The sequence below is a fragment of the Scardinius erythrophthalmus genome (genome assembly GCF_964197995.2).
Source record: "Scardinius erythrophthalmus genome assembly, chromosome: 17".
Taxonomy (NCBI): Eukaryota; Metazoa; Chordata; class Actinopteri; order Cypriniformes; family Leuciscidae; genus Scardinius; species Scardinius erythrophthalmus.
In genome coordinates, this window is record NC_138237.1 from 15,727,694 (window position 1) to 15,799,782 (window position 72,089).

The following is a 72,089-nucleotide window of genomic DNA, read 5'->3' on the forward strand; positions in this document are numbered from 1 at the left end:
ACGATCCTTTCTCAGTAACAAATACGGCATATTATTTATTATATATAGAATAATATTTATTGAACAACAATTTTAAATTAACAACAATAGCCATTATAACAGACAATAGGAAATAAACACAAGCAAACAATTCAGTTAAACGTACAAGCAGTACTCTAGTACAGGATTCAAGTGAAATATACCCTAAATATAGTTATGAAACTTAATTTTCCCCTTAACCAAAATCGATTTGCTTTGGAACAAGTAATAGAATAATAAGACCAAAGATCGTCCATTTGATATACCCCAAATTAATTATATCTCATGTTTAACTCTGCAGGTAGGCTACATGAGCGCTGGACGGCCGCTGACGGCCTGGAGTTCGCATCTGCGAAAGCGCCTCAACAGATCGTAAAATAGGCATTAAGATTATGTATTAGTTACATACTTGAGGTCTAAATAACTACATTCTTGCCTAAAAACTACATTTCGTGACACAAACAATAGTATTTATTAAAAATATGGTGGATTTGCTCGACTGACATGATAGTCGCAAGTAGAGTGAAACAAACGGTAAGAGTGCTGTTACTGCGCGAATATTGCACGGCTGGAAAAGGCTCTCAGCCAATCAGATTCAAGAAACAGAAAGAACCGTTGTATATATATATATATATATATATATATATATATATATATATATATATATATATATATATATATATATATATATATATATTGCAGCCGCCCTGGTCTCACTCTGCCTCAGTTCTAATGTCTCTTGCCAAGTTATCTCAGCGAGCTCAACAGTTGCTCCATCTTTGCTATTTCCACCTCCGGTCCCTTCGGCAACTCCTGACCCTTCTTCTCCTGCAGAGCCAAAGAGAAAAATGAAGAGAATGAGATGAGTCAGCTGCTGGTAGTGAGAGAACTGACCCAGGGGTGCCAGTAACAATCACAAACACTTCTCAGTGTGAAGCTCTCATTTAAACGTTTCCATCTCGACTGAGCTGAGGTAATGAGAGAGGTGTTAGCAAGGTGTTATTTCCTCTGTGTGCTGTGGCGGAAAAAACCCGTTAACGCCACCATCAGAGACCCGCTTTAATCTCACATGACATTTGTCTGAGATGATTACAGTGACACATTGTTTCCTCGGAGGAGAATAATCAAACATCACTATGTATGCTGACCATACCAACACCGTAATGAACTAAACCAGACTAGACCAGCTTCTCAACAGAGAAATTCACTTGCACTAATTAAACACTCTCCAGTTCCTGTCAATCATTAGGCAAAAGAATCATGAGTCTGGTAATCACTTCAAGAACATCTGCTAAATTTGCTCAGCAGAATGCTAATGTTCAGATATCCACAGATCTGTAGTGGAGGGATCTTCAATGAGCTCTAATAAGTAGCTCAAGGTTACAGCTATTCATAGAATCCATCAAATCCTAACCAGGAAGCGCTGTTAGGGAAATAAATTTGAGAGAGTGAGATATGTCAATCAAAGGGACTTAAGCATTTAGGGAATGACAGGATGTTTTTTGCTCCAGAGAACTTGTCTTCATGCTAGTCTTTGCCTTAGTTTCAACAGAGGAAAATATACAATATATAACAGGAAAAAAAAGACCTTCAGACCATCTTTGTTGACCTCATTAGCTTGGAAAATGTTCAGCCTTGAGGTGCACAAATATGTATAAACTCAGAAAACTGCTTTTTTTTTCAGCAAATGTCTTAACTTGTGTAACTATTGGAATAAGCATAAAATATTCAACAACTAAGACACTGAACAATATCAAAAGTAGCAGTCAGTATTCTGCTGTGGTCACCAGCTGCTGTTGGGAGTCTCTGGTGACCCAAAATGAAACAAAGTAAACTAAAAAATTATAAAAAATGTTCCCTTCAACTAAATGACATTTACTAAACAGGGCAAATTAGTGTGAGAGCATGCCTTTTTTTGGTGTTAAATAATGGCACAAATACCAGTAAATTGACTAGCGCAAACCTTAGTCAATCACCTTGCGTGATTCATTCAAAATTACTTCTCCCATAAATTTAGCGTCTGCAAGGAAAACTCCTACAAATGAAAATGAAAAAAGGTCAGCTGCAAAAATAACTGTCCACGCCTTTTCAGTGCAAATTTTTCACTGCGTGTCGTTTGTAAATCCTGACAGTAGTTTTTTAAAGGCAAGAGAAGGTTTGCTCTGGCGTTCTCAGTAAATGTGGCCCTAAATGACTTTGTTGACACTTGCTAGCTCTACAAACAAAAAAATAAATAAAATTGAAATGATATCTGGTTAAATCTTACTGTGGGAAAAAAAGTCACAGTCTTTTTTTGTTCGGGGTCTCCCCGGACCCCAGATTGGAAATGAATGGGGAAACGATAAAATCATATTTTTAGTGTGTCAAATACACACATCTGCAGTCCTCATGCCTCCTGCAGCAGGACTATGGCATGTTCACACAGGTGATCAGGGACCCTAAGCATCTTTCTTCTTTCTTCTGGTGGTGTGAGTCAGTAAAAAAGTTCTCTTTAGTGTCCTAAGTTATTGGAACTGTGAATTGTCTAGCGCATGTGAACTGTTAGTGTCTTATGGACTGTTCCACAGGCGCATTTACAATAATTGTTCATGGTTCACTGAACAAGCATGTTCAAAAAACATTGTTCAAGCCCTTTCCAATAAAGATCTGTAAAGCTTATTTGTATTTTACAAAATGATCTTTAAAATACAGTATTCTGTAAAAGGGACGTTTCATTTTTTTTGTTCTCTTAGTTTATATGCAGCATAGATGAAAGAGACTTAAAAAAAATATATATTTTTTTTTTTTTACTTACAGACCCCCAAATGGTTGTGTGTGTGTATACAGTATAAACAGCTCTTCATTAATTCTAATACAGAAATTACTTATGAAGTTGCACAAATGAGTCTCATTTCCTAGTGAATGTGGCATCTGAAGTAGATTATTGTGAATCAGCAGAGAGTTCTTATGTAAGTGAAGAGGAAGATTTTATTGCTATTAAGTGGCTCTCTTGCCAAGAGGACTTCTAATGTTTATTGTAATTGTGGTCAATGTCTGATGCAAAACTGCAGAGTTTTCTGAGAAGTGGCTGACTGTTAAGACTGTTGTGGACTGAAATAGATTAGAAAATAAATCAGCAGCTGAGACAGCAAACTGTGGGCTCAGGAAAGAATACTGACCCGACTATAAATGCGGTGAATCTAAAACAGTCTGTAAATAGAGAACTGACTACAGGATTATTATGGATACTGTGATTGATAAGTCACCGGCACAAAGAGACATGGTGGAAAAAAGCATTTTGAAGGCTCATGTGAGGTGAGATATGTGTCGTTAATATAGTGTCCTGACCTGGGAAACAGCTGACTGATTCTATTGAGTTTGGAACACGCTGCTCTCAGTCACCGTTTCAGACGCCACCCCATGGGTCCCACCATTGCTTTAACATGTAGACAGGTATACATGTCTGGCTTCAGTGAGCATTGACCAATACTCACATTAGCACAACTGGAAACCTGAAAAGGTCAAGCACTTTATCCAAATAATCAATATCATCACAGTCCTTCATAAAGGTCTGTATTATAGAATTTGTTTTTGTGTCCTTTATTTTGTGATACTATTTTGAAGTATTTGATTTGTATTAAGGTGAAGTGTGCCATCCCCCCTCTATTTGTGCTGATGAAGTAACATATATAAGATATTTCAAATAATTTCATAAAAATAAAATATATATTTCAAATAATTTATCCTACCTAAATATTTTGATATCCAGCGACAACTATAAGTAATCCATTCTTATTGACTTATTGAATGTAAACTGGCCCTGTTTTGCCTTCAAACTGGCAATATATCAGCCAGATCAATGTTAACCAAAAGCATCGTAAGCACAAGTACATCACGGAATCCTTTGGCTCTAATGGTCTTTACAATTTACTCAGACTTACAATGTGTTTGGGAAATGAAGTATAGGTTGATTTAGCAGTTTTGACTGTCTGAATTGAACAGTTTTGAATATTTGCATATATTTGCTCTTCCTCAATGTAGAACTTAGTCTTTGGGGGTTGGGATCATCTGTAATATAGTGAGGAACTGACTAGTTCGCCTGAACAATATAAAATGGGAGAAAACTGTTTGGAAACAATTATTATCATTTTTTTGCAGTTTAGTTTTGTGCAAAAATAATCACTAATATCAGATGCAAATAAGCCTCTTGATGAGGCAAAACAGAAATTTATGTCAGTTTTAAATTCATTAGCCCAGCCATCTAAAATCAGCCACTGCATCAGGGGAGTAAGTGTGCTCTTTCAGAGGTAATAATGACATTAGGTTGAGGAAAGCTGGTGCATTACTGATGCTCATAAGTCATATTAAAACACATTGCACTCCAGCAGGTAAGTACAGCCATGGCAGCTTCTTACTTATCAAAAGCATTAGAGGACAGCAACTCAACCTGTGACACTGCATCATTAGAATGAACCATTTCAGTCAATCAAATATAATCACAAACAGAACACGTCCATACTAAGCACTGGCATCGATTGAAATCTCTAAACAACAATTTAAACATTTCACAAGTCGAGCTGTCACAGACGACAGTTTGTCTGTGAGGCCAACATTTTTTAATTAGGAGCAGCCATTGTTATTTACTATCTTACTTAATAAGCTAAAGGGCTCGATACATGATCAGTCAATGGATTGGTTTCTTTAGATGCAGAATGGAAATTATGAAGAACACAAAAGATGATTAAATGTGAAAAAGGGGCTGCATGTATTAAAGACAGACTACAGCAAATACAGAAAGTGGGAAATCTCTTTAGGATAATTAGGTCAAATATAGCAAGGGGTCAAGTTTTCGCTAGGAAACAGCCCCCAAATCCCAAAAATATTTTTGAACAGTAAGTGTACATTAAATATTTAAGGTGAAATGTATAATTTCTTGGTTGCTGAAATGTGCAGAGACAATTTGAAGTGTAAATTCAAAATGTCTGATTCAACCAATGGTGTGAGTTTGGGGGTGGAGCTACCTAAATAACAGTCACAAAGATGCAGATATAGCGATTCAGCACATGAAGTATTATTCAGCACAGCAGTGATTGAAACAGCACTGATCGATTAAGCATGTGATTTCATTGGAGGCCTATACATAATATTAGTGCTTCACTTACCTTAGGTTTCTTGCGGAGGTTGGGCGAGAGCTTGAGGCTGATGACATGGCCGCGGTCATCACCCACGATGATAATGGGATTGACAGGATTGAATTCAATGTGCAAGAGCCTGGTCTTCTTGGACACCACTTTTTGTTGGCAGAGAGCCTCATATTTGTTGATGCTGAGGTCAAACACATGAACCTGAGAGAAAAAAAGAAGAGGAACAGGAAGATTTAGTCTTTGTCATTAATATATGTGGCATCAGTTTATGTTTTGATGTTTTCAGTGTGAAGCAGACATTAGCACCTCTATAATTTATTCTCTTGCTTTGGCTCTGAGTGTCAGAAAGCCTAAGATGCATTTGAGTTTGTGTGTGCGCGCTTGCATTTCAATATATTCATATGTATAAGCACAAGAATGCGTTTGACTGTGGAGGTGTAAGAATGCAGACCATCTGCTGTGGAGGATCGTATTAATTGTGTGATAGTACTGTATGTATAGCGAGGTAGTATAAATATGGAATAATAGATATATTTAAATGTATCATTAAATAAATTATTAAAATATATTTAGTCTCTCAGAAATGCAGATTAAGAATGAGTCTCTCTGAGGATGACAGTGCCCTAGGCGACAGATGAAGTCTGTGGATGATAGTATTTCATCATCTGCAATATTCACTAGGAAAAATCCAAATGATACAGAGAGAGGAGGGAGTGAGGGATGGGTGATTATAATTCCCATCATCCTCATTGTCATTCATCATCTATCATGCTGCCCACCTAAGCATGGTCTCTGCTCTGGCAGATGAAAGACAAGAGATGGGAGATTGGAGAAACAGAACACAGGTTTAGATACTCATTAGTAAATATTTGTCAAGCAGATTGGCTCATAATTAGTCAGCGAGTGCGAATCTATCTTAACAGACCGATGATATTCTGGGCAGCTGACGCAGCGATGCAGAGGACACACACCACGTCAGGACTAATGATGCCATCTGTAACTGCAGGAGTAACACCAAATCTAACACAACATATTTGGAGCAAAGAGCTTGAAGGAAGGAAGCCCCTTTAAAGATTAGCAATTGAGCATTTTGGTCCGTGTTCTGTCATTTCAAGATATGTCAGCAATGTTTATTTTTGTAGGTTTGCCTGTAATTAATGTCTTTATGGCATTTAGAAATAGCTGAGACAGCCCACTGGCAGCATAGAACTGGGGCTTCATTTATAAAACGTGCATACGCACAGATTTTATCTTAGAGTGTGCGAACACTAAAATCCAGACAACGTTCAGATTTGTAAAAACGGTCTTTGACGTGGAAAAGTGCTTAGCGCCACGTCCGGTCCCGGTTGTGGCAGAGAGTCAAAGTACTGCAGGCTCGCCATTCTCAAGAAAAGGATTTGGACATTGTCTGGTGCTCTTTTAGTATATGCTAATGATATTAATTAGGGGGCGTTTGAAACCATTCAAACCATTCAGGTGCACACAATGTCAAGATCATTTGCGATTTCTAGATTTCACATCATTTTTGTGCTTATACTCATTTCTCTGAATCACAAGTACACACATTTGTAATTTATCTTAGATCAAATGTAGGACAGTTTTACAAATGAGGCCCCAGGGCCCATACCAATACTAGTGCTATACTGGCATACATCAAATCACACAGAAGGAAGTCCAAAGCAAGCCAGATCAGGTAGGATTACATTTAAAGTCAATGTCAGGGCAATAGAGCAGATGGTGGCACACATGATGCTCGTGACATATATTGAGCTGTTGTCATTATGTAATGGTTATGCAATCCTTTCATTCTTTTACAAAAATTAGGCTTTTTTGACTATATTTAGTTAGTTTCCATTGGAGGACAGATATCTACTATTCTAAGTGGAGGACATTTCTGCATTTTTTATTACATTAATGATAATAGCAACAGTAACAGTTTCTGTCAGGACCTGACTAATATAGCCCCCTCCCCCCATGTTCATATTATAATTATTATAATTATTATTATTATTATTATTATCATATCGATTAAAAATTTTACTTTTGGTTTTATGTTTTTTTTTTTTTAATGAATGAGTATATGTTTGTTTATCATTATTGTTTGTTTCTAGAATACGACAACCCGACACATATTTTTTCTACATAACAATCTAAAACAGCACAGGATATTCTTCCAGACATTAATAAATACAAATAAATTAATTAAAGTAAGTAAATACATAAAAACACTGTACTATTGGAATGGCTGTAAAGCAGCATTCGAGTTGTTTGGTTTTGCTGGGGAACCGAGTGTGGTCTTTATTGGATCACGCTTTAATGGGCTTCCTGTAGAGGGCAGGTGTAATTTAGCTTGTCGGAATAAAGGTCCTTGCACACTGAGTCCGAAAATTTCGCATGCGTTTTTTCGCATTCGTGATTCGGTGGCTCTGAAATGTCAAAACACCATGACATGGTGTTGCAACACAGTGTTAGCAAATAACAGCAAAAGCCACCATGGCACGGCAGTTCAAACCATTCAAGATGACAGGTGACAGGTGATGCCTGAAGCAGCCTTAGACAAGTGCTTGAGACCAGCTGTGTGATTTGAAACTAATTGCTAATGATGGGCCACAGGATAGATGTCGTGGCTTTTGTCTCACACAAGCAGAGTGTGAGTGTTTGTGTGTGCTGGAGCTTACAGGTGCAGTCAAGCACTGTTGGAAAGACGTCCCACTGTCAGCCTGCCACTGTGTTTTATTAGCAATCATTAAATTCCCTCATAAGGGGGCGTGTGTGTGAATATCCCGTGTGTGAATCACACACTCCAAAGTTGACTGTTGATTTTTATGCACAATTTACAGACAATAAGACGTGCACTGTGTGCCATGATGACAGTTACGAAGTTTAACTCACTGAAACTGAGACCGGTTGGAAATCGGTTGCTTCTGGAGGAGGTGTTAGTGAGGCTAGTAAAGGGGCCTTCTAATAATTGTTATTATTAGAACAAGCAAACGGATGGATGGATTATTATTTTTTATTATTATCATTAAAATATGATTTGAAGCCACATTTTACCATTGTGTTTGTATTTGAGTAGTCAGTTGGCTGTTTACCTTTCCATCGTTGGTGATAGCAGCAAAGATAGTGGAGGAGTATGGAGCCCAGGCCACATCTGTCACTGAAGTTTTCAGTTCAAAAGTGAAAATGGGAGACCTGTGAGAGACATGCATAGACATGTATGAAGAATACTTCAGACAAGCTACTATTCAGTCAAAACAAAACTTTAACAGAAACTACATTGCTCCCATTCTGAATTAATCTAATGTTCAAATGTTGTCAGTTGTCAGTAACTGATGTCTAAAGAAGTGAAATATAAGTGAGACATCTTTAAAAACCTCATCAGGACTTCCCCGGGCAAGACTGTCACAATCACTAAGAAAAAAAGGGAAGGGGGTCTGAATCAATAGTTCCACATAATGCCAATAAAAGGAGTCTGCTTCTCATTTTGAGGTGATAAATGAATTTATCTCCTGGCGTTTGTCTGAGCCCCAGACCTGACAATACTCTTTATATCATGTCTGAGATCTTCATTTTTAAGATTCTTTGATCATTTGAAAAATAAACAGCATTTATATGAAATAGAAATGTATTTTCTGTCACTTTTGATCAATATAATGCTGTAGTGTAAGTGCTTTAACAATAATACACGCTTTTAAACCCCCCGGAATACCTTGCCCTATAGACTTTCATTGTAAATATTTGTGTTTGATTTTACAAACTGAAGGGGAAAGTAAACATTGTTGTCAGTGAAAAGAATGAAGTCACAGATGTTGAACAATCTTTTGTGAAATCTGTTGTCTATCCAGGTTTGTTTTACTGCCATAGAGCTTTACATCCCGAAGTATTCAATTTTTTTAATGGCAGAATAAGCTATTAGAAATGTGTTCATATGACAGAAGTTGAGTATGATTGGAAAAGTAAACCGAAATGTCAATTTCTATTAAATGAACACATTTCTAATTGCTTGATCTGCAATTGGAGATTGATAGACAACAGACAGATTTCCATTGCTGTTGTAAAGCACAAGAGCTCTCTGCTGGCAGTTTAGAGATACTGCATATAAAAACATCACTTAAAAGGATAGTTCACCCAAAAATGAAAATTGTATCATCATTTACACACCTTCAAGTTGTTCCAAGAGTTTCTTTGAATTGAATTGAAATGAATTGAATTGAACTGAAAAAAAAAAAAAAAAAAAAAAAAACTTTCTTCTGTTGAACACAAAAGAGTACCGTATATTTTTTTCCTACTATGGAAGTCAGTGGCTACCGTCAACTGTTTGATTACCAACATTCTTTAAAGTATCCTCCTTTGTGTTCAACAGAAGACAGAAACTCATGCAGGTTTGGAACAGCACAAAAATTCTTTATATTCAGTACATATGCAACTAAAACCGCCAGTAGGTGAAGGCAAGTGTTAGTAAGTGATTCAAGAGTGAATGTTGCTGGGAGAAGCAACTGTTTTGTTTTGTTGCAATATTTAATTTTCAAAATAGAGCAAAACCGTTAAAATGACAATATTGTGTCTAAAAATTGCTTATTAAACTGTTGTATAAAATTAATAATACATTTGCAATCGTGCTAAAATCATGAAAATATATTGGGGCTTGTGTTAAATTGCTTAACTACATTATGTTATAAATATAAAAAACAAGAACTCTGTAACACAGAAGAAATGTATTCTTCCACAGAAGAAATGTAACCAATAAGGTTACATTTATTAGCATTAGTTAACTACATTATTTAACATGAAATAATAATGATCTGCACTTCTACAGCATTTATTATCTTTGTTAATGTTAATTTTAACATTTACTAATTCATTATTAAAATCAGAAGTTGTATTTGTTAATATTAGACATGCACTGTGAAGTAACATGAACAAACAATGACCAGCTGGATTTTTATTAACTAACATTAACAAAGATGAACAAATACAGTAACAAATGTATTGCTCATGGTTAGTTAATGTTAGTTAATACATTTACTAATGATAACAAATGAGACCTTATTGTAAAGTGTTACTAAGAACTCATTCAGGGACAATTCATATCTTTTGAGGGGCTTTCTTTCTTTATTTTGGTGGCATTTCTGACCTTGTAAGGCACTACTTTATACCAATGCCAGCCTAGCTTGCTTGTTGTGAAGCTTAATGGAGAGCTACTGCCAAAATTATGCTGCCAGTAGATATAGTGCTGTAGGGACTAGTGCTCCTACTTAATTGTCTGATCCCATATTTTCACCATCCAGTCCCAACCGCAGGAGATGAAGACATTGGGATGGAAGGGATTCCACCTCACACGACTAACTGTCATGAAGTGTGCATCATACGTCTCCAGAAACTTGCTAGAATAGTATTTGGAGCCCTGTGAAAGACAAACATACACTTATTATTGGTTACATTTACATTTAAAAAAAATGCTGATTTGTACAGTGGGACACTTGCAGAAGTAGTGACATTAAAAATATTTTTTCTTTAAAACATCAGTGAATCCACAGTGACTTAGATTAGATTTAGATTAAAACTAGCTCACCTTTACACCATCTGGAATTTTTTTTGTTTCTGGTTTACTTGGCTTGCTTATTGTAGTCCATCATATCCGAAGATTAATCTTTTATCTCTTCTTTCAAGGCTATAATTTGAGTTGTACCAGTCCAATTGGAGATGCACATGATTTACTGCATTGCGGTGCAAATATGGCCTAACCTTGTGTTGGCAGGAAAAAGATCTAAGCATGTTTTAACATCCTTTTTTGTATAGTATCCCCTTTAGTGGAGAATTATACCATCACAACAGAGCTGGCATGATCAGCAGCAGTACTTTCTTTGGGTTTTGGATTCAACTTCTATTTCTTAAACAATGTTTTCTGCTTTTTCTGACAATCTGCCAAGTGCCAACCATGATGTAATTGGCCATACATTTCTTAGTAAATCATGATACTTCCTAACAATATGCCCAAACCAGAGCAGTTGTTGCTGTTTTACAATGGCCTCTAAAAGTTTTGGCAGTGACATAAATTGTGTGTTTTGCAAAGTTTGCATCTTCAGTTGTGTGAAATTGCTGCAAAGAATATTGCACCTTAAAGAACGTTGCTGCAAAGAATATTGCACTCATCAAGAACTTCAAGGAGAGAGGTTCAACTGCAGTGAGGAAGGCGTCTGGACGTCATAGGGCCCTATTTTAACTATCTAAGTGCCTGGTCTAAAGCGCAGGTCGCAATTGCACTTAGGGCGAGTCCAAATCCACTTTTGCTAGTTTAACGACAAGAAAAATGTGGCATGCGCGGCGCATGGTTTAAAAGGGTTTTCCCTATTCTCTTAATGAGTAATGAGTGTGATTTGGGCATAACGTGAAATAAACCAACCAGAGTATCATCTCCCATTCCCTTTAAAAGCCAGTTGCGCTCGCGCCTTGGTGGATTGCTATTTACATGACAAAATTTGCTGACTGAACACGTCTCCAGAGCGCAAACGGATCTGCTCGTGGACGAGGTTAGAGCGCGCAAGCAGACCATCTATGGGACAAGCCGAATTCCACCATATCTTTATGTACACAATATTAATCTTTTACATTGTAATCCTTTTATTTTTAATATTTGGCTAGTTTGTGTTTTGTGCACATTACTAACACGCTCTTTAAATAACAAAAAAATATTGCGCCATTGACTTTAGATCAGGTTTTGTTGGTCAATGGCGCAGTCTATTCAGTTGCCTCAAAATAGCATTGCGCCAACAATGCGCCTGAACACACCTCGTTTTCAGACCAGCACGCCCATGGGCGCATAAATAGGCGCAAATGCATTTGCTATTTAAACAACGTGGCGCAAGACATGAAAATGATAACTGCATTGGGCTGAAACTAGCAAAAAACGCACTTGGCTAGGGCCCCTAGAGTGTCCAGCAGGAACAAGAATCGTCTCCTCCTGAGGTTTCAGCAACAAAATTGTGTCACCACCAGTGTAGAGCTTGCTCAGTATTAGTAGCAGGTGGGTGTGAGTGCATCTGCATGCACAGTGAGGCGGAGACTTTTGGACAACAGTCTGGTGTCAAGAAGGGCAGCTAACTTCTATACAAGACAAAAATCAAGGATAAACTGAAATTCTGCAGAAGTACTAGGATTGGACAGCAAAAGACAAAGTGCAAAGATATTTTCTCTGATGAAGCCCCCTTCCGACTGTTTGGGACATCTGGAAAAAATCGATTGTCCAGAGAAGAAAAGGTGAATCCTACCATGAGTCCAGTGTCATCCCAACAGTGAATTAGAATTAGTGACCATCTGTGTGTGGGGTTGCTTTTCATCCAAGGGAGTGCCGGGCTCTTAATTCCATAGAGCAGGGGTTTTCAAATTGTGGGTTGCAGAGTGGGAAAAGTTGGGTCGCGCAAAGTCTCTTGGCTGCAGCTAAATTTACGTTTCCATGATTGACACACACACAAACAGTTGAGGTTTTAGCCCAAGTCTAGGGCTGCATGATATACCAACATTAAATAGAAATTGTGATATTGCTTTGTGCGATTTTCAGCTGCGTGTTTTGAGACACAGGTGTACGACTTGTAATAGCAGTGTTTTCAGGGTCTCAGAGTGACTCATTATTAAGTGGCTCAGTCCACATTTTTAATGAGAAGTAGAAGTAACTCCAATCACAATTAGTGTGTCGTTTCGTTCCTTAGTGTGCATTTGGTTACCTACAAACACATATGGAAACTGTCTGTAAAAAGTATTTCACATGTACATGAAACCCTTCCGGTTCTACTCGCACTGCTCCAAACGGGATTCAAACTGGCGTTTTCCGGCATGGGAGGCGGGCACTGACAAGGACGGAAAATGGCAGCCTCTAGAGTCAGTCGCTAGTGTGCCTCTTGAGGCCAGGGCAGGGAGGTTTACTCGCACAGCTCTTACTAGCTGGCCTCCATTACACTCACCCCCCTAAACCTTACTCCCATCCGGGTCACGGCACCAATGTAACCCATCCGGTTCTACTCGCACCACTCCTTTTTGTAGCAGTAAATGAAGAAATGTCATATCGATCAAAAGTTCAGTATGGAGTACCACAAGGCTCAGTACTAGGGCCGTTGCTGTTCACTCTGTAAATGCTACCCTTAGGAGATATCATTAGGAAGCATGGCATTAGTTTTCACTGTTATGCTGATGATACTCAGCTCTATATTTCTTCACACCCTTACCAATTCACAAAATTAACGGAATGCATAGCTGATATAAAACATTGGATGACTTGATGGCTGCTCTGTCAAGTCTTTGTCGTCGGTTAGGAACCTGGGTGTGCTCTTTGATATTCTTTTGAAAGTCACGTGTCTAGTATCTGTAAAACCGCATTTTTCCATCTTAAAAATATATCTAAATTATGTAATATGCTCTCAATGACAAATGCGGAACAGTTAGTTCATGCGTTCTTGACATCAAGGCTAGATTATTGTAATGCTCTTATGAGTGGTTGCCCTGCACGCTTAATAAACAAATTACAGCTGGTCCAAAACGCAGCAGCTCGAGTTCTTACCAGAACCAGTAAGTATGACCATATTAACCCTGTTCTGTCAACACTGCATTGGCTCCCTATCAAACATTGTATACATTTTTAAATATTGCTGATTACTTACAAAGCACTAAATGGTTTAGCTCCGCATTACTTGAGCAAGCTTTTAACGCATTATAGTCCTTCACGTCTATTGCGATCTCAAAATTCTGGCCAGTTGAGAATAACTAGAATATCAAAATCAACTGCTGGCGGTAGATCCTTTTCTTATTTAGCACCAAAACTTTGGAACAGTCTTCCTAACATTGTCCGGGAAGCAGACACACTCTGTCAGTTCAAAGCTAGACTAAAAACACATCTCTTTGACCTAGCATACACATAACACATTATAGACTTCTATTATTCAATATTAGGCTGCATAGATTAGGTCAGCCGGAACCGGGAACACTTCCCAAAAATCCTGATTTACTCGTTACATCTTAAGAAGAATGGCGTCTACACTAATATTAGTCTCTCTGTTTATCCCGAGGTTTACCGCAGTCCGCCAGATCCAGGCCGTATCCAGATCTGATGAAGGACCTGCGCCTGGAAGCGACGACAACGCAGTCCTAAAGTGTCAACTAGTCTCTCCCCTGTGAAGGACACCTTCCCTTCCCTTTACCTTTGTACAAATGAAGCATTGTCGGGATAATTCCGGTTAGCGTGGCTACGCGGAAGTGATGAAAATTCTGTATAATAAATTTTAAGGCCAGACAGGTGGTTTGTTGAGGGTTGGTTTGTAGGGAAGGACTACACGCCTGCGCACATATATTCAAACATGCATACCTATAGACTGAACTCGCCATCAGCGTTCTCACAGGTTCGCGTTTGTAAAGTTTGTGTAGAGAGAACTTAAGAGTTTTCTGTTAAAACGGTGTTGTGTAAGCGGCCCCTAAGTTAATAACTAATGATCGTTGTGACGGAAGTGACTCAATCAAAACTAACTTTAGCTGGACGTTAACTTTATTCTGGAGCTGCTATAAAGCCCAAAACAATCTCTGTTACTTTAATTTCCTATTATCACTGTAAAGCTGCTTTGAAACAATCGACATTGTTAAAAGCGCTATATAAATGAAGATGACTTGACTTGACTCCTAACGGGCGTTTTCTGGCATGGGAGGCAAACAAGGATGGAAAATCGCAGCCTCTAGCGTGCCTCTTGAGGCCAGGGCAGGGAGGTTTACTCGCACAGCTCTTACTAGCTGGCCTCCATTACATACACGCACAGAACGAGCATGAGAGCATTTCCTGCGCTGAACACCACAATGATTTCAACAACACTCACAGCACAGATTATAGCAGATCATAATCAGACTGGAGCATGTTTCCAGTTTTTATGGACATATCGAAATTTTACAATTAAAAAAATATAATTTTTTATTAAATACTCGTTTTCTGTATCTGTAAATTAAGTTTACAGTAATGTAAAACATTTTTTCTAATCTCAAATATTTTGGTGGGTCTTGAGATAGATGATCCTGGAATGGAAAAGTTTGGGAACCCCTGCCATAAAGAATCTGTGGTCAATCCACAAAAAGTGAGTGGACAAGCAGAAGCCCACAAATTGTAATCAAATTCAAGCGCTAATAAGGCAAGAATGGATCACCATCAATCAGAATTTGGCCCAGAAGCTGATATTCAGCATGCCAGAGCAAATTGCAGAGGTTATAAAGATGAAGAATCAACACTGTAAATATTGACTCTTTTTTTTGCCAATAAAAGCTTTAAAAACTTACAAATTAAATGCTTATCATTATTTTCCAGTATAACCATAGAAACATGTGAAAAAATGATCTACAAATACTGACCTTTGCAAAACAAAATTTGCCACTGACAATACTTTTTGCCATGGCTGTACAACAGGACAGCAGGTTTTAGTAAGTATCAGAATACAGCAGAAAGCAACATCAGATAGCGTTCTGATAGTGAGTCGCTTTAGTTGACCTGTGCTGAACTGATTTTGTAGAGACATGCCATTTTTATATGAAGACCAAAAAGTAGAAAGTGCGCCTTGGTGCTTTGACCTTAAATCTCTCATTAAAGATGGGCATTGTGGGAATGTGTGATAGCACAGTCTGCTTACAGACAGAGAAGGTCTGCTAATGTCAGGGAGAAGATAAATCATAAATCCTTCAGCGTCTGTATAGCTTTAAGGGCTTTTGCATTAGCATGCCACATAGAACCTTATTTCCGTAATTCATGCACATGGCAAATACCTCTGGTTTGATAAGTGGAATTAACAGAAATGTGTGTGTGTGTGTGTTTGTGTGTACCTACTTGATCATATTTCTGAGGCAAATTTGTACTCATAAGTGAACTAAATATGACAAAACCACCTTTTGGGGACATATTCATGTGTAAAAATAAATAAAAGTAATTTCGTTAATTTCCTTAGTCTTAAAAAAATTGTCAGAAAATAAGAAATGCTAATTTTAAGGTTAGGGTGTGGGATAACGTTAGGTTATAGTATTTATAACTAACTGTATGAACAAACAATAGAAGTCTATGGAATGTCCCTATTTAGATAGCTAATTAAACGTGTGTGAGTGTGTTTTGTAGAAGTGGAGGGATGTTGGAATCAGTAGGAGTGAAATTTAAAAGGAGAACATGTGTTTGCATGTGATGTTTGTAATTTAGAACAAAATAAGTTATCTGGCCTGTCAAAATGAATAGTTTGAATGCTAGTCTACCCCTTGCCGGCAGAGTGAAAAATACAAATAAAGAAAGAGAGACAGAGACAGAATGTTATTAGCTGGTGCCGCCCGTTCTGCTGTGATAACGGTGCAGAGACAGCCAATAAGAACACTTCCTCTCTGTTTGAGGACAGGGGTATTATATAAACAGTGACGGCCCAGCGGGAGACAACCACCACAAACACAACAAGCTACTGTACTACTCCCAGATTCAAACACAGAAGAATAATGAGATGACTCAAGACTGAAGATCTTCAGAGAAGATGTTCACAGGGCATTTGTTAATGCGGAATATATATATATATATGTATGGAATATAAATTACCTTGTGAATCTTTCCAGCTTCAGTGGCAACAAGAAAATGGTAGTCCTTTTGTTTATGAAAGTCCAAAGATGTTCCAGCTAGAACCACAAACAAAATATCTTCAGTGAGGATAATACATTAATGCATGCAACTATTTTATTTTTTACACCATTAACACATCTATCTATAAATTACAGAAACGTCTGTCTGTCTGTTATTCGCATCACTGTGTAGCCTGCTCCCTGAACCGTGTAGTTCAATTTTCCACATTTATTGTATGTCTTTATGCAAAGGATATCATTAAATATATCGGTAAAAGAAGCCCCAAGAAGGTTGTGGTTTAAAAATAAACATTCTGACATATACATCTGTCAGCTACACTATTTACTTCTGAATATTATATTTTATTCACGGCCATCATTTGTAGTAACCTATTCACAAACTGTTTGCTCAAGTGTAGCATTTTTTCGGAGTTCACTGTGTAGCCTGCTTCCTGAATTGTCGAGTTCACTGTGTAGCCTGCTCCCTGAATCGTCGAGTTCACTGTGTAGCCTGCTCTCTGAATCGTCGAGTTCACTGTGTAGCCTGCTCTCTGAATAGTCGAGTTCACTGTGTAGCCAAGGTAATGGAAAATAAAGTTATTTCACCTCATTTACCAGTTTCTATGTTATTTAATGACATTATTATTACTGAGAAGTCTTGGATGGCCTCACTTCTAAACCATCACTTTATTAATGCAATCCATACAGTTTCAATGTCAAACCCTAATCCAGTCTCAATGGATACTTAATTAACAACCTCAGCAGATGCCCAACTTTCTCCATCAAGCAACAATGGCTTCTCCTTTATGCCTCTTTCCACCTCTGAAGTCCAGGATGAACTCTCCAAGCTGAACACAAACAAATCTGCTGGCCTTGATGGTCTTGATCCCATGTTCTTAAAAGCAGCATCCCGCATTATTGCCGCTCCCGTCACAAGACTATTTAACATGTCCCTACAGCTCTCTGAGTTCCCTATTGATTGGAAATCAGCCATAATTTTTCCCCTCTTCAAAGGGGGTTCTGAATCTGACCCAAATTGTTATCGCCCAATTTCCATCCTACCATGCCTTGCCAAAGTTCTGGAGAAGCTCGTCCAAAAACAGTTAAATGATTTCCTGGATAAAAATCATATATTATTTGACATGCAATCTGGTTTTCGGACAGGACATGGGTGCATAACAGCCACCACAAAGGTCCTTGATGACGAAGGTCCTAGCCTTTCTTTTCCGCAATAAAGTTTCCTTTACTCATGCTACCAAATGCACCCTTGTTAAGATGACAGTACTGCCAATTTTGGACTATGGCGATATTATCTACAGAATGGCACCAAACACAGCCCTAAAAAAAACTTGACACACTCTATCATTCAGCCATCCGTTTTGCCACTAATATACCCTTTCACACTCATCACTGTGACCTGTATAAACTGGTGGGCTGGCCCTCCCTTTATACCCGGCGGCTCAATCATTGGTTTCTCTTCATATACAAGACAATTCTGGGCAAGACACCTCTCTATTTGTCATCTATTCTTCATGCTGCACATAACGCCTATCACACAAGATCAAGTAATTTGATTAAATTTAGTACCCCCCCTACTTCTACTACCTTTGGATATAATGCCTTCCACTTTGCAGCAGTACATGACTGGAACATACTACAAAATACCCTGAAACTTACATCTCTGATCCCAATCTCCACCTTTAAGCAAAACCTCCAAAATTACATAATTGACTCTTGTTCCTGCTGACAATTATGAACCATATTTATACACACATATTTAAGCACTTTATTCTTTTTCTTTTTCTCTTTTCTCTGTTGTCTACCTTTTTTAATTCAATTGCTTGTTCTATGTGTCATGTGTTTGACTATGTACAGTTGTACAGTATGTCCCTATTTATTCCTGTAGCCTCTTGGCCAGGTCATGTTTGTAAATGAGAAGTGGTTCTCAAACAGTTTACCTGGATAAATAAAGGTTAAATAAAAAAATAAAATAAACTGTGTAGCCTGCTCCCTGAATCGGCGAGTTCACTGTGTAGCCTGCTCCCTGAATCGTCGAGTTCACTGTGTAGCCTGCTCCCTGAATCGTCGAGTTCACTGTGTAGCCTGCTCTCTGAATCGGCGAGTTCACTGTGTAGCCTGCTCTCTGAATCGGCGAGTTCACTGTGTAGCCTGCTCCCTGAATCGTCGCGCAATTCCTTTGTGGATGTTAACTGAATCTGTAAGTCACCTACGCTGTTTACTTCTGTATATTATATCTATCTATAAATTACGGGAATGTCTTTCTGTGTGTGTGTGTGTGTGTGTGTGTGTGTGTGTGTGTGTGTGTGTGTGTGTGTGTGTGTGTGTGTGTGTGTGTGTGTGTGTGTGTGTGTGTGTGTGTGTGTGTGTGTGTTATTTGCATATCTCTCGAACCGTTCTCAAACTTGACAGGTGTCTTGCTATGGGCATGAGTAAGTGCAGTGCCAAGTTTGACGTTGTTTGGATTAGAAATGCAAAAGATATTGTTAAATATATATCGGTAAAAGAAACACACACTGGCTTTTGCCGCTCTAGCCGCTGGCCACTCCCCCTCTTACACTGCACACTGAGTGAGCACAGCCCAGGACTAGAGACAGAGAAGAAAGCAGCGGAGCTTAAGTAGCGTTTTCACGGAGTTCACTGAGTAGCCTGCTCCCTGAGTCGTGTAGTTCAATTTTCCACATTTATTGTACAGTATATCATTATATCAGTATCAGTATATGCTTTCTACCATGCACAAATAAAAATGTCACTGAACTTTTGCTGTGTAATTGTAACAATGAGCACCCAAATACACCAAACCAACAATTACTAAAAACACACACAAAAACTGATTTTGCACGGCTCCCTGAATTGACGCGCTTATTCATTTGTGGATGTTAACTGAATCTGTAAGTCAGCTATGCTGTTTACTTCTGAATATTATATTTCATTCTGGTGCACTTAATGTTATCGCTGCTGTGTAATAGTAGCCTATGCTATTCACCAACTAAACATATCCTATTCAATGCATTCACAGTCTCTTTCAGGGGCATCATTTGTAGTAGCCTATTCACAATCTGTTTGCTCAAGCATAGCGTTTTCTTGGAGTTCACTGTGTGCTTTCTACCATGCACAAATAAAAATGTCACTGAATTTTTGCTGTGTAATTGTAACAATGAGCACTCAAACACACCAAACCAACAATTACTAAAAACACACACAAAAACTAATTTTGCACAGGCATTTTGCCCTAGTTTATTCAATTCGCCATTTTAACAGTTTCTTTCTGTTCTGTCTGATTTCTAAAAAACAATCTGAAAATAAATGTAACTGACGAGAAGCTAAAACCAGATTCAAACATTTAACTTAAGTCATTTACATTCTTTTCATGGTGAAATTGAATTATTATCTCAACAGGAGAAATATCACCATGAATGAAGCACTGTCATACAAAATGTAAATGCTAATGTGCAGGCCGGTGGGAAAAACATCTTAACATCTAATATTATGTGCATAAAATTAGTGAATTATTGCTGATTTCTGTGTCTGTGATTACATTTCTTGTACTAAATTGTAAATATAGTCACAGCTGAAGGGGTTGAAGGCACAACATATAGCACAGCCTTTGTCCTTATACTGAGAGAAAAACCCCACTCACATCATCATCACATTTTTTATCAACATAATTGTGCTCAAATTGGTTGTGTGAAGAAGAATGAATGTATTAAATACTTAAAAGGTGTAATGTCTGGTGTAATGCGGTTCATACCTGTAGCAATGACATCCTTAAGGTCATCAGGAACTTTGTCCGTGGCTGGGAGTTTGATGATGTCTGTGAAGACTAGTTCATGCTGAAATCCAAATGATTGGCATCAATTAACCTCTTACAATAATGACTTGTTTTAGAATCAACTATTAGATATTTCCTTCTGTACCTTTACCAGAGTCCAAGACACCACTCGTCCATCAGCGGACACAGAGATGAAGTTGTGATTACTGTCCAAATCGTCTTTCTGCCACTTCACCTATAATGAAGACAATGAAACACAAAAACTATATCTCACAACAAGCGCTGGATAAAAATCTGTATCTATTTTTAAGTGCACTAACATTCAAAAGTTTGGGGTCGGTAAGATATTTTATTGTTTTTGAAAGAAGCCTCTTATGCTCACCAAGGCTATATTTATTTAATCAAAAATACAGTAAAACAATAATATTATGAAATTATGAAAAATATGAAACAGCCATTAATAGCCATATTCCAGTCTCCAGCATCACATGATTCTTCTGAAATCATTTTAATATACTGATTTGGTGGAAATATACTTAATGTTGGAAACAGTTGTACTACTTAATATTTTTGTGGAAGTATTCTTTGATGAATTGAAATTTCAAAATAATCTGTAAGAGAAAAAAAATCTAACTGATCCTAAACATTTGAACAGTAGCTTTAAAAATAGTGTATATTATCTAACCATTATGCAACCATAAATGGGCAATTCCATGCAAAGATCTCCCTTACCATGGGAAAAGAAAATTGGACACACAAACAGACATGTTCTTAAAATGTTCACCTTAGGTCCATACTTATTGTATGTAACCACACTCATTATATTATTTATAGATATTTGCTGTTTTGTTACATCATATATAAGGTGTGTGCCAAGCAGTTTTTAAAATGGCTGTGTTCTACTGTTTGTAAAAAAGGGAATAGATAGTTTAACAAAATTGTATCATTTGGCAATTTCCTGATTAACAAGAGTACGACAGAGCATTGTGTACACTTACCGTTAACAGCAAAGCTCTATAAGCCTCTTGTTAAATGTGTCTGTGAATTCCAGGGCCAAGTAACTTCCATAACGTTTTAGAGGATAAGTTTATGCTACACATACAATGTTGATGCAAAAATGTCCAAGCGTTTCAGTGCAATGTTTACTTTTAAATGTAACTTGTGTATAAATGTAACATGCAATGAACATTTTGTGCCCTTTTGTTACTTGTAAACACTTTAAAGGGGGGGGGGGGGGGGGTGAAATTCTATTTCATGCATACTGAGTTTTTTACACTGTTAAAGAGTTGGATTCCCATGCTAAACATGGACAAAGTTTCAAAAATTAAATTGTACGTTTGAAGGAGTATTTCTGGGCCAAAAATTGTCCTTCCGGTTTGTCACAAGTTTCGGAAAGTTTTTTTCGAGTATGGGTATGTGTGACGTCAGATGTAACGGAATTTCCTTATATGGGTCCTAAGGGCACTTCTCCGGTAAGATCGCGGGCGCGCGCGCACTCGTAGACTAGAGCAAGAGAGTGAAAGCAGTTCGCCATCAAAGCGCCCTGCCCGGCTTTTGGGAAGTCAGTGTAGCCAAAGAAGTGTGTTTTTGGTTGCCAGGGCAAGACAACCCTGCACAGATTCCCAAAGAACCCAGCGTAAAGGAACCTGTGGATGGAGTTTGTTTTCCTGAGCATAAACGGAGTTGTGTAAGACTGTTGTTCCCTGCATTTCGACGATGATTGTTTTATAAACAAAGACCAGATCGACGGATTTGCAGATCGTCTAATGCTTAAGGATCGAGCAGTCACAATGATAAAGGTTCGCGGTCGTGCGTTGGAACGGTGAGTAAAACTGTTGAACAATTGTCTCTGTGTGTTGTTAGCTAGGCGGGTAAGCACAGCTAAGCTTCGCTCACACGGCCCACCCCCAGCTCGTTTTTTTCCGGAAAGACTCGGTACAGTCTATCTTTCAATTAAAAATATAATAAAACAAAAGACTTTTTGGAGATATGAAGGATGCAATATTACTCTATAGATACTCAAGATTAACAGGAGATTGAGTGAAAATGAGCATTTCACCCCCCCTTTAATTTTACATTATGGGCGTGACGTTACAGACATAACATTACATGAAAGAAAATTCTAAAATCAAAGAAAACTCTTACAAAGAAAATTCTAAAATCAAACCCACATCTGATATTCAAAATGTAGTATGCTGAATTGTATATAAAAGGGACATTTTTAAAAATCTTATTTAGTGTAAAATTCAATCTGAAGAGTATATTAAAAATTGCAGTTTGATATTTATTTGTGGCACATGTCAAGTCGAGTGCACTTATTTTTCTGGCTGTGTACGATTTTGGTAAATATAGGTCATCCAGGATTTCTATACAGAAAATGTGCACACTACACTACACAATATACAATACTGCAATGGATATAACAGAACAAGTAAGAATAGTATTCTATTCTGACCAATATATTGAATATACAGCTCCATTGTCATATCATACAGTAGGTTATAATGAATAATGATGGTTTACTGATATTATTTTACCCATGACATATATGCTCACCCATACCTGCATCACAGCGCCTCTGTGTTTCCCGGAGCTGGCTGTGCTGTTATAAATAGGCTGATCACTCTTTTTCTTCAGGTTGTACACAGCAACACAACCGTCATGCAAACCCACAGCCACTAGGTAGGACAGTTGTTCATGGATGTCTACACACATTATGCCTGAGGTTGTGTTGAAGATGAATTCTGGGTAACTGGAGTTCTTCAGGGTGTAAAAGAGAAGCATGCCACGCTCCTCTTGGGTAAATTCATCTTGAGGGGTAAGATAAAATTCATTTCAAATGCTTACAAATGATTACTTGTCTAAGGTTTACTTTCAAAGTAAATAGTAAACTTACATGACCCAAGACCAACAGCGAACAAATCACAGTATTTAGGATTCCTTGAAATAAACAAATACAGATGTCATTAAAAGAAGTGCTTTTTATTTTACTCAAAAAACACATTTTGTTTGAATAAAGTATGAAACTCACCAGCAGAGGGCAGTCACAGACAATCCTTTAGCTTTATCATACTGGAGTTTCCACAGCGGGAGAAGAGTGCCCTTCTCTCCTCGAAATTCATCAGCTGCATCCTCAAAGTACATGAAATCTGAGATTTGGATATAAGATGTTTACATCAGAAAATTGCTCTCTTTTTGAACACTTTTTAATATCTGTCAATCTGTCAGATATCCACAATAAAGGGCAGAAGTAAAAATAAATCTTTTTCATAATTACCTTGTGCAACCTCATCAAAAATATTCTGATTCACCATACGCTCAATGATCTTGGCCGCATGAGCTAGTTGGGTTATGTCATCACTCTATAAGCACAACATGTTTTTCTCCCATTTAACTCAATCCTTCAAACAAATCAATCACACTATTGAACTAAATAAACATATGTCATTTTCTTGATTATTGTGTATGTACTTGGTTACAATCTGTGTCTAGCTACCTGAGTCTCTGCTTGAATCATTTTCTTCTTGTTTTTGTCCTCCTCCTTATTTAGGACCTGGCCTTCTTGCTTCTCTTTACTTTTCTCTCGCCTCTTAAGTTCCTCAACGTAAAAGTCATAGATCTCCCACTGCAGAAAGAGCAGTGTTTGCTGATATTTTACAAATCTGTATTCACCGTAATATAAACATAGTGCTGGTTTACTGCAGGTGTAGCACAAAAAAGTTGCTCAAAATCATTTACCAGCAAAGGCAAAGATTTTCTCACCTGATTGGCTGTAGCCGAGAAGTTTGCACGAGGAGGAGGCTCTGTTTGACAACTTATATCCTGCAAAACATAATTTTGATAAAAAAACAATAAAAAAAAAACCAGTGGCTTTTGCATAAACTGAAAATGCAGAAACCCTAACAAAGTCTTTCTATAGTCTTACAACAAGCTATGAGCAATCCCCATTTTGCCCTTGTAAAACCTGTACAGCAAATCACTTTTGATAAAAACCATCTACTAAATGACTACGTGGTAATAAGCAGATGGCATATATAAAAGTTCAGTAACCCTCTCACTCTTGGAGGGTTGTTTAGTGTCTGAGAGGCTCTCTCGTTGAAGTTGAACTGGTTGGTGAGTTTCCGCTCTTTCGCTCCAGCTTTGGCCACATTGTCTAGCTTCTCGGCTCCTTTGCCATCTTCCCTTTCAGCTTGTTTAGCCATCAATCTCCGACCTTCATCAGATTCCTTGTGAACAAGATTCCCTTCTAGTTCAAAGTGAATAGCCATCTGATCTACAAAGATGATAGGTTTATAGCAACCCTCCTGAAAAGACAACAGATTTTAGTTATTTGTTAGGCTGATGACTAGAAATCATCATGATTAAGGATCACAATTTCAAAAAGCTGTAGAGATGCAGCAGTATTTTACTTTGAAACCGTATCTGACAACGTTCTGTGGAGCATTTGGATTGTTTGCTGTTAGTACTCTGGTAATCTCTTCATTGAGCTCCTTATGAACACAAGAAACAGAAACATGTATAAATAATTATCCCAACATCACTATAAAGTGACATCATGTTGGCAGGGTCAGACCACAGGTCCTCTCCAGGTTTACACACTTCCTCAGTTAAATCCAGCTGGTCCGGAGGCTTCACAAGAGTCTTCCCTGGCATCCATTCTTCTCCTTCAGCTGTATCTGTTGCTTCCTCCTCATCCTACATGACAAAAGAGGTTTGAAAGCCCAATATCCTTTTGAAAGATATGTGACAACGAATTCAGTTCTACATGGATGAAAAGTGATTTGAAAGCTACCTTCTTCTTTCCAGCAGCTTTGACAACCTTTGCCACAGGTGCCTTTGGCTGGGAGTTAATATTTGTTGCCTGCATTTTAAGAGAGAAAATATCAACCTTATGGTCTTGACACCAGTGCATGATAAAATAATGTTGGCTTAAGGTTGGCTTAAGGCTATCCCAAAGGTTTAAAATGAAAATGTTAAAGTTATAGATAGAAAGTGATGGATTAAGCCAGAAAATGTAGTCTCGTAATAATAATAACGTTAAACGACAAAGCTGTAAACTTTAAATAGTAGATAACAATTAACGTTAGTTATTAATTTGCATTCGCTATAACATTGGTAACATACCTGTTTAGATTTCACTGTCCCAACTTTGTGAGGAACGGACATTTTTTTGTTTAACAATAAGATCTGTTATGCAGTCGAAAATACTCTGAAACTTGAGGAGCTTTTTAAAACGTAAAAATAACGTTGCGTTTAAAATGACAAAAAAAGTGTTCCCTTCTTTGAAACTGCAAACGGAAGCGCGTGTGCGCGTGTGTACAGACGTTGTCATGGCAGCGTCGTCTGGCTGACGTGACATTTATGCATATCAGCCAGTGAGTGAGACAGTTCTATGCCATTGGAAGGCAAACCGCAGTGAAGCCATTGATATCCATTAAAAAAACGGCCTCTTGTCTCCTTCCCTGCATACCGCCAAAGCCAGCGTTATAGCTTTAGCCGTTACGCTTTTTTGGCAAAAGATTGCAGGTTTGCCTTCCAGTGAGTGAGTGAGTAGCACGCACGCCAAATGAATTTCCGCGTCTGACCAGAAGATGACGCCCGCAGGTGAATCTTTTTTTTTTTTTTATTGAACACATAAAGTACAGTGGATTCTATCACAAAAATCACGGCAATAAAGTACATTTTCAAACAAGATACAATAAACAGGGATAGTTTGGCTGTTCTGTTTTACATTAATACTTACTTTACATTAATACCCTAACCCTACCCTAACCTAGTAAGTACATGTAGTTAATTAATATTACTCAGTACTTAAATATATAATTACACTGTAACAATGACACCTTAAAATAAAGTGTAACCGAAAATAATTACGAGCTCTTATAATGAAAGAAACCGTCATTCTTTTCATCAATAGTGGTTTTAATCAGTAATCAACTTTACATTTATAAAGACGAAACTGGCCAGTTAGCAGTTTTAACATAGGCTATCAATCTCATTTGATTAAATCAAATCAAAAACAGTAGGTACATTCATTATTTCTAAAATAAAAAAGTTTGTTATATATGCAGAAAAATAATAAGCCAAGATTCTTCTTTCCAGAACTCCTTTGCATGTCGGATTCAAAGAACAAGTGTGATGTTTCAACGTTAGAATTATAGAATGTGCACTGTGACGAGGTATCCAACTTACATTTTGAAAGAAAAGAGTTACAGGGATAGTAATTATGAAGAATTTTATAATGAAGTTATTTTAACTTGTTAGGTAACATAAAGGTATTAATGCCACCCCATATCTTAATAATAAGAGAAAAAAGGGATCATTTAATTTCCACTTTAAAAAGCTTTGGGATGATAGCTAATTTGGATTCTTCTAATCCAAAAATTGTTACATTTGATTTGACATTACAAAGCTCCAGACACCTGTAATAGCATACAGAGCATGCAGATGCAGTTTCAGGACCGCATTTCTAGGACCTTAGTTTTTTGTGACAGCGCCACCTAGCCACCAGACATTATTCAAACCTGAAACAAAGAGGTGCAAAGACTAGAGTCTAGAGTAGACCACTGAAAGGATGTTTTAAAACACGTGCATTAAATTATTATATTATATTATATTATATTATATTATATTATATTATATTATATTATATTATATTATATTATATTATCATCTAATTTTTAACGTAATATATTAAGAGCGTTAATTAGGGGTTGGTTGGAACAATATCAATTTCATTTAAATAATTAAAACAGTAAATAATTTCTAACAATACAAATACAGAATTGAATTAACAGTAAGTGCTATGATACAGGATTAAAAAAGAGAGGATCCTAGAAATGCTGTCCTCAAAATGCAGCCTTCGGTAATGCAGGATCATGACTCTGCCACAAGAAATAAGCAATGCTTTTGTGTTATGAAAAGTAACCTCTACTCACACTGATTTCATTTATTTTTTTATTTTTACCTTGAAGACTAAACTCGTATGATTAGCCTAATCCGGAAGCACGTACAATAGAAAATTAGAATGATTTATTCATCGCGTCTAAATGTACGGAAGTAAACAGGCGGGGCTTTACCTGTCCTTGGTTGTGTTGGAAAGTCCGGCTCGTTATTCCGCCTTTTTATTCTTTTGTATAGATCATGTACACTTCATCTGAACTGTTCAGACAGATTTTGTGAATTATTTCAACTGATTCTTTGAAAATATTCAACTTAAAAGAACGATTTGTTCAACTTCAAACCAACGAGTCATTCTGTTATACTGTGTAACGGGTTAGAAACTACTTTGAAGCTGATATGAAGGACCGTCTGGGCGATTTAACAGCTGTAAGACTTAAATTATTTCCTTAATTCGTGTTATTTAGATGTCAAATATTAATGATAACAATTTACGTTTCACTTACTTTCACTATCGTAAATACAGAGCTTGATTTCATTATTCGCATGCGTGCTTTAGCAAGTATTGGCTTATATCAGGTTTTCTATTAAAACAAAGTTTGGATACGTTGAAAATATTTAAAGCGAGTGGTTTATACGACAGAAAAGACCCAGCTGTCTCTGTGACTTCATTTTATTTGTTTTGACTGTAACCAGCGCTGCAATGATACCATCATCGCTCCAGTGGAGTCCAATGCTTTCCTAGAGGACTTCCTTCCTAAGGTTTGTATCATGGGGTTTGTATGCGTGCACTTGTGTTTAAACATCTACTGTATAGCTGCTGTTTATAGGTGTAGAGCCATATCTATCTTTACATTAATGAAAACGTGAAGAACCATTTAGTCACGTTTTTTAACGGAAACAGGTTGGTGAGGTTCAAAAACTTATCGAGAGAATTTCCCTCCGTGTTGGAGAAGTGAAGCTGAGGCAAAGTACCATTCTGACAGAAATCAACCCACCGACGTGTGAGTACATTGCACATTGTTTTTGTGTCTTTACAGCTGTAAGTGCATTAAGCACCTAGGTGTCTGAGAGGGGTTCCCACAGTTATAGTAAATTAGGAAATAGGAAATTCTAATATTATATTGGAAATTTAAAATTTCCAGGTCATGAAAAGTTACACTCAGATACAAAATATTAAATAGAATCTCTATTAATGATAAAAAAAAAACTAATTCATTAATCAGGAAATTCATTGTTCTAAAGGCATGGGAAGCCTGAATATTTACTACAGTATTAGGCTAAACAACAGTGTTTTGTCAGCTCACTTTTCCTCTGTGTTCATCTCTACCATATTTTTGTGTCTAATCTCATTAACAGATGTGAGAGATGAACTTGAGCAGTGTAGCCATGACATCAAGCAGACTGCAGATTTAATACGGGATAAACTAAAAGGTAATTGAATTTAAATTAGATTTTTTTTTTTTTGGGGGGGGGTGCAGAATTCATGTAATCAGGCATGTACTGGCCATCAGGAACACCCGGCGAAACAAGGAATATAATCTTTTATAATCTAAATCTTTTGTTTCACATTAAAAAACTTTATTATTTGATTGTTCTTGTAGATTTAGAAGGAACATTTTCAGATAATGAAAATGCAAACACCATCTCTGTCTACTGTCGCATCCAGAATACTCAGGTGAGATGTAAACCTCTACTGAATTATAAATTCAGTATTATCCTTTAGGTGTTTTTTTTGTTTTTGTTTTTCTAATTTATGTTGTTCATTTATAGCACACAGTACTTTCATTGCGGTTTGCAGAAATAATGAGCATGTACAATCAAGAACTGTTATCTTTCCGAACAAAGAGTAAAGAGCGGATACAAAGACAGCTGGAGATCAGTGAGTGAACTAATACATTTACTTGACAATACATTAACACATAAATGTCTTTTGTCACATTTATTTCCACTCTATTTCTACCAGTAGTATGTAGCCTTGAAATGTAATTGGTAACCCTTCTTATTTTTATTACATTATTTCAGAATCAATCATAAATGTTCACAAGTTTGGGGTCAGTAATTTAAAAAATCCATACTTTTTTCGGCAAGGGTGCATTAAATTGATATAAAGACATACAGTATATAATGCTTCAAGAGATTTCTGTTTTTAAAATACATGTTGTTCTATTGATCTGACCCCAAACTTTTCAATGGGAGTTTACTGTATATAGAAATCAGACTTGTTATTTTTCAAGGTGGTAGATTCATCACTGAAGAGGAGACAGAGGTTTTACTGCAAAGTAACAACACTGCTTTCTTTACCTCAAATGTAAGTTTCAGTGTTAACATACAGCTGAATGCACTTTTACACATAAGCTTCCTTAAATGTTAAGGTTACTCTTTGTATGTATAGATCAACTCCGGCTCCTGCATCACGGGACGAGCTCTGAATGAGATTGAGTCACGGCATAAGGACATTCTCTGTCTGGAGGCCAGCATTCGAGAGCTGCAAAATATGTTTTTGGATATAGCTGTGTTAGTCAACAGTCAGGTACTGTCAGCTTGCCGGAGAGTTAAATAAATGATCTGGAAAAAAAAAAAATGGTGCAAAAAAGCCTTACACAGTTAAAAATGAAAGTTTCAGTGCCTTATCTAACAGGAATAGCTGTTTAACACCACTGAAATATCAGTTATCAAATATCATTTAATTATCAGAATAATGTACATGAAAGCGTTATGGGATTATGACTTTGGTATATCATAATTTAAAGGGTTTTGTTTACTTTTTTATAGGGTGAAATGGCAAACAACATAGCAAAGACTGTGATGAAAGCTGGAAACTATGTAGATCAAGGGAAAGTGAACATGGAACAAGCTGTTGATTACAAGACATCTTGGCGTATAAGATTGCCTCCCTTGCCTTCATTCAAGCACAAAGCAAAACCGAGAACCGACAAGGGCTCTTGAAGGAATCTTGAACTTTGAACATATGCTACTTGAAGGTGCTTTTGTGTTTATGAAAATGAGAGATTCATGCACCTTGTGCCTTTACTTGAAAAATTCCTACTTGTCACAGACCGTTGCACTCCCTGAATTTTTTTCTGATCAGATCCTTTTGATCTGTCTATTGGATTTTCTCAGCCCATTTATAAAAAATGGTTCTCATTTGGTTAATGATTAAGCTTGCTCTCAGATAGCACTAGCAGGCATTTTCTGATGCAATATGACTAAATGTCAATAGGTATGTTTACATGCACTCATTTTCTTCAGTCTGAATGAATCCAATCCAATTTCAGATTGTGAAAGTTCTGTTTATATGCGCAGTGGCCAGTCAACACGTTTAGAACCAGAGAAAGCCACCGCAATGTCACTGGAGCTACCCCGAGCTCAATTGCCGTTTTTGCTTTGTCAGAAGAGCTTTTTAGCAAATATTCAGTAAATATTCAGTCTCCTTCACTTACTAGTTTGTAAGACATAAATGCAAACATCACGGCACTGCACGTCTGCAAGGAATTTTTAAATCCAACTTAAAAAAATGTTCAGTAGCTACTGTTGATTCGATTATTTCAAATCTACACCATCCTCTTTCAATCCAATTGAAATTTTATTTGGATTGAGCTCAATTGGATTGATTGAGGTGTTTACACAAAGGCTTTTCAGTCTCATTGAGCCATCAATTGGATCATAAACATATTATTTGGGTGCATGTTATTTGTAGCTTATGTAAAAGCCCAGTTAGAGTCTCCTACATTTTCTTGTGTTTACTTTTATTAGTATATGTCACCTAGTTGGTGTCTATTGCTTTTGTGTAACTTATAGTTCACCCAAAAATTTAAATTCTTTCATCATTTCTTCGCCCTAATGTCATTTGATGAATTACTTTCTTCTGTGGAACAAATGTTTTTTGTTCATACAATGAAAGACTAGGGTCCAAAACATCACTGATAGTCATTGATTTGATTATTGATGTAAAATATAAACAACTGCAGCTATGCCATTTCAAAATCCAAATGATGGGTCATTAATCTTAAAACCTATCTGATATTTTCAGTCCTGTATTAGATATTTAACCAAAATTAAATGCATATTGTGTAGAATACTACAGAATGGACTTGCAGGTGTTTACAGTTTTTCTTAATTGCTTTGGCTCTTTTTTCTCAAAACGATAAGTTCAGATCTCTGATGTTTTAAATGTATTATTAATTTAAGCAAAATGAATGTGCTTTGGCACATGTTTTTTGTGCAATTAATTACATTTGTCTACAATTTTCACAATAACTAAATGTACATGGCTTGTTGATCCAAACTGTTGAATTGATTCTCAATAAAACTGTCAAACTCTTCACAACTTCTAACATTATTTTCTAACATTATTTTATCGTGTGAGCCATCACATGCAAAATGATCCATTCACTTATCAAAATCTGTCAGACATGCATGTATATTCCATAAATATCTGACATGGAATGTTTGTAATATCTGCTAAATTAGCAAATGGCCTGCCATTGTAATGAAATAGGAATCACAATTTTTACAAATCAACCAATCATTTTTCGAAAGCATTAATATGGAGTCTGCCCAGCACAATCACCTAGCCTGGCAAGCCAGACCTACATCAAGATGTTAGGTCTGGCAACTCACCATTGGCAAACAAATGGTGAGTTCAGGTGGTTTTGGGTGATGAAAGTGAACGATGGTAATGTTGTGCAGTCATTTAAAGTAAGAACTCTTCAAAGCAGAAACCTTCTTCATGCTCTTGAGTCAAAGTCTTCCTCCAACACCAAAACACATTGTGTCCTTGATCTGTGAACATGAGAGATTTGAAAAGTATAGGGCGCACTTGATCACACAGGCTCAGATGATCAGGAGGACCCCTGGGTGACAAATAATGACAGCAGCAGTAGGGCTTTGAAGAGCTGAGCTTCACAGGTCACAGATCAGAGCAGTGTCTTCTGGGGCTGACAGCTGATCTGAGAGAGGCTGTCTCTGTGTCAGTGATGAGAAGACTCCATCTCTGCTACGGGACTGTCCACCAACACAGAGGTGGCCATAGTGTGTAACATCCAGGTTGCTCTGCTCATACTGTGTCTGATATTTCCCTCCAGTCGGGAGAGCGTCCCGGTACGCAGAAAATGCGCATCAGAGGAATTAATAGGGGGACTTTCTGACAGCATGAGGGAAATTTTTTTAAACAGAATGCTGTTTACATATTTCACCCACGGATTAGGCAACTTGGTTTGTCTGAATCTGAATTGTGCTGCTTTTTGTCTGAAAGAGGAATTTTAATACAAAATGCATATGAAAATATCGAGAGAAAAAATTAATTGAGATTATGAATTTTTAATAAATACATAATAAATATATAGTTTGTCTTTTTTTTTTTTTTTCTTCTTCAAAAAAGCTCAACAGTGCTATTTCCACCTCCAGCCCACTCGGCAACTCCTGACCAAGTCAGCTGCTGGTAGTGAGAGAACTGACCCAGGGGTGCCAGTAACAATCACAAACACTTCTCAGTGTGAAGCTCTCATTTAAACGTTTCCATCTCGACTGGGCTGAGGTAATGAGAGAGGTGTTAGCAAGGTATTATTTCCTGTTTTGCTGTAGCGAACTCGCTCTATTCTCACATGACATTTGTCTGACATTCCTATTACTGACCATATCAACACCGTAATGAACTAAACCAAACCAGACCAGCTTCTCAACAGAGAAATCCACTTGCACTAATTAAACACCCTTCAGTTCCTGTCAATCATTAGGTAAAATTTCAGCAATCATGAGTCTGGTAATCACTTCAAGAACATCTGCTAAATTTGCTCAGCAGAATGCTAATGTTCAGATATCCACAGATCTGTAGTGGAGGGATCTTCAATGAGCTCTAATAAGTAGCTCAAGGTTACAGCTATTCATAGAATCCATCAAATCCTAACCAGGAAGCGCTGTTAGGGAAATAAATTTGAGAGAGAGTGAGATATGTCAATCAAAGGGACTTAAGCAGATGTTTTTTACTCCAGAGAAATGCTAGTCTTTGCTTTAGTTTCTGTTAGAATTCAACAGAGGAAATAATATAACAGAAAAAAAGTCTTTATAATAATAAACTTTATTTTCTATAGCGCCTTTAAAAGTTACATCTCAAAGCACTTCACAAAAATAAAAAATAAAAGAGAAATACAACAATATAAAAGAAAAGCATTCATAAGAGATAAGTACATTCAAAATATACAATACAAATATAAAATGTTATCAAAAGAGTTTCATAAGTAAATGGTATAGAAAAAAAAAGTTAATCAAATAAAAGCTACCCTAAAAGAGTATGGAAGCTTTAAAAACACTCAGAGATTCCGCCTGCCTAATCTCAGAGAGCAGAGAGTTCCATAGTTTTGGAGCAAATGAAGAGATCTATCACCCACAGATCTTAAACGAGTTGGCGGGACAGTTAAAAGACCAGCTTCGGAGGAGCGGAGATCACGCGTTGGGATGAATGGGATTATAATTTCTGACAAATATTGAGGATCCAGGCCAGTGTAAGGACTCCAAAATAGGAGTGATGTGATCCCTATTCTATTCTTGGTCCCATTTAGGATTCTGGCAGCAGAGTTTTGAACAAACTGTAATTTGTTTAGAGTAGCTTTTGAAACCCCAGCAAGTACAGCCTTGCAAAAATCAATGCGAGAATATACAAAAATGTTCATTAATTTTTCAGCCACCAGAAATGACAACATAGGACATAGTCTGGCAATGTTTCTAAGATGAAAAAAATTTATTGACTCTATTCTGGATATCAGGATCAAAAGTTAAATTAGCATCAAATATCATCCCCAAATTCTTTTATCTTGTTTAAACTCTAAATTAGAGCCATCCACATTTAAAGTTAAAGACCCAGTTTTTTTTACATAGCTGGTGGGGTGAACCAATGAGTATAACCTTAGTTTTGTCACTGTTTAGACAAAGAAAATTGAGATTTTTAATTTTTTTTTATCTCAACAGCCACATTATCATCAGGTTTTGAATGTATATAAATCTGAGTATCATCTGCGTAAAAATGAAAGTTAAAGGGGTCATATAATAGTACATGCACTTTTACAAGTTGATTGTACTGAAATGTGTGTTGGCAGTGCCTGTACACAACCATCATAAAATGATAAAAATCCATCCAGTGTTTTTTTTTTAATCTCCTTATATGTTTTCCAATCTCTAAAATCAAGCTGTTCGACCTAGTGACGTCACACGGTCGGATGCCCCTCCCACGATTTGTGATTGACATCAGCGTTTCAACACAGTCCGGCCCTCGCTCGTGAGCGAGCTGTCAATCATCATAGTCCACGCGTCATTGTTGATACTCACTGGAGCACTGTCTATGAGCAGAATGGGGTCCTGTTCTTGGGTGTAATAACGAACACAGCAGTCAATTTGATGTCACTAAATCCGAACCGCTGAAGACGCAGTGGCTGAGTTTGTTTTCGAAGTGAATATTCCCCACGAATCAACGTCAATGCTTTCATGTTTGTGCGAATCATTTCACACACCAGACTGCTTTATAAACGAGGGTCAGTATAAAGCTGGATTTGCTAAGAAGCTGCTCCAGAAAAAAGGATCGGCAACTATTAGTGTTCCTGCTGAACCTCCAGAAGAACTGAAGTGAGTGTAACGTTAACGTTTTATTAACCTTTATATTAATCTTTATATTAATCTTTGCAAATCGCTTGCTGCACACTTCACGATGAATGCAGCTATTTTTACACTCAGGAGTCAGGTACATTATGGCATGTTTTCTATGTACGACGTTATCAATATAATTCATAATCCCACGTTTATAATGAAAACGCGTTATGGTTATTGTGTTATTATTTCAAACGGTGTATGCACAGAACAGAGCGGTGGGGTGAGCAAAGCTCATTATCATTTAAAGACACATGCACTGAAACGGCGTGCTGAAAACAGAGCTGTTTTTGACCAGGTAAAATGAGTGTTTGCTTACAATACTAATGAGAATTTTTAATTAAAGTATATTACAACCTTTTAATTTAGACCCTAAAGAATCATATTAGCTTGTACAAAAATGGCATTATATGACCCCTTTAAGACCAAGTGAACTTAAAAGTTGACCAAGTAAAGTTGACCAAGTGGAAAAATGTAAATGTAAAAGAGTAAAGGGCCCAAAATTGATCCTTGAGGCTTTTCGCTCCGTTTTCCATTGCAGATTGTACCATAGATATCATATAATAATGGCTAGATGTCTTGTGCGCGCTGCTGGCCAGTGGAGGTCGACGTCCGCACGTGGCGGCCATCTTGCCACAGGCAGCTCGCTCACTCGTAACATTGTGTTTTAATGCTGCATGTACTTTTTAAATAACCATAACTTGCTCAATTTTCTACCGATTTTCAAACGGTTTGGTTTGTTATAAACGTCAGAGATGTAGTTATGACACTGCATACATATGAATAATTATGTTCAACATGTTCAGGCATTCAGAATTATAGCCAGTTAATAACGTTTGTAAGAAACCAAACCATTAGTAAATCCATCAAGAGTATTTGTGTTCGTGCTGATCACTCACCTTACATCAGGTACCAAAGAGCCCGCCAGAAAGCCTGCCTGTGACAAGATGCCCGCCGGTGATGCCGTTCGAGACTCCGCCGTAAGACATCTAGCCTTATATGGATATCTATGGATAGTACCTCCACAATGGTACCTGGTCGTCATAGCGACGCCACAGGAAACTGCCGTGACGTAATCTTCTACGCGACACACACCCGCTACCCACACACACAGGACAATGGAGGAAATCCATAGACAGTAAAATAAATAGACACAGCGACCCCATTGGATTCAACGGAGAAAAGTGAAGTCAATTAGAAGCACTGTGACGTGAGAAACCCGTCTGTCCTCTAGTAGCTGTGCCAAGAGAAATTTGAATCATTCCCTTCCGACACTTGCAGAGACAGAGAGTGTGAGTAGGAGCTGTCCATGAGCTAGGAGCAGGAGAAACTTTTGCTAAATATTCTGATTAATTATTTTGTCATTTTGCCTCCATGTCTCCCCGATTGCCTGAAGCTTCTCCTCCTGTCCATACGGTAATTTCTGTACTGTGCGACAGAGAGTCGCATGTTTATGATGCAATCGTTAACCTATTTTTACAAAAACGGCTTCTACAGGGCCATAACGTAAGATACAAGGTAATGGAGCCTTTTATACATTTTCATCTTTCTTTAGAAATAAATAATGGACAAATGGAGTCTTTAAATGCCTCAAATGTGAAGTTATTCGCTGTCAAAGTGACGCCAAAATGAATGGGAGTCAATGGAATGCTAACAACAGGTGATGGTCTGCTAATCAATGGCGGCGCCCAGGGAAACTTCAGTGTTTTCCGAAACATTGGTCCCCAGAGGAAATTGCGTCTGGCGCGTGCAATGATGACGCAGTGAATAATGACGATTCTCTCTGACCAATCAGCAGTCTGCCGTGTTTTCACGTCACATTTTACTATCGCCTCAGCTCGGTGATACGAAAAAAAAGTACCTGGAAGCAGGTACAGGTACAACTTTTACACAGTGGAAAACCAAACAAAGGCGAGTCGAGGCGAGGCGAGCTGGTACTGTTTAGTGGAAAAGCGCCATAAGCGGTTGATAAAAAGAGAGTGATCTACTGTGTCAAAAGCAGCACTTAGATCAAGAAGGATCAAAATTGAAAGACAGCCAGAATCCGAAGCAATTAACAAATCATTTGTGACCTTTACTAATGCAGTTTCAGTGCTGTGGAATTTACAGAAGCCAGATTGAAGGGGTTCAAAAAGATTGTCTGCAGTAAAATGAGAGTGCAATTGAGAAGCAACAATTCGCCCTAAAAGTTTAGGAAGGATAGGAAGATTGGAAATGGGATGAAAGTTATTAATATTATTAACGTCTGTGTTAGCTTTTTGAGGTACAGGGGTTACAGCAGCAATTTTAAATGCTGCTGGCACAACACCAGAGCACAGGGAGTCATTTATAATATTCAAAACAACAGGACATAAAGAAGCAAAACATGACTGAAACAGACAAGTCGGTATAGGATCAGCAATGGAAGAGGTAGCTTTCATTTGTGAAACCTCATTGCTAAGAGAATGAATGTCCAGTGTAGAGAAATTTGAGAGAGAGATACCTGAAAAATCTGAAGTATTTAAAGGAGAAACAGACGGAGTGATAGTGCATTTACAAATACACTCAATCTTCGAGCTAAAGAAATCAAGGAACATTACTAGGCCTGTCGCGATAGTCGATAAGTCGATTAATCGCACGATAAAAAAAAATGAGCTCGATAATTTTTCCGGCCGCGATAATTCCATTTGCATGCTTGTTTGTTTTCCTCGTCTCTCTCTCTCTACCAAAGAGACTGGATGACCACTCTCGCTCGGTTCTTTAGCGTATAGGAGGAGTGAACCCTCTTGTTGTCAGTTGCATGGTCTTTGTGTGAGAAGGCGGCGCCGCGGCGCTTGTCAGTCACATGGTCTTTGTATGGGAAAGCGCCGGCGGGAGTGTTTGCGGCTACTGCCGGGAGAGAGAGAAGACGCTAGTTGTGAGTTGCGACAGCGAGCCCGATCACATGAAAATGCGTATCTATACCACGAATGTTATTTCTCGTGCCATTTATACGCCAAAAATAGTTTTTGCGTGCATATGATACGCTCTTTATGGCGTGTAATACGCACGCACTCCTCACCCCTAATCCTAACCAAGTATTTTCAGTGCGTAGCATGCACGCAATAAAGTGCGTCTCCGTCTTCCCGACAGTACACAATCACTTGACAAAGTAACAGGAGGACAAAGTAACAGGAGTAACAGTGCAAAATTGTGCGATATGGCTTGTTGAGGCTTTTTTTTATTTGTTTACAAAGGTCCTAACTGTCAGTTTTGCCTGTTATGGAATGTATCACTATTTAATAATGTCTAAAGCCTAATGTTTAATATTTTTTGAAGTGCAATTTTGTTTCATTTTATTTATTAACAGACATTTATTTTGTTAACAGACACTAAGAGTCCATTGCTTTCATTGTTTTTGGTTGTTTTGTTCATTTTTTGGGATATTTAAAATGTTTTCCGTTTTCAATGTTTAATATTCTTTAGAAATAAAAGTTTATAGATCGTTGAAAAGGTGTACCTGCATTATTATGCCATTATAATTATATGAAATGAAAATGGTCTCAGAACGACAATATTATCGTTTATCGCGATAATTTCTTGGACTATTTATCGTCCAGCAAAATTTGTTATCGTGACAGGCCTAAACATTACAAAGTTGAAGCAGGGACATTTGAGAGACAGTCATATTTGAGCAGTTTGTTAAATGGAATTAAACAATTGTCTAGGGTTATTGATATCATTAGCTTAAAAAATGATGTATACACATACCTAATACTTTTGTTCAGCAAGTAAAGACATGCAGTAAAGACATTTATAAAGTTACAAAAAAATTTCAGATAAATGCTATTCTTTTGAACTTTGTTCAAAGAATCCTGAAAAATATTAAGCAGCACAAACTGTTTTCAACACTGATAATAATAAGAAGAAACATTTCTTGAGCATTCAATCACATATTAGAATGATTTCTGAAGGATCATGTGACACTGAAAACTGGAGTAATGGATGCTGATATAATTATATAAAAAATATATCAAAATAGAAAACAGTTATTTTAAATTCTACATTTATTTCACAATATTTCAAAATAAAATAAATGCAGGCATTGTGAGCATAAGAGACCTCTTCAAAAACATCTTATACACAAAAAATAATAAATTAATAAAATAAAAATCTTAGCAAGCCCAAACTTTGGAACAATAGTGTAGATTTGGAACCTGAATTATTCATTTGACTTTGTTCATTCTGGAATCACTGCAAAGCTTCAAGGACCTTCAGTCATGTAATTTATTTCTCTGCATCTATTTGTTCTGAAAGCCCTTTTCCCACAGTACATTCTTTCTGACTGATTTGTATCTGGAATTATTATGTTTATTGCCTGGCAAACAAATGATATTTAAATTTACGTTCAATACGCTACAATAATGTGTTCCCAAAACATTCTCATCAAATGTCACTTAGTTAAACTGAGCCGTTCAGTAACTGGGTAGTAACTTTTAAGTATGTTTGCTGTTGTGCATCTGTCACATTTAGAATGACTTTCCCTTGAGGATGACAGAAGAAAGTCCAAAGCAAGCCAGATCAGGTAGGATTACATTTAAAAGTCAATGTCAGAGCAATAGAGCAGATGGTAGCACACATGATGCTCGTGACATAGCCTTTATTGAGCTGTTGTCATTATGTAAGTTCAAATTAGGCCTGTGTTATGTCCTTTTCTCTTTGTTCTTTTACAAAAATTAGGCTACAAACGTTTTTTTTATCTTTATTAGCTTTCTTACTTACCTATTTACTTACAACAGATGCTCTAGTTTCCATGGGAGGATAGATATCTACTATTTTAAGAGCAGGAAATTATTATTTTTGATTGCACTAATGATCACAATAACAGTTATTTAGTTTCTGGCAGGACCTGACTGACCTTTAACTTTTGGTTTTATGTTTTTTGTTTAAATTGACTGTATGTATGTTTTACTCACACAAGCAGAGTGTGAGTGTTTGTGTGTGCTGCAGCTTGATGCAGTCAAGCACCGTTGGAAAGACGTCCCATTGTTAGCCTGCTACTGTGTTTTATTAGCAATCATTATCATGAAAAATGTGCTTTAAAGGGATACTTCACCTCTGGAAAGATGAATGTGTATTTAAAATAGGTCATTTATGTAGAAGAAATGTGAAGAAATTTTTGAATTTGGAGCTTTCTAGACTGAGAAAAGCCCGAAAATGTATTTTTGGCTTATGTAGATGAAAGACAACAACTCCCAGAATGCACTTGCTTCGCTGCTCTAGGAGGCCACTCCCAAGCCATGCCTACCGGTTAGAGAGCGCAGTTGAAAACAACAAGGTTAGGCTACTAGTGAGTCTCCGTGACGAGTTTGCCCAGGATTTCGAGATCGCCCAAAATGTCCGGGATTCGGCTTTTGCGTTCTACAGTCGCCATTCATTATGTTTACTGTGGCGAGCAGGACGAGGCTGACGGCCGCAGAAGAACGGCGCATGGCCGGTGGCGTCATTACTGAGACGCGCCAGTCTCGTATCTCTCACGGAGGAACAGGAATTTTCTTAGCAATGTTAAAACGCACATCAACCGATCTCTTGTTTAGTGTCCTGAAGTAGTTTGGGGAATAAAAAAATTTGCACTAAGAAGAACAGCAGAGATGGTATTGGAGACTATGTAATGTAGTATGTATGTAATACAGAGATTATGTATTTATTTATGTTAATATCTGCGCAATTAATGTGTAGTAATATCTGCATTTGTGTATACTTGGCTGCCTGTAAGAAGATATGCAGACATCCCAACCTGCACAAAGTCATTTCCGGGAGTCAAGAAATCTCCAACGGGGGGGGTATTCGGTTCGAGAAATCTCCAACGGGGGGGGGGGGGGGGGGGGGGGGATTCGGTTCTAATTAGTTCGGTTCGACAAATCTCCAACGGGGGGGGGGGTCTGATTAATTCGGCTCGAAAGTAGAGATAAAATCCCGAGGCACACACGCACACTAGCGCACACACGCAAGGTCTCTCGCTCCCTCTCTCTGCCGTGCGCGCGCTACGCTTGCGCGCTCTTGCTTCCGGGAGATTTTAACTGATTTGCGGGCATCAGGGAGCCGCTATCAATATGCGGGAGACTCCCGGAACTTCCGGGAGACTTGGGATGTCTGGATATGTAAGGGATCATGTAGAGCGAGGCGGTTGTATTACATGGCTACCAACAAAATAAATCAATAATTTGACACAAAATATTGATTTAAAAAGGAGTTTATTTATTTAAAAACTATTGTATTGCTTCCGCTAAAGAAAATAATCCGTTCCGTCTCTACGGTTAGAGTCCTGCGTCCATAGCAACGCTCTGTTTTTCATGGCAATGGTGTGTTAACGTTATACTTAGCAGCGGCTGTTATCAAGAAATAACAGACCGCATTATATATTAGAATTCAACCAAGCCATGTAATTGTAATAATAATAATAATAATAATAATAATAAACGTGTTTAGTTTTATATAGCATTTGTGCTGTGTTGGACTATGATGTCGCCACTGCGTCAAAATGTCAAACGTCAGTGCCCCCCCGCCGATGACCCAATGCCCCTCCAGTAGATCTGCCCTGGCGCCGACTCTGGAACAAATCATTGTATTCAGTACTCCTAAAAATTAACGAATACAAACGTCACTCAAAGAAGTGCTTCCCATTTTACTCAAAAAAACATTGTTTTAATAAAGTATGAAACTCACCAGCAGAGGGCAGTCACAGACCGTCCTTTGGCTTTATCATACTGGAATTTAAAAGCGGGAGAAGAGTGCTTTTCTCTCCTCGAAATTAATCAGCGGGATCCTCACAGTACAGGAAATCTGAGATTTGGATATAAAGCTGTTAAACATTTTTAATGTATATCCATCCGTCAGTAATCCAAAATAAATGGTGTAGCAGTGAAAATAAATGTTTTCTCTAAATACCATCTGTAATGTCTCCATTTTGAACCACAGCACGGTCCATCATCTTGACTGCATGAGCTAGTTGGGATATGTCATGTTTCTGGAAGCACAAGAGGGGATATTTCCCCCTTTTAACTAACCTTTTAAACAAATCAATCACACTCTAAACTTAATAAGACAAATAATTGAGGCCTCCTCCTACAGGACAAAAGACAATTTTTCAAACGTTTAAATCCTAAGCTCCTTGTGAAAGATATGTGACAAAGCATTAATTTCTAACTGGATAAAAAGGCTGAAATAAATAAGACAAGGAACATGTATAAAATAATCATCCCAACATCACTATAATGTGACATTAGGTAAACGAGATCACAGGTCCGAAGGTTTACGCACTTTCTCACTTGAATCCTGCCAGTAGCCTACCATCTTCTCCCTTAGCTGCGCACTGTAAAAAATAATATTAATTTAAAGGAATTTGTACTTTATTTTACAGATATTTCCTGTATTTTTGAAATACAAACAATTTCTAAATAACTAAATAATCATAAAATGCTATTTTTTTAAGAAATACTGTTAAGACATTCGCAAATTTATCAAAACTTCACAAATATATATATTTTTTGTCTAATAGATGACCTGTTGTAGACCTTTTACCGGAATGAACAGAGAGAAAGAAACAGTGCAGCACAGCCAACATTTATTTACCTTATTCTTAACCATAGACTGTAAAGATTGTATTTTATTGTATGAAGTCGGTTTTTGCCAAATCATTCTAAGCTATAGTTACTCTGCGTGAACTAAGCAGTTGACTTGAATGAAGGGCGAAAATAGTGCAGTGCCAAGTTTGACGTTGTTTGGATTAGAAATGCAAAAGATATAATTAAATATATATCGGTAAAAGAAACACACACTGGCATTTGCCGCTCTAGCCGCTGGCCACTCCCCCTCTCACACTGCACACTGAGGCCCCGTCCACACTACTGCGTTTTCGTTTAGAAACGGAGAATTAAAACGAATACGATCTCCGTCCACACCAGCGTTTTAGCTGCGTTTTAGAATTGATCTCCGTCCACATTAAAACGACTGAAAACGCGGATCACGTGACCATTCACCAACACTGGGCATGCGCGTGCCGATGTAAACACAACTTCATTGATAAAATTATCCCACCATGCGCTGGTTCTTCCCGGGTTAACCCAAAACCGACGCTCAATGAACGGTCGATACCGCCGCTGCACACAGGAATTGTCTCAGATCGCTCGAATAATAGCTTGCCTCCGGCGCATGTAGGCAGTTATAGCATTGTTAAATGCAGAATTTACTTGGACAACAGCTGCTAGCAAAGATATACGCCATGACTGATGACACCCAATCATAGAGCCGAACGTGAGCTCTATAGTACGTCATCGTTTCTAAAGTCCTCCGTTTTGACCCGTCCACACTAAAACGCCCTCCGGAGATTCAAAACGAAAAACGGGTCGGCAGCGTTTCTAAACTTCTCCGTTTTGGGTCTCCGTTTTTGCCGTTTTAGTGTGGACGGGAGGTGCAAACGTAGCAAAAGGTCTCCGTTTTTAAACAAAAACGCAGTAGTGTGGACGGGGCCTGAGTGAGCACAGCCCAGGACCAGAGACAGAGAGGGTCGAAGAAAGCAGCGGAGCTTAAAGGGGTACTTCACCTCTGGAAAGATGAATGCGTATTTAAAATAGGTCATTTATGTAGAAGAAATGTGAAATTATTTTTGAATTTGGAGCTTTCTAGACTGAGAAAATCCAGAAAATGTATTTTTGGCTTATGTGGATGAAAGACAACAACTCCCAGAATGCACTTGCTTCGCTGCCCTACGAGGCCACTCCCAAGCCACGCCTACCGGTAAGAGAGCGCAGTTGAAAACAACAAGGCTAGGCTACTAGTGAGACTCCGTGACGAGTTTGCCCCGGGATTTCGAGATCGCCCAAAATGTCCGGGATTCGACTTTTGCGTTCTACAGTCGCCATTCATTATGTTTACTGTGGCGAGCAGTGCTGCGTTCCAGTCCAAAATTGTTATGCCCTTCACTCGCTAACTTCCCTCCGTCTCGTTCACTCGGATGTACGTCATTGCTTACGTTGCACGAGTGCCCACTACTGGCGGAAACTGGAATCAGCTGTGGAGTTGATTTATTATTTACATTTCTTTTCCCTTTAAGAATTTGTTTAATGCAGCATCCAAATGTTTATAGGTGTGTTTGGGTTGTTTTAAATAAAAAAAATTATAATTAATATATCATAGAGTTGTCTGTGTGGTGGTGATTAGACGAGATATGTGGTGACGTCACAATCGTACTGCATTGTGGGACATATAGGTGCCTGAAGTGTACATTTGAAGCAGACTCGCTCCCTCGGTCAAAATCTTGGGAACGAGGGTCTGTCCATATAAACTTCCCTCGTCCACTTCATGAAGTGGAACGCACTTCAAAATGGCGGCAGGGATTCCCCCAAGGGGAAGTGCTTAGGGTAGTTCGCAAGTGCGTGTCTAAAAGTGGACTGGAACGCAGCACAGGACGAGACTGAGGGGCGCGGGAGAACGCCGCGAGGCCGGTGGCGTCATTACTGAGACGCGCCGGTCTCGTATCTCTCACGGAGGAGCGGGAATTTTCTTAGCAATGTTAAAACGCACATCAACCGATCACTTTTTTAGCGTTCATGTAAACACTACATTCCGATTCACCAATCGGAATGAATTCAGTTAGATTGAAACAAAAGGTGTGCATGTAAACAATGAATGGCGACTGCAGAAAGCAAAAGCCAAATCCCGGACATTTTGGACGATCTCGACGGCCGGACATGTCCGGGAAAAAGAGGATGGTAACCCCTACTACTTAGCTTTCTCCACAGAACAAGAGCCTGCTATCTTAGCTTCCAAAGAAAGATGGCTGATATGTGTACATTCTGTGAGTGAGATCCCACCCTGTATGGGCGGGTTGAAAACATGCGGGGCAGCCCCTACTACTGGCTGTAGTCTTTAGCCTCTGGCCAAAAAATCCTCTGATGTCGCAAAAGGGCGATTTTTGCATCATCGGAGGATTTTTTCCAGACAAAAAATACATAAATCTCTCGTCTCAGGGGGATATGAGGGTGGAAAGCACGGTAATTCGAAAATACTACAGGTTTTCTACTAATACAAACCTTAATGCTAAATCCTGAAGTATCCCTTTAAGTAGCTTGGAGTTCACTGAGTAGCCTGCTCCATGAATCGTGTAGTTCAATTTTCCACATTTATTGTATGTCATTATGTCAGTATCAGTATTTGCTTTCTACCATGCACAAATAAAAATGTCACTGAACTTTTGCTGTGTAATTGTAACAACGAGCATTCAAATACACCAAACCAACAATTACTAAAAATACACACAAAAACTTATTTTGCACGGGCATTTTGCACTAGTTTCGTTCGTTCAAAATGGCAAAACATTCAAAACACAGCGCTGAGTGTTTTCCTTTGGAACTATTTTTGTCTGTGAAGTGGAACACAAACAGTCAATATTGTGTCTAAAAATGAAAGTAACTTAATATTAACTAAGTTAATGTTACGAAAGGATAGAGGGGACAATAGCAAGTAAAACAGGTCTTTATTAGAATATAAAGCACAAGTCTCAGAGTGAAAGGGAAGCAGACAAAGTTCCCAGAGGTGTTGGAAGATCGCCGGTACAGTTCTCAAGAGAGGTGTGTAGATCACAAGATCCTTCTCAATGCGATGGAACTCTCTGATGAAGATGCAGGCAAGGCAGCACAGGCTTGCGTGGACAACTCGATCAGATGGTCAGACGTGAAGTGATGAACCCAGTGTTGGTGAAGAGTGAAGACTTAAACTGTAACGACGAACTTCCAGACGAAGACAAGGCAGGAGACACGAGGAGCCGAAGAAACGGGAACACAACAGGCAACATCCACAAAACAACGATCTGACAAACACAAGATGCATGAGGTGAGTATAAATAGGCAGTGGTAATGCACAACACCTGTTGCTGATCTCCCGGAGGACAATCAGCGGCCACGCCCACACACACACACATTCATTCACAAAACACGCACACACAGTGCAAGGGAGCGTCAATGAATTCCTCAACCGTGACAGTACCCCCCCTCCTAGGAACGCCTCCTGGCGTTCCCAGACCCCCTTACCTGGCGATTGTAATCATCGATAAGGGAGTGATCCAGGATGTCCCTAGCAGGCACCCAACTTCTCTCCTCCGGACCGTAACCCTCCCAGTCCACCAGGTACTGGAATCCGCGTCCCCTCCGTCTCGAGTCCAGAATTCGATTTACCGAATAAGTGGGTTCCCCATCTACGAGTCGCGGCGGTGGGGGAACCGGGGCTGGCGGATTAATGGGTGAATAAAATACGGGTTTCAATTTGGAAACATGGAACACGGGATGAATTGTTCTGTACGCAGGATGGAGTTTGAGGCGAACTGTCACCGGGCTAATGATTTTGGTGACAGGAAATGGGCCAATGAATTTGGGAGCTAGCTTATTAGAAACGGAGCGGAGTGGAATGTTCTTAGTAGAAAGCCACACTTTGGAACCGACGACATACACGGGAGGTCTTGACCGGTGGCGATCGGCCTTAACCTTGGTGCGCGCCCTTACTTGGAGCAGAGTCTCACGGGCTCTGGTCCATGTACGGTGACACCTCTGGACAAAAGCGTGAGTGGAGGGGACCGCGACTTCGGATTCCAGACTAGGAAAAATAGGTGGCTGGTACCCTAAGCTACCCTCAAACGGAGATAGGCCCGTAGATGACACAGGTAACGAGTTGTGTGCGTACTCCACCATTGAGAGGGGACAATAGCAAGTAAAACAGGTCTTTATTAGAATATAAAGCACAAGTCTCAGAGTGAAAGGGAAGCAGACAAAGTTCCCAGAGGTGTTGGAAGATCGCCGGTACAGTTCTCAAGAGAGGTGTGTAGATCACAAGATCCTTCTCAATGCAATGGAACTCTCTGATGAAGATGCAGGCAAGGCAGCGCAGGCTTGCGTGGACAACTCGATCAGATGGTCAGACGTGAAGTGATGAACCCAGTGTTGGTGAAGAGTGAAGACTTAAACTGTAACGACGAACTTCCAGACGAAGACAAGGCAGGAGACACGAGGAGCCGAAGAAACGGGAACACAACAGGCAACATCCACAAAACAACGATCTGACAAACACAAGATGCATGAGGTGAGTATAAATAGGCAGTGGTAATGCACAACACCTGTTGCTGATCTCCCGGAGGACAATCAGCGGCCACGCCCACACACACACACATTCATTCACAAAACACACACACATTCATTCACAAAACACGCACACACAGTGCAAGGGAGCGTCAATGAATTCCTCAACCGTGACAGTTAACTACTTATTATTTATTTTATTTATTGAACAATAAGTTCAATGTAACATTTGCAATCGTGATGATATTCAGCAGAACAGCTCCCTTATTTGTGTTTTGTTAACTATATCATATGTTATAATGTTATAAATAAAAATAACTTTTTTTTACCGCAGTATGTTTCTTGTGTGTGCTGTTATGCTATTTTGCTTTCATTTCTCCACGAAAGTCTCTCACTGAGACAGGCAGTGAGCCTCCCTCAACAATGCGACCTTGTTAGCAGAAATACACTATCCCTCATCAATCGCTGTTTACATTGAATGTAATAAAATCAAAATCATTCTCGTGTTTCGATGCTTCCCTAGTTATTTTTTGTCATTAAAGTTAAGTAAAATCCTCTTTCACTTGCGCCTTCAAAAAATCCACTTGTCCTAGACAAGCTTTAATGTCGAGGCCATCTATACATCTATTTTCTTTGGATTACGAATTTGCATTAGCTGTAATATCGTTAACATAACGTACCAGTTCAGATTTCACTGCTGCATAAATTATTAGTGATCTAGGAGTTTTATACAGCTTTTTAAAGCGGATGCCATTGTGTAGAATACTGCAGAACTGACTTGCAGGCGTTTAAACATAATATCAGACAAGTGAGAACAGTCCATTGCAAAGGAGCTAAAAGTCTGTTGGTTTTCCTTATTCCTTCATTGCTCATTTTGACTCATCTCTGTCCATCTTTACTCTGCCATATGGTCAATCAGCAAGTAGTGACTGTTGTGGGAGCGGCAGGAGGGGAAGATGACTCTGTGTCTCTGCTGTTTGTGTTACGAAAAGCAGGTTTATTCTGCATCTTTCAGCGTAGATACACACCATGGAGAACAGGCAGTCTCTCTATGCTACTCTCATTTCTGACATTTTCTCACATTCACACCTTGTTAAACCTTGGAGAAAATGTCAAGGTCTTACTTGCATTCGACTCTACTGTACTGGTAACAGAATGTAACAGAACACGCGGTTTTCCTCCGCACTGAGTTGGGCTGCTCTCAAAAGGGCCTCAGTAAGAGAAGAAGAGAGAACCAGCAGACATCAAAGGTAAGGAAAGGAAAAATACACCCATGAATGGGTGTGTATGTGTGTGTATATATGAACTGTGCAAAAGTTTTAGGCACGTTAGTATTTTCACAAAAAACTACAAATATCAGTTTACATGTCCAAATATTCCTTTTGCCATTAATTGTAGTAATCCAGTGAGATTTTTGTATGCACAAGGGTGACAATAGCCAGAATGATCCACACAGAGGTCTGATCTCACCCTCATCGAGTCTGTCTGTGATTACATGAAAAAACAGAAAAAAACTGAGACAGACTAAATCCAGAAGAACTGTGGCAACATCTCCAAGATTCTTGAAGAAACCAATACCTGCAAAGCTACCTGAAAAACTATGTGCAAGTGTACCTAGGACAAAAGCAGTTCCCTTACGAGAACGTTCTCTCGTACTGCGTTGCAAACGCTATGGGAAAACTCCTTTTCTCGAGAATATTGAAGCCTTTATTTTAAAACGCATTTGCTACAGCACAGGCGAGAGCATCAGACCCACGTGAGTGAGCTGATAGGCTGTGCTGTGGGCAACTGCACGAACCAATGGCGGATAGACAGAAGCGCGCGAGCCAATCAGGGCGCTTGGCGCTCTGTCACTGTCAAGCGCGCGAAACTACACGTGACCATAACATATAAATACAGATAGAATCCGCCATTTGACAGATTTAATCTCCTTCAGCTCGACTCACCTCGTCGCTGATTTTCTCCGGTCGTAAGAAGCCCTCGTCGTGGAAAAGCCGTCCAGCGGAACAGCTTCGCATCCCGGCATCTCGCCAGCTGAGCGTTTCCCTGTGGCATCCGACGAAAAATTATATCCTTTTCATTGCATATTTATCTAAAAGAGCAAACCGCTGTTTTCACAGCGCGGCATAATGCCTCTCTCCATCTGTGAGAGCTGCGGGGTCTCCCTGCATGCATCCGACGGACACACCCAGTGTGCGGCCTGCCTCGGCCCTGAGCACGCCGAGGCAGCGCTCATGAAAGGCGGCTGCCAATTCTGCGACGGGATGCCTGTCTCCGTTCTCCGTTCAAGGCTGTCTTCGACGGTGACCGATTCCGCCCACCTTCCGTCTTCGGCGCCCCACGAGCCCCGTAGGAAGAAGCGGCGCGATCAGAGGCGTCCTGAGCGCGGTGAGTTTAGCGAGTGCACGCCGGGCCTTTCTCCTCGTGCCTCGCCCACGCCTTCTTCGCCTGTCCTGTTCTCTCGGAGCGAGCAGCGCCCCTCGTCTGAAGCGGCTGGACTCGTCTCTTTCGGCGCATCTCCGGATGACGTCGATGACGCACTTTCTATGGCGGCATCTGAGAGCGAGGATTGGTCGGGCTCCGCGGACCCCGCCCCCCCCTCTCAGCTAGAGTTTTCTGATACTCGAGCGAGCATTGACGCCGAACTTCTCCGTGTCATGTCTCGCGCTGTTGACGAGTTGGGACTCGATTGGCTTTCTCCAGCTGAGCCCGCCAGAAGCCGCCTCGATGAATGGTACCTGCCGGGGCGCCAGCAGGCCCCTCGTCAGCGCGCCGCTCCATTTATGCCTGAGGTTCACGAAGAGCTCACAAAATGCTGGCGCGCGCCCTTTTCAGCGCGAACGCGCTCATCTGCCTCTTCTACGCTCTCCACTGTTGACGGCGCTGAAGAGAAAGGATATGTGTCTCTCCCCCCACTGGAGGAAGCGGTCGCTGCACACTTATGCCCCCCCACTGCAGGTAGTTGGAGGTCTAAGACGGTGCACCCTTCTAAGCCGTGCAGAACTACTTCGGCCATTGCCAGCCGCGCATACGCTGCCGCCGGTCAAGCCGCCTCTGCACTTCACGCCATGGCGACGCTTCAAGCCTTCCAGGCCAAACTTCTCCGTTCCATGGATGAGTCAGGCCCGGACCCAGACACATTTAAAGACCTCAGGAGTGCCACGGATCTGGCACTGAGGGCCACGAAGACCACCGCTCAAGCCCTGGGCCGCAATATGGCCAGCCTAGTGGTAATGGAGCGCCACCTCTGGCTAAACTTAACCGAGATCAGGGACGCGGATAAATCTGCCTTCCTCGACTCGCCCGTCACAGCCTCAGGTCTCTTCGGCCCATCTGTCAGCGGCTTCGTCGATCGCTTCACTGAAGCTCAGAAGGCTTCCAGCGCCATGAGACACTTTCTACCAAAGCGCTCCAGCTCAGTCCAACGGCGCCCCAAGAGCACGCCGCGACCTGAGAAAGTGGTGTCCCAGGTCCTCCAGCCCCGCCCAGCGGCTGAGACCAGTAAGCACATGAAGCCAGCGAAACGGTTCCCGTTCCCTAAGCGCCAGGGCCCGCGGCCGAAGCTGACGCTCGATCACGAGCCCAAGAAGCCGTCCTAACCGGCACAAAGAGGGGTCACTGTCCCGCTGCGGCCGGACCAGCCCCAAAAATCGCTCGACTACTGCTCACGGCTCCCTCTTCAGTTCAGGCGGCTGCAGCAGTTCTAAATGCAGTTCATGGGCCCGTCACATGTCACGCACCCCTGCAAACAAACGCTGTTTTAACAGCGACCCACACAAAGCACAAATCGAGCATAATTTCTCACATGCATACATGTCAGTCCGAGCCCCCCACTCTGGGTGTTCCAGATATGATAATGCCTCTAGCTCTGCGGGCTCTAGCTTGGCAAGCTATCCCCGGAGTTTCAGTATGGGTGATGAACATCATAAAGCATGGTTACTCGCTTCAGTTCGCCCGCAGACCACCGCGTTTTCGCGCGGTTATACAAACCACGGTAAGGGGCACATTGAGTGATGTCCTCCGCACCGAAGTGTTAAGTCTGCTGGCGAAAGGGGCCATCGAGAAGATCCCCCCTTCTCTGAGCGAGTCAGGTTTTTACAGCCGATACTTTCTTGTTCCAAAGAAAGACGGCGGCCTGAGACCCATTTTAGATCTCAGACATCTGAACAAGGCTCTCATGTTACGGCCGTTCAGAATGCTCACGACCAGACATATCCTGACGCAGATTCGCCCAGGCGACTGGTTTTTCTCAGTAGATCTGAAAGACGCTTACTTTCACATTCAAGTGAACCCCCACCACAGGCCATTCTTGAGATTCGCCTTCGAGGGGCAGACATACCAGTACACAGTTCTTCCATTTGGACTGGCACTAGCGCCTCGTACATTCACGAAGTGCATGGATGCAGCTCTCTCCCCCCTGAGACAGCGGGGAATGCGCATCCTAAACTACCTCGACGACTGGCTCATACTGACCCAGTCAGAGGCGGAGTCACATACTCACAAAGCCTGGCTCCTCAGCCATCTAGAATGTCTAGGGCTCAGGGTCAATGTTGCAAAGAGTGTTCTGTTGCCCAGCCAACGTATCACGTTCCTGGGAACAGTTCTCGACTCCGTACTTATGAGAGCATGGCCCACACCGGCCCGTGCTCTAACGATTCAGCAGCTCACGGCATCGTTCATAGAGGGCTCTCTTGTACCCCTCAGAACGTTTCAGAGGATCCTTGGCCTGATGGCCTCTGCATCATCAGTACTCCAACTAGGCCTACTGCGTATGCGTCCTCTTCAGCTGTGGCTGGCTCCTCTGGTGCCACCCCACGCCTGGCATTCAGGCCACTTGATTATCAAGGTGGACCAGCGCTGTGTTCAAGCCCTGGCCCCTTAGAAAAACGCCAGCTGGTACCAGCAGGGCGTAAGCATGGGGGTAGTTTCAGAGAGGAGGATGATTTCAACAGACGCCTCCAACTCCGGTTGGGGAGCTCTGTACGAGGGCAGGCCTGCCTCCGGCCTCTGGTCAAGCTCGGAGAAACGCCTACACATAAACTGCCTCGAAATGAGAGCAGTTTTTCTAGCCCTAAAAACATTCCTCCCATACCTGGCGGGACACCACGTGTTGGTACGGACGGACAACATGTCGGTGGTCTCTTACATAAATCGCCAGGGCGGCCTCAGGTCCCGCAACCTGTTTACCATAGCCTCACAGCTCTTGCTATGGGCTCACACCAATCTGCGCTCGCTCAGGGCAGCTCACGTGCCAGGCACGTTGAATACAGGAGCAGACATGCTCTCTCGGGGCAGAGTTCCCCCAGAGGAATGGTCTCTCCACCCTCAGACAGTTCTCCTACTCTGGGAGGTCTTCGGGAAGGCAGAAGTAGATCTTTTCGCCTCAGAAGACAACTGTCAATGCCCAATCTTTTTCTCAAAGAGCAGGGATGCGTTGGCCCACGACTGGCCCAACCTTCCTCTCTATGCGTTCCCCCCGGTCTCGATGCTCCCTCAGGTCATCGAACGGATCAGGAACACGAAAAGCGCAGTGCTATTAGTAGCTCCTCTCTGGCGGACCCAGGTTTGGTTCCCAGAGTTGATGCAGCTGTCTGTAGCAGACCCGTGGCCAATCCCAGTGAGGCGCGACCTCCTGACTCAGGCCAACAGGACAATCTGGCATCCCCGTCCCGACTTATGGGCCCTACATGTATGGCCACTCAACGGGTACCCCAGAACCTCCCAGAGGGCGTCCTGAATACTATAAAGGAAGCTAGAGCTCCGTCTACCAGACGCCTCTATCTCAGTAAATGGTCAGTGTTTTCCAGCTGGTGTTTAGCTCGAGACCTCGACCCATACACTTGTGAAGTACCAAGAGTACTGTCTTTTCTACAGGAGATGTTGGACGCGGGTCGCTCCCCCTCCACTCTCAAAGTGTACGTGGCAGCCATTGCTGCTTTTCACGTATTGGAAGCCGGGGCCTCCTTAGGAAAAAGCGACCTTATAGTTCGCTTCCTCAGGGGCGCCAGGAGGCTTAACCCGCCTCGGCCACCGTCTGTTCCGGCCTGGGACCTCTCCTTGGTCCTGCGGGCTCTTAAGGGACCTCCCTTTGAACCACTTCAGTCAGCTGATCCTAAGTCTCTCTCTCTGAAAACCGCCCTGCTTCTAGCACTGGCGTCAGTAAAGAGAATAGGGGATTTACAGGCGCTGTCTACCAGCGCTTCCTGTCTGGAGTTTGGTCCTAATGACTCCAAGGTCATTCTTAGGCCAAGACATGGATATGTTCCTAAGGTGCTCTCAACTCCGTTCAGAGCCCAGGTTATTTCTCTGTCAGCTCTCCCCTCCTCCGAGGAGGATAGCGATTCTCTCATGCTTTGCCCAGTCAGAGCTTTGAGAATTTATCTGGAGCGTTCGGCCTCTTTCAGACAGTCTGAACAGCTCTTTGTGTGTTTCGGGGGCCGATCCAAGGGCCTCCCGGTCACTAAAACCACACTGTCCAGATGGATAGTTGACGCCATTGCCCTGGCTTACACCTCACTGGGCCTCTCTTGTCCCATAGGTGTTAGAGCTCATTTCACGAGAGGTGTTGCCTCTTCGTGGGCTTGGTCAAGTGGTATTCCCATTGAAGACATTTGTGCGGCGGCCGGCTGGTCCGCTCCGTCCACATTTGTGAGATTCTATAAGCTGGATGTCCCTGCTCTGCAGACATGCGTTCTTTCTGTCTAGACTCTGGCTCTGTGGATCCAGACTAGTTTTGAACCATGGTCACTTGGGTATTCCCATCTATAGCATATGTGCGGCGGCCGGATATCCGCTCCGTCCACATTGTTGAATTATAGCTTTAATGCCCTTGCTTGTAGCTACAGTTCTTCTGTCTAGACACTGGCTCTGTGACCCAGTCTAGTTGATATTGAACACACGGTTTTCACTTTGTGGGCTAAGTGACTGGCTCTGGCTAGATCCGATGAATTATAACTTTAATGTCCCTGCTTTGCAGTTACAGTCTTTTCAGTCTAGACTCTGGCTCTGCTGACCCAGACTAGTTTGATATTAAACACACGGCTATCACCTTGTGGGTTAAATGACTGGCTCTGGCCAGTCTTTATTACGGATAATTGATGGGCCCGATGTTCGGTCTCTTTTTATCCTGGCTATTCTGTACTTCCCGGAACTCTGGTGAGTCAGAGCGGCCAAAAGATTAATAGCACGGCGTTTTAAATGGAAACGTTCCCATAGCGTTTGCAACGCAGTACGAGAGAACGTTCTCGTAAGGGAACGTACTGGTTACTTTCGTAACCTCGGTTCCCTTAGAGATAAGGGAACGAGTACTGCGTTGCCTTGCCGTGCTATTTTTCTTATGGCAGGTTTGTCGCTTCAGTCGATTATACCTGTCAAATGGCGGATTCTATCTGTATTTATATGTTATGGTCACGTGTAGTTTCGCGCGCTTGACAGTGACAGAGCGCCAAGCGCCCTGATTGGCTCGCGCGCTTCTGTCTATCCGCCATTGGTTCGTGCAGTTGCCCACAGCACAGCCTATCAGCTCACTCACGTGGGTCTGATGCTCTCGCCTGTGCTGTAGCAAATGCGTTTTAAAATAAAGGCTTCAATATTCTCGAGAAAAGGAGTTTTCCCATAGCGTTTGCAACGCAGTACTCGTTCCCTTATCTCTAAGGGAACCGAGGTTACGAAAGTAACCAGTACGTTTTATATGCAAAAGGTGGTCACACCAAATATTGATTTGATTCAGTTAATAGAAGTTGACTGAAAAATAAAATATTTTTATGACATTATTTTGAAAGCATCCTTACTTCACAGCATTTTTTTCACAAATACCTTACTGTAGCTTTGCAGGACGGTTTCTTCAAGCGTCCTGGAGACGTTGCCACAGTTCTTCTGGATTTAGTCTGTTTCAGTTTTGTTGTTTCTTGTAATCAGACAGACTCAATGATGGTGAGATCAGATCTCTGTGTGGAGCACCAGTCGTTGTCAGACTCCTTGTGCATACAACATTTCACTAGATTATTACAATTAATGGCAAAAGGAAAATTTTAAAGGGATACTTCACCGATTTTTCATATTAAACTATGTTATTCCCTTAATGTAATTTAACATGCACCGTTAAAATGTAACGCATCATGTCACATTAAGCATGTGCGTGCAAAGAACTCAAAATGGTGATTGAATGGTTAATGCAACAGATACAGTTTAACTATTTGACAAAAAAATAAAAATAACAAGCAACTCGCATTGCCAGCATGTTCACACATTACAATAATGATTTTAACCAAAGCCGATGAGCTTCTTGCAGCGTGCAAGATCATAAGGTGCCCCACGTCCACATTCAGTTCTGGTGCGTGGATTATGGTCAAAACAAATATCTTGCATGTATTTTTTACGCTTGAACCTGCTAATATGGCACACCCTAACTGTGCAAAGAACGCCCGTCTGTCTGTAGCCCATATTAAAAAGTAGCTAGCCAGTCAAAACTACACAGTCGACGAAAAACTACGAGTTCACAATATGATGAGCGGAAGTGGCTTACCGGAAATCCAAGTGTACATCGGAGTAGACCCGGGCCCTGTCCCAAACGGCACCCTAAGCACTCGCGGTCTTCCGCACTTTTGTGATGTAACGCTGCTGTGACCATAGTATGGCTGTGACTGCTGGGAAGAAGTCTGCTTCGGAGCTCACATCAGTACGGCCTCAGCAAAAGTTCGCATCGAGTGCGCATATTGACAGCAGAGGGGGGCGCTCGCGAGCACCCTTCTGAAACCTAAAATTACAAATGGGACACCCTACGGTCTCATCAGAGGAAGGCCCTGTCCCAAATGGCGCACTTCATGAGGACTTTCGGTCTCGTGGACTTAAATTGCACTTGCTCGCCGAGTCTACGAGTCCGTAGGCCGTCCCATTCAGCATTTTAACGCTCTGAAGTGTGCTCAGCAGCGCCCCCTCTGTACCCTTGAAGCGGTCTTCCATGAAGCCCGCATAGATGCAGAGTCCACACACTTTAACTACCCAGGAATCCTTGCGAAAGGCCAATCAGACAACAGATGGGAGGGGATTTCGCTCACGGACAATTGTTGACATGGCTGAGAAGAAAACATTGCGGTTTTTATGACCTAGATGTTCAATTTACCAGTTGTTACCTACAGTTTACACAGCGTGTTAAATAATACGATCGCATTATGATTCATTAAATAAATAGAACCGAATGTCAAAGCTTTACTGAGTCATTCATCTGAAACTCATGCACATTTTCATTATGTGTAAAAATTTTAATCTTAGTTCAAATTGAACATTATGTATTATTATGTACAACTGTATACATAATTTAAATAAGCATGATGTATCTATTGTCTAAATGCGCCCTCGTGGATTCGCGCCAAGGGCCCTATAGGTCTGCACTACATGACGTCACCAAAGTGTGGACTCTGAGGAAGTCCACAAGTCCGGAGTGTGCCATTTGGGACAGGGCCAATGTCTAATAAGGGGAGAACTTCCACTCTCAGTACACTTCCGGCTTCTGAACTGGTTGCAGTTCCACTCTGGTTCCATATGAGGGCGATCACAGGACGAGTACAGAATGAATGGAGGTCTATGGCGCTATACCCCTCAAAATCCATTTTTCTCAGGATATAATTTTTTGTCTAGTAATTTGAATGTTGTATTCGAAAGGAGATGCAAAGAAATTACACATTGCTGGGTGTTAGATTTTTTAGAGTCACTTATTTGCTTTAAAAAGTCTTTTAAAATGTCAATGACGTCATACATCGTACGACCAGAGATACTGCCTACTTACGGGAATCCTTCAGTCACTTTGGTGCTTTCGCACTCTGCACTTTCTTTTCTCTTGAGAAATAGGACAACCCTTTGCCCACTATTAGAACAATTTATCATTGCACACCTGCGAGGCATTTTTCTCCTTTTTCAATTTTTATTGATATTTAGCACTATTTAGTTTTTTTAAGGTGGCAATACTATACCATATGTATCCTGTATTTCCTAACACAAGAATAACACAACAAGTACTCAAATTCAACTTATTTTCTGTGTAAACTTCACAATACATACCGGTACATAACCATACGCAGATAAAAGTGCCAGCAACCCCCCCAAAAAAGTTGCTGCATTGAAAAAAAACTTGGCCGAAAAAGTCCGCCTTAACATTCTGGTCCCACTTCGGATCCCACGATGCCATCAAGCGGTATCTCTGGTCGTAATCAGTCCTTCATTGACCAATCAGCTTTCATTAGCAGAATGCTAGCATGTTATGGGCAACAACAACTCAACCTGTAAGAAATCGAAAAGACACTTTACTCATTCATTCAACTTTCGACCTATAACCCATGTTGAACTTGCAAAACCTACAATCAAATCTGAGATTTCTCAACGGCAATCGGGTGAAAGAGACAAATTTAGCCGTCTAGCCCCATAGACTCCCATTCATTTTGCACTCATGGGCGATCGCCCCCAGTGGAACTCTGGTGGAACTACAACCAAAATTCAGTACAATAGGACTTAATAGGGAGTGGCCAGCCTCTCCGTAGACGGGCTCTGGTCTCATGGACTTAACAAACGCGCGCGGCAGCCATAGTCCACAAGACCGAAAGTGCATAAGTGTGCCATTTGGAACAGGCCTCGGTCAAAATTGAGGGGACGAAGGCCTATCCACAAACCTCCCTCGCTCACTTCACAAAGTGGAACTCACTTCAAAATGGTGGCAGTGAAGTGCAAGGGAAGTTCGCAAATGTATGTCCAAAAGTGAAGTGGAACGCACCCCAGAGAGCATCGATGCAACGGTTCTGAAGGGCAAAACATAATCACGCAAGCCCAACTCTACACAAAATGACAAGCAAAAGATAAAAAAAACCACAAACTTATTTAATTATATTTCAGCATATAAACACATCACTAGACAGGCACTGAACATAACCTAGCTAAGATTTAAAATTAATTTAATGGCTGAAATGTTGCAGGTATATGTAGCCTAACAATCAAAGAATTTATCATAACGTAGGCCTACTTTAAATAATAAAATGCCAGAAACAATCATCCTGTTGTCCAGTAGTGACGTTGCCCCTTCACTATCCGTGCCCCATGTGCATTGAATCATTCAACTGAGTGATTTTTGTTCAATCATCCTGACTTATGAGACCAATTTTTTTCGCTCTGAGACCAAAAACAACCAACTATAGAAAACTATTAGCTTAATAAATTATTTGTATATTTAAGTAAATGTAGCCTATGTTGTATCTAGTCTAGTAACTTTTACCATATGTTATGATCACTGTTTATGGCACGGAAGCATAATGGAGTCGCCTGGCCCGTTTTTGCACTAGACCACATCGAGAACCGTTCACGAAATCAGTCTAATGGAAAGATCTGGTTATTACTTTTTGGCATTGTTGGGAAATTTTGTTTACCGGGAAAAGCAAGATAACTGACAATATAAATTGTGTCTATAATGTTAGGTTACTAAGATTTAACATCTTTGTAATGTCTAGGATAAATGCAATGGCCTTTTTCACAGACTGTGATGACGGTCATCAGCATTGTAAATCCTGAAAAGCTTTTTTTATAAAAAAACAAAGTTTGTACATTTATAACACTAGGCTTAAGGGGGTCGCACACCGGACGAGAAGCGCCGCGTCTAGGTCAACTCGACGTATCGCACACTGGACGCGCACTTTCTCAATTTATGGCCAACAATATTGTTATGTTTAAAGGAACACTCCACCGTTTTTTCATATTAAACTATGTTATTCCCTTAACTAAGACGAGTTGATACATACCTCTCTCGTCTCAGTGCGTGCACTCAATCGCTCTTGCGCGCGGCGACACTTTTATAGCACTTAGCTTAGCCCAGTTCATTCATTAGGGACCAAACAGAGATGAAGTTAAAACGACCAACCACCTCCACGTTTTCCCTATTTAAATACAGTTACACGAGTAGTAACACGACCAAGTATGGTGACACAAAATAATATGTGGCGCTTTTCTAAGCGGGTAAAAAGGATAACTATAATGTATGGCAGAATAGCACTTGGGAGCACTTCGACTCGGCGCAGTAAAAAGTCACGTTGGTTCTAATGACAGAAGTGAGAGTGAGAGGGGAGAGGATTTTTCAGGCGTGACTTTTTACTGCGCCGAGTCAAAGTGCTCCCGAGTCCCAAGTGCTTTTCCGACATACATTATAGTTATCCAGCGGCTGTGGGAGTGACGGTACAATTCACATTATCTCTTCTGACTGCCGTTATCAGTCTCTCTCTATTTAAAAAAAAATAAAAATAATAATAATTATTTAAACAATATTGTGGAGTTTTTCTTTTGCCATTTGAGCAAAGGGGAACGCAAAAAAAAAAAAAAAAAAATTTATGTAGGCCTACTCTCTCGAAGTTTACCCGAATAACGACTTCCGCTTGAAACCCGGACATACGAAAAGGGTCAATCAAATATATCACAACACACTCTGTAAGGAAACTAATTTAATTAAAAAAATGTTAGAGATAAAATAATAAACTTGTGGGGAACTCTTCATACACCCACTAAAAATAATCTTCCTGAGACCAGCTGGTTAAAATTGCAAAAATGGCGAACAAAACGGGTTGGTTCTGAGAAAATGTCTACCATTATTTACATTGACAGTATATTAATATTTTGTTTTGACGTTAAATATCTTATTCAATGAATTTGATACTTTACAGTTTGGGAAGTGTGACCAACGCGTCCAGGTACTTTTTGTAAGCATCATACTTTATATTTGTGCTTGTGCAAGTTTTTTTTTTTTTTACCAATTCACTGTGTGGTAGGAGATGCGAGGTCAAAGGACTGATGTAGAGCGGCTTCTCAGACAGTCACAGACTGAACTGCTGTGGATCCAGCGACAGCTGTCACTCATAGCAGCACGAGATGCCATTCATCCCTGTGCGCAAAATAAGGTGAGTTATCCTGTTACATTTACAATTTTAAGATTTATCATATGCAGTAGTTGTAGTAACAATGATAGTTCTTGTGCACAAGGTGGCGCCATCCTGCTATATTTATATTTACACAGCCTCACATCCTCATCTACCAATCAGAGTAAAGAACCTGCACTGTAGCCAATGCAGTGTGTTGGTGTCATGTGAGAAAATTACAGGTGATTCATGCAGACAGAGGGTGTGGTTGCAATGTACTGTCCTATCAGGATCTTCTTGGAAGTGCAGCCTGGTCCGGGTAGTCCCCTCCCTTGAGACTAGACATGCCATCTTAAACTGATGCATTTGTAGAGGACTGCCCCAGTGCAGAGGGATGGGGTGGGGGGTGGGGTGGGGTGGGGGGGGGAGGGAAGAAGGCAGGCAGCAGTACAGGAGCAGCTGGGGTTGCTTGGCAACAGAGCAGAGGAGACTGTAACACATTCTGTATTGGGAATCTGTTTCCTTTTTTCTTTTTTTGTTTGCCTCCAACGTGACCTGTTTCCTCAGCGCAAAGAGTGGCTAATGGTCAGGATGTGCCTACCACACTGTCTAAGTAATCCCTTTTAATACCCCTGTGTGCCTTAAAATCTGATGTAACTGTGTGATTTTCCGAGAGGGTGAACTTAATTTCCCTTGTCTAGTGTGGTTGCGGGATGAATGGAGCGAAACTCCACTGTTTTTTTCCCTCCTTTCTGTTCCTTGAGATAACACAAACAAATCGCAGTTGGATGAGATAGCAATACCAACATGTATGTTTCCAAGTGGCATATGTAGAACAAGATGAATTGCATAAAGACGGAGATAGTGAAAGTAGAGGACGCATGTGTTGATTGCAAAGATATAAAGTCTCCATATTTCATATTTTACAAATGAACATGATGCTTTGAGAGATAGACAGTCTGCTTCAAGTCTTGCATTCTGCAAGTGAATGGCATCTTTTGGTGCTATCCCAAAGAGGTACAAAATCACTTTCACAGACCTTTACCTTGACTGGTCCCTGTTGGTGGAATAAACTACCTAACTTACCCCGAGCAGCTAGTATTTTATTCTATTCGATTCGATTCTATTCTATTCTATTCTATTCTATTCTATTCTATTCTATTCTATTCTATTCTATTCTATTCTATTCCTGTATATATATATTTTTTATTTAATAAAAAAAACCTTGCTAAGTGCACTGTGCTAGACTAACTGGGAATTATCACAGCACTTATATATTGTTGCCCTATTGTTGGTTTGATGGCTTCTATTGTCCTCATTTGTAAGTTGGTATGGATAAAAGCGTCTGCTAAATGATTAAATGTAAATGTTTCAAGGTTGTGTCATGTCTAGGTTTGTTGCTATGAAATTTGCAGTTTAACCCATTAGACATATAAGGTGCAGGGTTTTTGTTACACGGGTAAGAGAGGGTTTCTGTGGAAAGGTTTAGAGAAACACTGTTTACCAATATAAAAAAGGAACATAATAATAATCAATTTAATACATTAAAAAGGGAATAATAAAAAGTAGTAATTTACAAAAAATCATAAAGTAAAAAAAAAAAAATTATATATATCTGCTTTTTAAAATGATTTTTTTTATAATTTATTTACAACTTCTTTTTTATATCATTTTTTCAACGCATTCTCATCCTTGGGCGTCATATACTGACGCTTTTGACATTTCGTCTACATCGAACGCACATGGCACCCTTTAGCGTCAATATGAGACGCACAGAGCTTTGTTCGGTTATGGGTAGGTTTAGGTCTGGTGTAGGGTTAGGGTTAGACCGCTAGGAGGCGCCTTCTGGCCCATTTCTATCTGCGTCTCATATTGAAGCTAAAGGGTGCCATGTGCGTTCGATGTAGACGAAATGTCAAAAGCGTCAATATATGACGCCCTAGGATGAGAACGGGCTGCATTTTTTACATCCACCAGCTGGTGTGCCCATGATCTTCATCTGCTTTATCTCACTATAAACTGCATTTCCCCATAACCCTTTGCCTGGACTCATTAGGCTATATGTCATTACTTTCAGCTGGGTCTCATTTACCTTGTTAACTGCCTTTATAAGCCTTGTGTTTTCAGACGTTCGTTGCAAAGTCTTGTATGTATCAACACCGCAATGTTTCTTTGGTCTCCTGCCTGTTTCTTTGATTATTCTTGTCTGCCCTGTTGATATTGTTTGGATGTTTTGACCAATAGCTGGGTTTCAGTCACGTGATTATGATGATGTGCGAAGGCGGGGCGATTTCAGATGGAGGGCAGAAAGTAAACACGGAGAATACGTCTATGGAGGAAACCGTTGAGTGTCCCTATTGTACCTTTATCCGTTTTTTAGCGCAATTTTCCACCGGAAAAAATTGCGATTGTTAACTCATGATTTCTGTTCTGTCTGTGCGCACCAATCTTGCACTTCTATCTACTCCTCAACCAGACCACCTAGAGACTTCGGGTTTTCGGCATTATGTTAAGGAAGGTCTAATCTCGGGAACGCACAAAAAAAATCCAGGAAAAGATTTACTATCTCTTAGTGTTGTGATCCCATGACGTGAGAAAATTGCGCTAAAACACTCACTGAGTTTTTATTACTTGTTTTTGACAGTCCGTTTACACATTCTTTCAACTCTGACCCATATCCGATTCATGTGTTTACACTTGCCATACTATCTGAAACATCGCGCATGCTTAAAGGGTTAAATTCTCTTGCATAGATGGGCAGACGCGAAATATGCTTGATCCTAGCTCTGCGATGTATGCGAAGTTCGCCAAACATCTCCATGATTATGAGGCGAAGGAGGACGAAAAGTGCCATCATTGCACATATGCTTCAGTTATTGTGTGTGAGAGAGATCTCAGGACTGGTGGGAGCATATTGTGTTTAAATATTGGCTTTAACCGTGGAGACGTTGCCTAATGCCTCAGAAAATCCGATCTGCCTGTTTACATGACAGTCGCATTGGCACATATCTGATTTATTTCCACATATGAATGAGGCCTGAAACCGATCTCGAAATCATAGAACACATCCGATCTGTGTCACATATGAGCAAAAAATCGGAATTGGGTCACATTACACTGACAGTGTAAACGAGACCTAACGACAACCTAACGGTATATAAACACAGACACAAAAAACACGTTGGCTAGCTAACATACCTCCGACGAAGTGGTCGCTGCAGACACGGGCATTAACAAACTCTGCTCCTCCCGACCGCAGACATAACTTACGTTAAAAATCCACTTTTTACGGCGTTGTTCTGTGAGCTTTTTACATGTCTTACCTTTATGAGTGACAATCTTCGGTTCTCTATAAAAACCCTTTCCCTTTTCTCGATTAGAACGATTGGAGCAGCCGTAAACTACACAAAACATTGGCATTTTTTCAGACGGCAGATCCTCAGCTATTTCACTTCCTGCCCTCCATCTGAATTTCGCGCTCTCGCGATGCAGCAGCGTGACGTCATGTGAAACCAACCTATTGCCTGTTTTTATGGATTACAATTCTGGATTGCCCCAAATAAAGGCTGCACGTGGATCCTCAACCCAAAATTCTTGGAGCAGTTCATGGCAATAATATTTTACACATATTTTATATATAGCTGCCACAAGGGGATCATCATTTTTGTTTGAAAACCCCTGATATAGACAGTTATTAAATATAAATACAGATTAATCTCCACAAAAAAAACACAAAATAGCTAACATTTGTAATAGCGATACTAAAAATTATAAGATGCATTGAATTGGCACTTGCAGCATAAGAAATGCATGAAAAAAGCAAATGATTTACACATCAGTGATGGGAGTGGCTCTACACTTCACTGCTCTCCATGTGTGAGTGTGCAAGTGTAGGATAGAGAGAGAGAAAGCCTGTGTGCATACTGAATGAGAGCAGGAGAGCGTCTCGGGGAGCATGCGCATTTCTTTATGAGCATGTGTGTGTGTGTGTGACGGAGAGAGGAGTAAGAAAGGGAACGCACCGTTATGTTGCACCAGTCCTAGAGAGCTTGGAGATGCTCTCACACTGTCTGTCTCCTGTTCCAGCTCAGGGCCTCTGCAGAGACTCGCACGCATGAGCACAGAGCCACACACAAACACACACCGCAGACGTGTCGTCACTGCCACTCCTGGCAGCCAGTGATATAACGGAGTGGGAGCGCTAAGGAGGAGAAAGATAGGTGGAAGTGGCTACCGTTAAGGTACAGTGCACACACAGATCATATTTGTTATGAATGAGATCAGTAGCAAAGCAAATGTGTGTGAAATGCTGTGCTGTTATGTCTACATGCCGCTCCTCTATGGCTTAGAACGGAGCGTGCGCTGGATCGTTACAGCTCTGGAATACTGCAAAGCAAGACGAGAGAATATGGCATGATCCAGATGTGCCAGGAGACATTTGACCTGGCAGCATCTGGAATCAGGTGGTGGATTGTGATGATGTCTTGCTGCTTGGTCCAGAGGCTGCAAACACGCGGATATCCTGAGTAGCTGGTCAAGGTCATGGTTAGGTGTAGATATGCACATTAGATCATACATTAGGTGTCCATGTGCTGTTTTTTTCCCCACTCCTATCTCAGTTGTCATGGTCCCATGGCAGTTTGCACACAACTGGAGTGAGAAGTCTCTCTTCAGTTCATTTTCCAAATGAATCCTGGACATGTCTCTCTGTGGGGAGGGTTGACGGTCGACTTGATTTGTTGGTCCAATGGCTCATTAGCTCCCTGGTTAATGCTTCCATCCCACTTGCAGGGCTTTTGACTTGTTGTTATATATGATAAGTTGAATATATTGAGCTGTTTGGTTTGCCAGTCCTTGTTCCCGTAACACTGCTGGCTCTGGCTGGGTTGGTACTGATGGGGCAATAGGTTGACTGGCTGTGACTGTGTCTGCTAATGTAGTGTAGCATGCAAACCAGCTGGAGAACTGGCACACGTGACCGTGCAATTGGTAGTATTACTATTGTGATACAGCAGACTGTTCTATGAGATTATGCAAGATCCCTCAGTAAAATCCACACAGACACTCATGCACACACAAAACAGATGCGAGAGCTTTGAAACACACGAAAGTCCTATGTGTGATTGGCAACTGCTGTGTTTTTGGCATTGATTCTACAGCCCAAAAGATCGGCAGTTGAAGAGTTTAACTAGAAGTCTTGAAATTACACCCACAGCAGCAGTTTCATTTAGGGCTGCCCTTAACTAAAGAATTTCTAGTAGACTAGTAGTCGTTCATTTAAGCAATTATTCTACTAGTTTCAGGGCTGAGAAAGATAATATTATATGTAACATAGCTAACATTTTAATAATTTATTAATAAACTGGTGTTTTCTGAGTCAGTGTCAGCTGCAAAGTTGACAATGCTGACTCTTCATCTCCACAGCATAGTGGATGTGCAGAGAGAAATGCATGTTAAGTTAAACCATGCAGTAAGCGTGGTACTAACTCTGTACTAATACAGATATGGTAGGGAAAAAAATACTAAGTCAATGGGGCCCATAAATTGTTTGGTTACTGACTAAATATATATCCATATTAGTACAGAGTTAGTACCGTGCTTACTGCATGATTTAACTTTCTATATTTTATAATATATTTTTTCAAAATATCTTCTTTTGTGTTCAGCAGAAGAATGAAATTCATACAGGTTTGGTGGAAATGATGACATATCGCATGACATTGTTAAAAAAAAACTGAAACATGGCCTCTAGGTCTGGGCGATATATCGCATGACATTTGTTAGGCGCATCTCGTCAGTAAAGCCGGTTCCTTGATTAGTAGTAAATCGCCATCACCTGCTTTCAGATGGAGCGGCATTCACTACAAAGAGCCGTAGTTAACTGACAAGCTGAGCCATATCGCATTAATATCGTGGACGTATCGCCTGCGATAATTAATGCGATATGGCTCAGCTTGTCAGTACGGCTCTTTGTAGTGAATGCGCTCCATCTGAAAGCAGGTGATGGCGATTTACTACTAATCAAGGAACCGGCTTTACTGACGAGATGCGCCTAACAAATGTCATGCGATATATCGCCCAGACCTAGAGGCCATGTTTCAGTTTTTTTTTTTTTTTTTTTGGCGACCAACCGACTAATTAAAATTTGGTCCACTAAGCCTCTTCTCCTCAACTAACTTTTGGTCAACAATTAGGGGGCAGCCCTAGTTTCATTTACCCACTTTTAAAGATGTTACTTACACTGATCATTTCAATATGAATTTGAGATGTTTGTTGCTTGTCTTAAAATTTAAAGGTGAACTGTGTAATTTTTTCAGCACTAACAAAAATAATAATAGCTCAACTCCAAACTCACACAACTGACGGAGCCAAATTAACAGAACAACATCTGAAAATGAGTGTTTACATTTAATAGAGGTATCAGTGTACAAGTGACTTACTTAGGGTGTATTCACACCAGGAAAGTCCGTTAGTTCACTTGCTTTGGTCCGGACCAGGCGCGCAAGGGCCCGGACCTGGGGACGGGGGGGACATGACCCCCCCAGATTCATAGTGACCCGATCCGTCCCCCGCCCTCACTATCCCAAACGCGACAAAAATCGGTAAAACAGGGGATTAATCAGTGTTTTCGCTATATGTGTAGGCTATACACTATACATAAATGTGTTTTTGCAAAACGGATTTAAATCCGATCTTCAATTCCCGCGCTTCGCGCGCTATAGGCCTATGCATATTTAATAGAGTGCACGTCGCCGAAAGTAACCAATATGAGCTGCATTTTATTGATCATCAGCTAAAATTTCTAAATTAAAGACCGCAATAAGAGAGAGCAGTAACAGCCCTGGTAAGATCATTTCGTTTCTTTACTTATAATGATGATGATTGTGTGTTAAGCGTCTGTGACTTACTTTCACTTTGATTTGCGATAGTTTGCACGTTTGCTTGAGTTCAGCTTCTCGTCTGCAGCGATGCTGTTCCAGTAGCGTCGCCATATTTGGCTATAACATTACATATAGCCTATAACACGCTCTCACACGTTTATTTTTTAGCATTTTTGGGAGGAGTAAAATTTACATAGGCCTTTATGGTTTCAACAACCAGATGCATTTACACTTGTCCAGTTTCGTCTGGAAAGCGGCCCAGACCTCCTCCTGAAGTGGTTTGAGCGCTCGGATTCAAATCTGTCTCGAATGCGTTTCGGAGGGCATTTACACCTGGTCTTTTCACGATCGGATAGCTATCCGATCACAGAAAACGCATGAAGTGGCCAAGTGTAAACAGCCCCTATTTCTGAGCTGAGCCGGTGATTTTCTGAACTGAAAAAAAATTACTGTATAAATGCCACATAAAGGCAATGAAGAGACAAAAAACAATCACCTCTTTTTTTCAAAAACCAAACAATTAGTATTATTATTATTATTTGCACATAGGTTCTTTGCTTTTTTGTTCATAATGATAGACTTTGTATGCTGAGATAAGCAAATGTTTAAAAAAACATACTTTGCTGAAGACATGAAGTTTTGGTGGGTGATTGGCATACTAGTCAAATAACAGTCTGATCATGCATTGCTAGTGGTGATCAGGTAGGCTTTTGTTTACCTTTGTTCATTGTTGTTTATCCATGATTTCAAATAACAATCCCCCAATGGCTTTTTAATGCAAATCATTAGCCCAAATTATGCAATGTTACTACTTGAGCACTAGTTAAAGCCCAAATTACGCAAATAACGAATTGAGTTTAAATCATTTGCTGACAGCTTGGTCCCCCCCAGTTAAAAAATCCTATCTGCGCCCCTGGTCCGGACCAAATACAATGTTGATTTTTTGTTTTGTTTGGTGTGGTTCGCTTTCACACTGCCCTTTTTGCAAGTGAACCAAAATTTGTAAACAAAACCACACGTGAGCTAATGTCATCCATTCATTGGACAGAAATTCGAACCATACCAGAGTGCGTTTGGAACAGGACCGAGACCACCTCTTCAGCTGGGTCTCGGAGTCGGTACGGTTGTTTGGTCCGCACCCGAGTACGATTGCTGTAATCACACCTGCCCAAAAGATCCGCACCAAGGGGGGAAAAGAATTTGAGTTTGAATCAATCGAACCAAACAAGACAGGTGTAAATACACCCTTACTCAACACTTCTGGGATAGGTGTTGGGAATCATTTAATAACCGAACAAATGACACTTCACCTCTAACATGCAGGAACATATCCACTCTGTTCACCCCCAAAGTTTGCTTGGTAAGTCACTGCCCTGTCTGTCCTCTTCCCCGCAGCTGAAGCAGGAGGTCCAGCCGTTGCACCTGGCGTCTTACAGAGCCCACCATGTAAATCGCTGCCGCCTCCTAGAGGACAAGAACAGAGCTCTTAAACTAGAGCTAGCCACTCTCAGACAGCAGAAACAGCTGCATCAATCCCTGGTAAGTCAGTTTGGGGTGTGGTTTTGTTGCTTATTCATCCAGGTTTTGGCAATAATCACACTTTTGGATTTCAGCATGTTGTCTGAAGCTCCTCTGCCCTGGTGAAAAGTTTAATGAGTTAAAGCAACAGTTGTTTTCTGTAAGGCAAAATGCACAGGAAGTCCCTGAATTGTCTGCTGTGTTCCAAGTGCTGTGATGCTGGAACTGTTGCCCTGGCAACAAGCCCACTGGTGAGCGAGGACAGGTTGGTAATGGAAAACTGACAGACCATAATAATGGCTTTTGTTACAAGCCTCAGTTGCAACAGATCAATTTCGTCCCGCTGAATGGAGATGGGAAGTGACATGCACAAATTTAAATGAGCTTGAGCACCGCTGAGAAAGTTTGCCGTACTTTAGAACACGCTTTAGAACTGTACCATAAATTAAGCAATTGCAATGAAGCAAAGGGTTTTTACCTGAAAATGAAAAGTCTGTCATTACTTACTCACCCTCATATTGTTCCAAACCCGTATGACGTTCTTCCTTGTAACGCTAAAGAAAACGTCTCCTGATAATCTTCCCCTCCAGGGGGCTGTTCACCATTAAAACCGTATTTTTTTAGTGAACTGAACTTGGATATCAGTCTGATTTGTTCAAATCATTCAATTTGAACTTTATTAATTGATTCATTGAAAAGATCTGACTCCAAAAAATTATTCGTTCATGAACTGGGCATCACTATTTCTCATATGATCTTTCAAAGGAGAGCTTCGGGTGGTGTCAAGATTTTCTGTTAATAGCGGCTTACACTACCGTTCAAAAGTTTGGGCTCAGGAAGATTTATTTTTAAAAGGCTATCGCCCGGGGTTTGGGAGCAGCTGCTCAAGATGTGTTCAAGAGAGCCTGCCTTGGAAAATGGGGCATGCTGGAGTTTCTACCTGGCCCCAAACAAACAGGCAGGCTGGGCTAAGAGGGTGTCGTACACCCCCTGAATCAAGAACTTGATCCTCTGAAGGTTCCACTTCCATATATCATGCTAGGTGATTTTCCGCTCTATTGCTCTCACTTCATACAGGCACCCTGTTTCTTCATTGCTACAACCCTTGCTTGCTCGTTCTTAATGCACTGAAGCACTCACTTCTTCTTGCACTAGCCTCGACCTTTCCCTCTCACTGGCAGTGTTGCAACAGGTTGGTGTTGAACTTCCGAGTCCAGCCCTGCCCTGTGCTACAGTCCCGAAGAGAGCCTTGTGCTTCAGCTTAGCTTCTGCCTGTTGGACTGCCTCAGCTGTCTTCCACTTCCTCCCTGTCCTCGCCACGATGCCTGCACAGTGGACACTTTAGCATCCTTCTTCTCCTAACCTGAAGCGGAACTTGTCCGTCAACTTCCTTTTCTTCAACACTAAAGACCGGGATTGTAACATATTAAAATAGAAAACAGTTGTTTTAAATTGTAATAATATTTTATAATATAAAGAGACTGGACATGAAAACATTTTTATTGACCCCACACTTTTGTAAAATTTCGAGCTTTTCTCACAAAATGATATGTTATGGCTCTAGAAGACTTAAAATTTAGTACATAAGTCATATGGACAAATGTAATTATATTATTATAATACTTTTTTGTTGTTGTCATTTTGGAGTTTGATGTGGAGTCCCATTTACTTTCATTTTATTGAAAAGAGTGGCCAGGATATTAACAAGATGAAAGAGGAAAATTTTCCCTTTAAATACAACTTTGCACTTAAAACCTGTCATGGTTGAAATATTTCAAGTAGTGTTATTTTTATGTGACTGGCAGTTACTTAAACAGTGAATGTAACAGCACCACAGTAGGCAAATATACCATCAATTATTTATCTTAAAATTTGTATTATTAATAGGCAGGGGAAACTATGTACATATGTCTGTGTGGGTATTAGAGCAAACGGTTACAGCATGGCTGTGATAAGGAAAACGCTAAAATGAGCAGAGAATTAAAACAGTCTTTAATAACAATCTAACAAGGAACACGCAGAAGAATAACAGGAATATACTAGAAAAACACAACTACTTAAAGGGTTAGTTCACCCCAAAATTTTGTCATTATTTACTCACCCTCATGTTATTCCAAACCCGTAAGACTTTCATTCATCTTCAGAATACAAATTGAGATAATTTTTAATTGAATCTGTGAGATTTTTGTCCCTCCATTGACAGCCTATGCAACCATCTCTTTGACACTTCAAAAAGTTCCTAAAAAGATCATAAAACTAATCCATATGAATCAAGCGGGTTAGTCCAAATTTTCTGAAGAGACTCGATTGCTTTATATGGCGAACAGAAATATCTGAGATATTTCTTAAATTTAATTTTTTTATCATATTTCTTAAAAAAAAAATCTTCATTTGTGTTCCGAAGATAAATGAAAGTCTTATGGGTTTGGAGTGACCTGAGGGTGAGTAAATGATGACAGAATTTTCATTTTTGTGTGAGCTAACCCTTTATTCATAAACGACACGTAACCAAGAACTGAGGAAACTAAGGGTTTAAAATACGTAGGGAGCAATGAGATAACTAAATGAATGGTGAAGGTAATCAGTAACTATAGAAACAAACAAGGATCAAGAACATAGGCAAACTGGCAAAGGGAGAACCAAACTAAGGTAACGTCTACATTAATCCGGATACATTTGAAAACGGCGTTTTCGTTTAAAAAAGCTCTCCTTCCACACTAGCGTTTTCAGGCATTTTCCAACGTTTCAGTGTGGATGAGAAACTTTTGGAAAACGCCTGAAATCACTAAATTCAACTTACTGCGCATGCGTAAAACCTCACAAAAGCTCACTGAGATGACACAAATGGAAAAATAAATAATAAAATGATCACCCAATTCTTCTGACAGGATAATTTTATTTAGCAAAATATCTCATAATTCACTGATGCGTTCAGGTCGCAATCAGTCACCATATGTTACCATAGAGTGTGCAAAGTAACATATTTTAGCAACAGTGTGAAAGTGAATAGCACATACTGTAACGGGCACAGTACCGGGTATAAACATGAATAGCCTATCTACTGGTACAATATACATCACATGACTAAACTTACATCATCGGTTTTAAATACCTCCGTTCTCTTACGAGAGTACTCTCGTGTTGCGTAAGTTTAGCTTACGGTATGGGAAAACTCCTTTTCTCGAGAATACTGAAGCAAAAAATGATCCTTTAATTTTTAGAATGTAAAACGCATTTGCTGCAGCAGGCAGACATAGGCGAGACAGCTCGCGCGCCTATTGGCTGCTCTGCGGCAACTGCTACAACCTATCAGTGCGTCTTGGCATGACTCCAGCGCCAATGGGAAGCCTTCCCGCGCTGTCGTCATAGCCCGCCAGAACAGGGTGTGGCTTCGCCTATAAAACCCCACTGCACAGGTTGCACAAGTGATTTCGTCTCCTTCAGCGAAGGAATTCGCTGGATCTAGAGAGAGAAGCAACGCCGTCGATCAGCATTTCAGCGGGACGAGCTCGAGTCAAGGACCCGGCTGGATATTCGCCACCTTTGCTCGCCGTACCTGCTGCGCTCCCGGTGCTCATATCCTTTTACAATCTCTCCGTGTGTGTTCGCCGCTGCGACACGCACGTTTTTTTCCTCTAAAAGAGCTAAGGCAT

The 72,089-nt window shown here is 40.4% G+C and overlaps 2 protein-coding genes across 2 annotated transcripts; one reads left to right on the top strand and one right to left on the bottom strand.

The window, feature by feature from the left end:
• Positions 1–765: 765 nt before the first annotated feature.
• LOC308705631 (dynein axonemal intermediate chain 1-like) lies at positions 766–25,701 on the bottom strand (the record flags this gene model as incomplete). Its single annotated transcript, XM_081390721.1, has 18 exons — positions 766–846; positions 5,160–5,342; positions 8,234–8,333; positions 10,397–10,545; positions 16,726–16,802; positions 20,515–20,596; positions 20,681–20,770; positions 23,098–23,345; positions 23,432–23,475; positions 23,567–23,684; positions 23,813–23,897; positions 24,032–24,160; positions 24,298–24,357; positions 24,594–24,839; positions 24,945–25,025; positions 25,135–25,230; positions 25,328–25,396; positions 25,660–25,701. 18 exons carry the CDS (start codon positions 25,699–25,701, stop codon positions 766–768), a joined length of 1,980 nt encoding a protein of 659 aa, XP_081246847.1.
• Positions 25,702–27,590: 1,889 nt separating this feature from the next.
• Positions 27,591–31,761, top strand: stx2a (syntaxin 2a). Its single transcript, XM_081391188.1, has 9 exons — positions 27,591–27,864; positions 28,132–28,197; positions 28,340–28,439; positions 28,795–28,869; positions 29,040–29,113; positions 29,209–29,317; positions 29,673–29,746; positions 29,831–29,968; positions 30,211–31,761. The coding sequence occupies exons 1-9, from the start codon at positions 27,835–27,837 to the stop codon at positions 30,382–30,384; spliced, it is 840 nt and encodes a 279-aa protein (XP_081247314.1). The 5' UTR covers positions 27,591–27,834; the 3' UTR covers positions 30,385–31,761.
• Positions 31,762–72,089: the final 40,328 nt, after the last annotated feature.

Bases quoted from the DNA above. Each gene is read 5' to 3' on its own strand.
- stx2a (XM_081391188.1), top strand. From the start codon at position 27,835: ATGAAGGACCGTCTGGGCGATTTAACAGCT. The intron at 27,865-28,131 runs GTAAGACTTAAA...GACTGTAACCAG, and splicing joins GTCTGGGCGATTTAACAGCT to CGCTGCAATGATACCATCAT. The intron at 29,318-29,672 runs GTGAGTGAACTA...TTATTTTTCAAG, and splicing joins ACAAAGACAGCTGGAGATCA to GTGGTAGATTCATCACTGAA.